We start from the raw sequence: 50,616 nt of genomic DNA, 5'->3' as shown, positions 1-50,616 counted from the left end.
CTGTGAAGCAGGGAGCGAGAGACCTTGTCTCACTGACGCTGCCGTATCCATCCGGAGGGTCCCTGTGGTGTGAGACGGCACAGAACGGCCAGATGCCCCCTGGGAGATGGGAGGTCAGCTCCGCTGGTCTGAGGACTCTCCCCTGGGGCAGCCGGGCCTGGAGCTCTGTCGGACTCATAGCAGGCTGCATCCTGCTTGCACAGACCTAGAGGTGCAGCTTTTCTCAGTCCCCGATTTCTCTCTTATTCTCTTGGATCTTTCCCTGGGGTCATGAGGTGGGGGATGTGAAGGATGCAAGGATGCTGAGAGAGACCCATGAGTTGCTTGGCCTCTTTTACCAAAGTGGAAAGAGAAGCCCCATGAGTTGAAGGCCCTGTTGAAAAATATCTTGACAAGTGGAATGCACTTTGAAAGAAGATTGTTTGTCTAGGGATGGTGTCATATTGAAAGCAAGGAGGTTTTATTCCTTCAACAGGAAGAATTTCCCAAAGGAGATCAAGGGAAGGGAAGGGTTTTCCAGAGACTGAGACCGCGTGAGCAGGGGTGAGAAATGGCCTCAGGGTCCTGCGGGGAGCTCTGAGAGCCACGGGCCACGGGGTGCCTGCGTGCATTAAATGTAGGCGAGTAGCTTGCCCTGGGAGAGGGGTGGTCACCCCAGAGCTCCAGCTAGAGGCCTCTGCCCCAGATTAGAGCCCAGTAGCTCCTACCAGGCCCAGGGCCCTGGAGACTGTAGGATGGGTCCTGGGAATGGAGCTCTAGACAGCAGGCAGATTTCCAGGCAGTGGCTGGGACAGGCTGGGGAAGGCAATGACTGCCCCTGACCATTCAGAATATTTTGCTCTGTGTTCCTGTGTGTTCGTGTGTGTGTGTGTGGGGGGGGGGGGTAGTGCAGAGAAGAGCGAGATGAATGGGGTTAGAGTGCTTACCAGATATAAAGTCTGCGTGGTAAAGTTCTTGTCACCCTGCCTGGACCTGGCTGACACTCGGTGTACGTAAGAGTGTATACAGAATTCTTGTTAGGGGTGTTTCATGAGACAGTAACTCATACACCCATGTACACTCTGATACAGCAAAAATATCACACACCCCACATATAACTTCCTTAGTAAACCACACACAGCACATGGAGGTATATACATGCATCCCTTCTCTACTACGTTCTCATACAACCCACCTGTATCACAATCGTCTCCTCCAACACCAAACGCTGGAGATGAGATATGTATATAGACACACACACTATATATATAGGACACACACACACACACTATATATATATGTATCTCCTCAACTCTTGCACAAACACAGCTAACTTCAGCCATCTCTAAATACCTCTATAAGAACCAGTCACGTGTCATACACACCACACTTATAACACATTCTTGAGTAATGCCAGACCCGCTTTGTACAAACCACAGTAAACCACAGTCTCAGTAACCCAGGTCAGGATTGCCAGAGAAAATATGGGCTATCCAGTTCAATTTGAATTCCAGATAAACAACAAGTAATTTTTCAGTATCAGTATGTCCCACATATTGTATGGGCCATACTTACACTAAAACTAAGTCAGGCCAAACACTGCATGGGAATACTTACACTAAAAAAGTATTCTGGGTTTATCTGAAACTGAAATTTAACTGGGTGCCTTGTATTCTTGTTCGCTAAGTCTGGCAACCCTTATATACTTACCACCAGCTGATGTATTATATATTTATTGTAGTTTTGTTTAGTGTGTGTCTTCCCCTACTAGAATGTGCAGCGTTACCAAAGACTACAACAATGGAAGAGTGCCGGATACACAGGAGTAGCTGCTTACTGAATCTTGGTGACTGAATGAATGAACACGCACCATAAATACAAGCCACACCATGTAATGAGGAAAAGTTACATGTCCCAGAATTCCTGACTTGTGAACAGAAACCATGCACACAAAGGCCACACACACAGATAGACACATCTGCACTGTGCTCCCCATGCCAACCCCACACTTACCACAGACTTAACTGATACACATCACTCACTCTTCCCACACACTCACAGTCACCACCGAGGCCTACATTACCAACTAGACAGTGAGAGAATAAGTATGGATTGGAATTAAATCCTGGAGTATCCACTGGGAACCACACTCTCAACTGTGTGTATTCACTGCACCTGACACGTGTCACACACTCAGTAAATATTTGTGGACAGAGGACTGATGAACCCACCCTGAGCCTTTCATTCCTCCCTCAGGAATCTCGAAGTCACAAGAGGATCCCCCTCGGCTTGGATCCACTGTGGTGGCCCAAGGCTGCAGCCCAGGGCCAGGGGAGGTCTCCTCTGCCCCTAAACACTTCTCCTGTGCTTCTTCTCCGCGCAAGCTCATGTACGCCGGTAAGGGCGCGGGGCTCCTCAGGTGAGGGGGTGCTTGGCTGTGAGGCAGGAGGCACACAGATCCCAGGGAGGCTGAGAGGAAACCCAAGGTCATCAGAGGTGATGAGGGCTCTGTGGAGGAGCCTGGGCGGGATGGCTGAGCTGTTACGAGGGCGTGTATCCCAGCTGAGTCAGGGGTGGGGGGCGGGTGTGAATCCTGGTACTACCATGGTGGGGAAGTCAAGGAGCAGTGGCCGGAAAGGTCTGGACTTGAGGTGGAGGGAAGAGGGACCAGATTAAGCATCTTCAGAGAAAAATGTAGGGTTTCTCTTTGCCTTTGCTTCCAGAGAAGGACAGAGTTCTGCATCATACACCTCCAGCCTGAGAGCAGCGCCATCCAGCTCAGGTCCACACAGCTCACACACACATGCGCCCTCCAGGCACAGCCCTTCTCCGTGCACACATGAACCCCAAGCACGTGCTCCACAGTACTCTCCTCCTGCACCACAGCCCCATTCCACAAGGAATGCACCACCGATATTCCCAAACTCACACTCCTCGTCATACACGCATCCATACGCTTCCCTCACATACCACAGTCCTCACCACTGTACTCCACACCCGTGTATACAGACACCGCTCCAGTATCCCCCAACACGCAGATGAAAAGCCCACAGATGACACCAGATACACCACTGCCTCCTACGGCCAACAGACACCAAGCTCACGACATAGCTACGTCATGCAAATGTCCCTCTCTCGTCTACCACACCTGCTCCCTCAGCTTCCGGCATGGCCCATGCATGTTATTATGTTTTAAAATTCCTTTTTCAGGAATCCGGAGATCACATCGAGACACTGCCCAGCCTACCGCACCCCTAGCCCAGGTTCAGGAAAAAGGGGAGACCGCTCCCCCATCACACTGTGTCTCCTCCTCACCCTCTTCACCCTGTAAGAACGATCTGCACCCAGACAAACAGGAAAGGGGCATGAAAATATACTACATGCAGGTACAAGTGAACAAGGGTGTCGCTGTCTCCTGGAAGACAAAGAAACCCTTGGAGTTGCCTGAAAAGCAGCTGAGGATAGAAGAAGTGACCCTTCCTGAGGATGCGTGCACAGTAGCCACTGAGCCCTCTGATGTGTCCACCGAAAACCTCCTGTCTGACAGTGAGCCCACTGGGGAGGACAAAGAGTATGAGGAAAGGGCAGCGCCAGGCAGCCCATCAGGGTCACCTGCCGTCGAGGAGAGACCCAGGGCCAAGACACCGGAGTGGATGGTGACCATGGAGACCGGCTTCAGGTGCATGGCCTGCTGCCGGGTCTTCCCCACCTTGGAGATCCTCCAGCAGCACGTGAAGTTTGGCGTCCTGGAGGGCTTCAGCTGCCGTGTCTTTCATCTCACCATGGCCCAGCTGATGGGCAATGTGGAATCCGAGATCACCCCGAGGAGGAGGACGAAGAGGACGAGGAGGACGAGGAGGACGAGGAGGACGAGGAGGACGAGGAGGACGAGGAAGAGAAGGTAGAAGGCCCCAGCCCGAAGAGACCCCGCAGGCAGGCTCTTTTCTCTCTTTTGAGTTCCACACAGCAACTGAGATTCATGGGACAGAAGATCCTGGAGACGGTGTGGCCTTGGAAGAGGTAAGGCTTGAGGCTGGCAGTCTTCTGAGCCTATGTCACGAGGGCCCAGAGGAGTCCAAGGGAAGGGGCCGCACACATGTGCTGGTTGACCTAATGGCTCTGCAGTTGCATCAAATGGGACACACCCAGCACTAACAAAGGCATTGAGCTCTGTTGACGTAAACAAGAAGGTGGAGCCTTTTCCTAGGAGTTTTCTCAGGGTCTGCACGACGGACCTCAACTCTTAGAGGACATACTGCCAGCAGCGCCTTCTCGGCAGAGAGAGCCAGGAGTGGTCTCCAGAGAGGACAGGGGCCCTGGCAGGACCAGACCTTTGAGGTCTGAGAGCCTTGGGCCTGAGCCGAGATCTCACCCGGACCACTGGACCTAGCCTTCTGTGACAAAGGGGAATATGAAAGAGAGTCACGTGGAAATGAGGTCCCCCGAGATATGGAAATGTTCCAGAACCTTCGTTGCGTGGTAGTTGATCTGGAGCCAAGCTCACTGTGGTGTGTGTGGCTCTGAGCATTAAGGCAACGCTGGAGGGTAACCCTGACCAGCAGAGCTTGGAGTGCTTCTTGTCTCTTCCTGTTCTACCTCAGTTGTTTTATCCCTTCCAGGGAGAAGAAAGCACCCTCGGGAGAGTTGGTAGTAAACCAGGGTATATCCTCCCTCAAGGGGACCCGGCCTGCCCTTCATTCAAGATGCTCTGGAAATGGGAACTGACTCATGTTATCCAATTGGCTGAGGGAGCACAACTCCCATGTTGATTCCGGTCAGACATGTTCATCAGACCTAGAGCTTTTCTCCTGATTCAAATCAAGTAGGGTATTAGTAGAGTTCCCATTTATTTCAGCCCTAGAGATAGCACATGAGCAAATAAAAAATCTTTGTGTATCAAAGCATTCTAATGAGCCCTTTCATTTTGCTGTTCATTGTGAAAAACACGCTCACTTTATCTCTGCCAATGAAGTGTTTCCACTTGACCAATGATGCCCCACGATCCCATTAGCCTCACTGAATTTAGGGAGCCCATTATGATGACATCATTTCCCTCTCATTCTTGGCCTGCAGAGAAGAGCAGCTACAGAGCATTCCAAGACTGCTAACGCTCCCCTCACCAATACGTTTCTTAAACCTCTGGCAAAGGAAGTGTCCTCTGAGCCCTCCCAGGGCACATAGGGGGTTTGGGTGAGCAGATCTTATATGATAAATCCACTCCAGTGGTCTGGCATTCCTATGCCTTTGTAAACCTTCTACAGTGGTGGTTCTCAGCTGGGGACACTTTTGGTCCCCCCTCCCAGGAAATATGTGGCAGTGTCTTGAGACTTTTATTTTATTTTTTTTTTGTGGTACGCGGGCCTCTCACTGTTGTGGCCTCTCCCGTTGTGGAGCACAAGCTCCAGACGCACAGGCTCAGTGGCCGTGGCTCACGGGCCTAGCCGCTCCACGGCATGTGGGATCTTCCCGGGCCCTGGCACGAACCCATGTCCCCTGCATCGGCAGGCGGACTCTCAACCACTGCGCCACCAGGGAAGCCCCTTGAGACTTTTTTCTTTAAGGAGCTGTGTTATGAATGAGCCCCACGTGGCTGGTGCACACGGATGTATCAAGGCACTTTTTTTTTTTTTTTTTTTTGGTACGCGGGCCTCTCACTGTTGTGGCCTCTCCCGTTGCGGAGCACAGGCTCCGGACGCGCAGGCTCAGCGGCCATGGCTCACGGGCCCAGCTGCCCCGCGGCATGTGGGGTCTTCCCGGACCGGGGCACAAACCCGTGTCCCCTGCATCGGCAGGCGGACTCTCAATCACTGCGCCACCAGGGAAGCCCTCAAGGCACTTTTTATTGTTACAACTAGGGTGGCAGGGAAGAGTATGTGCCACTGGCCCATCTTACATTGCACAGGACAGCTCCCAACAACAAAGAGCTATCCAGTTCAAAATGTCAGTCATGCCAACGTCAAGAAATTTTGCTACAACATACTTAGAAAGTCCTGGCATTTTGACTTTAGCCTACGCTAACTTTGGGTACAGGTTTCAGTCATTTGAGCAAACTGCTGAAGGCATTCCCAGGTAGCCAAGCTAACACGCTGAGTCTGGAATGGGTGTTGAATGCACTCGTATCAACAAATCCAGCCTAACCCAATATTACATTACTCCCACCTGCTTCAATACCTACAAACTCCACACACATTATTTCTCAGGTTTCTATTGATATAAGTTATAAAATTCCGTATTTTAGCAGATAGTGTCTCCTCATGGTCATCCTTTATACCCGGTGGGTACCCACCCCTTCCCTGCTCCCGTCCCCATTTCAAGGACTCTAGTCTGATTACTAGGTCTGGAAAAACGAGAGGTAGTGGAGGCAAGTCTTGAGGATCCACAGACCCCTGCAAGGAAACTACCTCAGAGTAGAGGCAGACTTCCTTCTAATAGCACAGCAGGCTCAACTAAGAGGTCACAGGTCAGAGGTCACAGGCCTCAGCTTTGTTGGAATCTGCCCATATATTTCCACCTCAAATTTCCAGGATTCTACTCCTTCCCACTGATGCCCTATGACATAAGAGAATCTACAAGGTTGTGAATCAATGTGTTGTCATTCAGCCACTGACTGAATTTGACTTTGGATCCCCTTAAAAAAATAAATAAATAAAAAGGAAGGAAAGAAAGATAGAAATGCTGATTATAACAAGTCCCCCAAAGTGTTGCTATGTAGCCAAGCTCAAAGCTAAGACAGAAAATCCCCAACGGTAAAAACAGATTTCGAGCTCAAGCTATCAACTGGGACTTGAAACTGAAGGCCCTACAAAGGCCAATGGAACTGGATACAAAGCTAAAGATTTAGTCTTTAGCATAGATGGGAGTCAAGGTTAGAGGAAGCCACGCACTGGGAGTGAGTTGTGAACTACTCAACACTAAGAGCAGCTCTTTCATTGAATGTGAAGAAAGAAACAGGTAGTCCCTAGTTGCTACCACTGTCTTTGAACCAAACTAAAGAACAAGGTCAACCAGAAGGGCAGATATGAGAATCAAAAAGGAAACCTCTCTGGAATCCTCACTGAACCAAGTCTAAGTTCTGCTCTACTTGTGGTCTTTCACTTACAGAGACAAACCTTTTGGGCTTACCACAGGGATCAACAGACTTTTTCTCTGAAGGGCCAGAAAGTAAATATTTTAGGTTTTGTGGGCCATCAGTGCTCGTCACAACCACTGAACACTGTCAGCACAATGGGAAACACTCAAAGATGGTAAATAAATGGATGGGCCAATAAAGAGCTTTTAGGTTCCAATAAAGCTTTAAAGGCAATGAGCCAGGTTGGGCTCACAGGAGGTAGTTTTCCAGCCCTTGACTTAACTCACTAAACTACAAATTACCTTGAGAGTTGGTGGTTTGATATCTACCAAACCAAACCAAACAAGAAAGCCCTAGGATTTCTGACATCTAATGCAATGCAATTTGAGGTAGCATGGACTTTACATACACATGTGAAGGTGTGGTCTAGGAAACCAATCTTGGAAACCTGCCTCTCACATTAAATACATCTTTTGCTGAGTAAAGCCCTTTAACCAAGTAAGTGTTAAACATCAGTGAAATGACCAAGAAGTAGGAAATGGTATGCAAACCTCCTCCTTAACAACTTGTTCCCATCATTCTAGGTTTCTTCCCTATGCACATTTTTCCTTAGGGAATCGTTGATAAATTTTACCTCTAAAACTTACCTATTTCCACTCTCTATCTTCAGGATTTGCCCAATCACTGTTACTTTGTAAACAATTTAAAAAAGTTTTTTGGGGGGTAAATTCCTTTTTTCCCACAGCTAATGGTTCTCTGTGTCATAGTGTCTGGAACGACCCAGCTACTTCTCCAGTCAGACCAAGCACTTGAAAGGACAAGCCGGTACCCCGAGCTATCCATCCATTCACCCAGTAAGGAAGCCTGATGAGGAGAACTAGGATGTGTACATTTCTACTGTTGGAATTAAAACAGAATATTCTGGGCTGCATGGATTTATCCTAAACTTCAAATGCATTAATTATAAATAGACCGTTACACTGACTAATATTCTGTCTCTTTGAATAACCATATACATTTTTTCTTTTTTATAACTGATTTCTAGAGGTCTATTCCTTAATTTTGGCCATATATATGTATACCTCATGATGATAGGATTTCTTACTGTGAGGGATTAATATGTTCTTAGTAATTTTTAATATTATATTTTACATTATTTTACTACCTATGTTACTATAAAAATAACAGTATTTTACTGGAAAATTGATGCTCAATGAAAAATTTAAAATATGGAAGTTAAATGTGGAAAAAATCCCTGAAAATCTTGCCACTGTTTACATAAGGGTGAATATCCCTTTACAGATGATAGGATGCATTAACACACACACATACATGTTTGATTAAGGTATGTGATGTACCTACCTAAAATACATTAAACTGTTACATGCTTCTGTCATTAAGTTTAAGCCATCATTTTAACAGACCTGTCATTACATAAGTATCTTAAAATATAAAGACATTCCTATTGAATATTTCACTTTTGCAAAATTTAGTAACATTGACATGCTACTCACCTTTTCTACTTGAATTTCCTAATTATAAGGTCCTATTCTGTGATTTCTATATCAAAGGGACGCACGTTCTATGTTTTGATATGTACTCAGCAACTTCACTTTGAAAATCAATTTTTCAATCCACCGCTAGGAAAAAGTGTGCAAGTCAGTCATTGAATAAATATGTTTGATGAAGTTACCAAATTTCAACAAATAATTTTTTTCTTTTTATCTCAGGCCAGAGAGGAGTAAGGAGATAGAGAACTTGACAAAAGTAATCTACTTCACACAGCCTCTTTTCTCTACTTAAGAAGTCCTGATGAAAGTAATGCTAAAACCCTTGGGAGACAATCACATCAAAACCTAGACGGAAATGTGGTGAATAAGAAACCAACGATCAGTTCATTTACTAAGAAATGTTTGTCCTCTGTCACTGTCATTAGTAACTCTTTCTGACACTTAAACCTCTGCCTTGACGTTCTTGAAAAAAGGGTCAACAGTATGCTTTCTGTATTGCAAGATGAACAATCCATTTTCAGTAAGTCTATACTGTCACAAAAGATAACCAAATTTGTACTGTATAAGGTTCACAGAATATTAGATAGACAAAGTCCAAGATAAGATCCAACTTGAAGCGAGGCTGGGGGGAGACAAATGGAGCTCATCATAACAGGACGATGCCACATTAATATTACAAATTGCAATACTGAGTGGTTTTCTAACACTTCAAATTTTTGTCTCCCTGAATTACTTTTAAGGCCAGATTTAGGTTAACTCCTCTGAATACAAATTTTTATGAAATTTTGGAGGGGATTGCAACATAATTTTCAAAAAGTTGTTCCTCATTCATTAACTGAACAAATATCGAGCACCTACAAAGTAGCTGACAATGTTCAGACTGTAGATTCAGAACAAACGTCGCTGCATTCGTGGAATTTACGTTGTAATGGGCATAAATTTTGGCATGTTCATCATACTTTTGTACAAGGCCTGCTAAAACTCACACTAAGGCTTCTCCCCTAATATTTAATAGAGGTCAAAGTTCAAACTTACTACACCATTTACCAGAGTTCTCTGCCGTGTGGCCTCCTGGCTACTGGGACATGTTGAGCTATGGCTGAAACACCGACTTTAATGAAACAAATGATTTTTTTTTCTTCTGAACTTGATGACTGGAAGAATTCACATGACACCTGAGTTGTTTCTGTCTCTGTTTTCATCATTCTATGGAACTTTTTTCGTGTGTGGGCTCTCTGATGGTCTTACCACTCCTATCACTTTTATAGGATTTATCAGCAGCATGGATTCTGTGATGAACTGTCAGATTGGAGCGCCAGCTGAAGCTCTTCCCACAGGTCTCACACGTGTAAGGCTTCTCCCCCGTGTGCACTCTTTGATGGGACTGTAGCTGTGAAGGCCGACTGAAGACCTTACTGCATCTGTCACATCTGTACGGCTTCTCTCCAGTGTGGACGCTTTGATGAAGCTGAAGACTTGAGGCCTGACTGAAGTGCTTCCCACACTCCCCACACTTACATGGTTTCTCTCCTGTGTGGACCCTCTGATGCATGTCGAGGTTCAGGCTCCGCTTGAAGCCCTTCCCACACTCCTCACATTTGTATGGCTTTTCTCCAGTGTGGACTTTTTGATGGGCTTGAAGGTGTGAACTCCGACCAAAGCTCTTCCCACACTCTTCACAGTTGAATGGTTTTTCTCTGCTGTGGACTCTCTCATGGGCCAGAAGATTTGAGGCCTGCCTGAAGACTTTCCCACACTCCTCACAATTATACGGTTTCTCTCCGGTGTGGATTCTGCAATGAATTTTAAGATCTGCTCTACGACTGAATCCCTTCCCACACTCTTCACATTTGTATGGTTTCTCACCGGTATGGATCAGCTGGTGGATCTGAAGTCGTGAACTCTGATTGAAGCCCTGCCCACACTCCTCACACTTGTAAGGTTTCTCTACACTGTGGGCCTTCTGATGGATTTGAAGATATGAACTCTGACTGAAGCCCTTCCCACATACCTCACATTTATAGGGCTTCTCCCCTGGGTGGACAACCAGATGAACTTGATAATGGGAGTTCCTCCTGAAGCTCTTCCCACACTCATTACATTTGTATGGTTTCTCTCCTGTATGGACTCTTTGATGTGCCTGAAGGTTTGAACTCAGAGTAAAGCCTTTACCACACACATTACATATGTATGATTTCTCTCCAGTGTGGACTCCCTGATGGGCCTCAAGACTTGAAGGCCGACTAAAGCCTTTCCCACATTCCTCACATTTGTAGGGTTTTTCTCCTGTGTGGACCCTCTGATGAATGTATAGATTTGAGGTACAAATGAAGCCCTTCCCACACTCCTCACATTTGTACGGTTTCTCTCCCGTATGGACTCTCTGATGGGACTGAAGGTGTGAATTCCGACTGAAGCTCTTATCACATGTGTCACATTTGAATGGTTTCTCCCCAGTGTGGACTCTCTGATGGTCCTGAAGGTGAGAGGCCTGACTGAAGGCCCTCCCACACTCCTCACAATTATAAGGTTTCTCTCCCGTGTGGACTTTACAATGAATAGTAAGTGCTGACCTACGACTGAAGCCTTTCCCACATTCCCCACATTTGAATGGTTTCTCTACAGTGTGGACTTTCTGAGGAGTCTGCAGCTGTGAGCTCTGACTGAACTCCTTGCCACACTCATCACACTCACTGTGTTTTCCTCCCACGTGAACTCTCTGATGAATATGAAGAACCGAGCTGTAACGGAAGCCTCTTCCACACTCACTGCACATGAGACTTCTCTTTTGAGTGTAATTGCTGGTGAAGATCAAAGGTGGAGAGATCGGTGAAGGTTTCTTTACATTCATCACACTGGTAAGGTTTTTGTCCTGTGTGAATCATAGTATTCTGATCCAGTGTTGAAACCCTCGTGCTATCTTTTCTATAATCACTGTAGCCGTAAGATTTTTGACCCTTGTGTACTCCATGAGCATCAAGGTGATGTGAAATCCAACTGATGGTGTCAACATCCTCTTTACACTGACACAGTTTATTTTTCATGGAAATTTGCTGGTGTCTATTCTGATAATTCTGGGACTCAGCCAATGAAGTTTTCCTCCAAGAATCCTGGGCTCTCAAAGTTGCAAACCTTGGATTTCCAGTACTACTGGGATCACCTGCTTTATCATTTAATATACGGTTCTCATCTTCAGAAATTTGAATAGAGTCCTGCCCCAATCTGGCAGGGGGAATCACCTTGTTTGTGGAACTGACAACTATTTATCATGGAGTCTTGGCATCTGGTTAAGTCATTTGCAATCTGTTGCCAGATTTGCCAGCAGGAAAGCTCTTCACGTGATCCTCTGTCTTGAACGGCCCTCCACTCACTTTGATTGTTTTCTTCTATATGGACAGAGAATTCAGAGATGTGGACACGTGAAAGCTTTGTTCAAAGATTCAAGATTTTACACTTAAGACACAGTATGAGACTTTAATGAACCTCAGGATGGTTCAGCTGATCTTTCGCACGACAAATGAAGTTCTCTGGTTTATATACTAACAGAAACCAAGAGATGGTCTGTTAAACTCCCAAATACTTAGCATTAATGAAACCCATTTAAAACCAAATGACTACTCTGACATACTATTTAAATCATCTTTCAAAAATTACATGTCATTCCTACCATAACACAGTATCAATAAAGACAAGCATTTTGCTGTGCTCACAGCTTTAACAGTGCCTAGCAGTTAGTCAGGGCTCAAGAAATGCATGCACAGGTGAACTCAGTTTGATTTCTAGGATTCTCTACAATTCTGAATCCCAGGTTAAGTTTGAACCAAGTCAGAGAAGCGAAACAGCTTTTACACGTCAGGTATCAGATACAGGAAAAGGACTGGAAAGTACAGTTTTGCTTAAGTTGAAAGGCTGCACCCGAGGCGGCAGCACACCAAGGGGGTTAGTGCTGAGGAGGATATGAAAGGTGCTAAAAACCGGGACTTCCCCGGTGGCACAGTGGTTAATGATCTGCCTGCCAGTGCAGGGGACACAGGTTCGAGCCCCGGTCCGGAAAGATCCCACATGCCGCAGAGCAACTGAGCCCGTGAGCCACAACTACTGAGCCCACGTGCCACAACTACTGAAGCCCGCGTTCCTAGAGACCGTGCTCTGAAACAAGAGAAGCCACTGCAATGAGAAGCCTGCGCACCACGACGAAGAGCTGCTCCCACTCACCACAACTAGAGAAAAGCCCATATGCAGCAACGAAGACCCAATGCAACCAAAAATTAATTAATTTTAAAAAAGGGTCTAAGAATCAGTGGGGTTAAAAAAAAGCATGAAGACCTATGCACTGGATCCTTCTGAGGCATTTGTGCTGCCTAATATGTTCCTCCACTCCCCCTGCCAAGCAGGAGTCAAAATGTAGAGGCTAGGGAAGAATGCTGTCTCTTTAAAAACAGCATGGAAAATTTTTGGACACAGATACATTGGTCTTTAACAAGAATGAGTTCCAAAGTGAAGAATGGGGTTTATGAGTGAGCTGGGAATAACTTCCATAGCCTGTGATAAGTGTTGAGAAGAAACAGACTAGAAACTATTAAAGAATGATCAAAGCACCCAAGGTGACATTATCTAAAATGCCTTCTACAAGATACATACAAATGCACACACACACACACAAAATGTTTGTAGAGCTAACAAAGATCGATTTCTTATTAGTGAGGTGGGCTTTGGAGGAGGCAAATGGGACGCAGCGGGGCAAATCTTTTAAGGGAAAGGCTAACTCACCAGCTGCCTGTTTTCTGAGACCTGTTCTCCCCTGGTATAAGGGATAAGGAAACAGAAATTTCTTTCCTTCTATGGGAGGGTTACCTAAGAAGTAGACATAAGAATCCTCATTCAAAACAGTATTTCCTCCCCAAATGAATTTGCTCTGCTACTAAGAGCTCAAGGAAAGTCACAGGGAAAGCATTTTACTCAGTTTGGTTATAATTACAGGTTCTATACATATTTTTTGTGCAAGTTGATGAGGGCCAACTTGTACAGAAAGGCAAACACACACATACACACATCATGGGCACCTGAGAAGTTAGAATTAGGCTAGGAATTCATTTGAAGACAAAAAAACATTTAGCAATATCCCTTATTCACTCGGATTTGTTCACCGCCTACTAGCTATTTTCATGGAAGGCTAATTTCTCTATCCATTAACTCATTCGTTTATTCAAGAAATATTTAAGAGTTCCTGTCATGTACCAAGACTATGCTAAGCACTGAGGCTAGTGAGCAATAAACATATAACAGACCAAATTCCTCCTGCACTCCTGGATTACCCTCCAGTGGAAGAAAGAGAGGCGAGAAACAGGTGAACAAAATGTACATGAGTGAAACGCTTAGAGACAAAACAAGGCAGGGCAGAGAGAGTAAGAAAGAGAGGACTGTATTTCCCATAGGGTGGTCAGAGGACAGCCACCTCCTCATCTTTAAGGTGACTGACTGAAAGAAGTAGAGGCCTAAAAGATTACAGGTGAAAGAGCATTCCAGGCAGAGAGAAGGACAAGGAAAAGGCTCTGTGGCAGAAGCATCCTTTGCAGGTCTGGAAAAGATAGGGTAAGAGGGAGGAGAGGTGGTGTATTCAGGGAGGTGGTGGAGAACGAACAGCAGCCCACAGAAGGCTCTAGAAGCCACTTTAAGTGGTTTTTATTCTAAGTAAAAGAAGCCACAAGAGAATTTTGAAACAAGAACATAACCTGACTTAAAGTTACAAAAGATCACTTTGCCACCTAAAGAACAAACTGTGGGAGGAGAAGGGTGGCAACAGGTGACCAGTACAAAGACTATGCAATAATCCTGGAAAGAGATTTCCAACTGGGACCAGGTGATGGACAGCACAGGGCTGGTGAGAAGCAAAACAGACAGACAGCTAACCACAGGAACTCACGACTGCTTGGTTCTCACCTAAATTTCTATCTGCGTTGCTGAATTCATCAACCAAAGCCTCTCTTCTCTTTCTATATGTTTTGTATCTCGTTTGAAGAATGAGAACATGCAAAGTCACAAGTTAACATGAACGGGCTAGAGCGAAAGTTTACTAGAAATTTGAGTTCCAACTGCATATTCAAGGTATTGAAAGCTGTGTTTTTCAAACTTTGTATCACGACCCACTGAAGAAACAGCATTTATTTCACAACCTAGATACACAGGTAGAAAAGTATACATTACTAAAACGAAGCTTGAATGACCTATATCTAACCAATGTCTCTTTTCATGAAATCTGTTCCCACTGGCTCTCACACCACTCATGCCATCGCCCAGAGTTTCTGCTGCAATGTGTTGTACTCTTCCTAAGAAACTCTGATATTTTCTATACTTTTTTATTTCATTAAAAAATCACACGTAGGGCTCAATAAATTGGCTTTATGATCCACTAATGGCAGGGAGGGAAATCTGAAAAAGAATACACAAGGTACAGCAAGATACTGTCGATTTACAGTTCTTTTACAGAATAATTGAAAAGGACCTGAAACACACTGTTTGGAAAGACCAGAGGCATCCTCTCGTGTCCCACAGGAATTGCAAAAGTCTGGTCCCCAAACTCAGGGAACCACCTCAAGAGGCCCAAAGCCTTGAAACACCAAGGTCACAAAGACACTCGCAGAGAAAGGCTGTCCTCACCCACTGAGACCAGGTTCCGGAAGTTTTCCACCATCACATCCTGGTACAGCTTCCTCTGGGCCGAGTCCAGCAGCCCCAGCTCCTCCTCTGTGAAGGCCACGGCCACGTCCTTGAAGGTCACCGCCTCCTACGACAAACACCACCACCTCAATCTTATACCCAGTGGCCAGTGGAAGAGGGGCAGCCCCGAGGAGACGAGGAGGATGGGAAGTTGCTCCGGCTCCTGTGAGGTGTGCAGACTTCCCAGCACCCCCTCCTTCCATCCTGCCAATGCCACACACTGACTTTCCTCAGCCTCACCGGACGTGCAGCTATGAAAGAGAAAGCTTTGTGTATTTACCTGGGGCTCTCAGACAACTCATAAGTAAACTCCCTAGAATTCTAACCCCTGGATCCTGAACTAAAAAGCTTTCACTGTTTAATTATTATTGCCAAGTGCCCCAGAAACAGTTACCAATTCAGTCCTGGCAGTATTTGATGGCACCTGCTTTCTCATTGAGGTGGGAACCAGCTGAGAAGGAGTGTTATCTGTGGAAACTAACCAAAAGGCCATGCCAGGTCTCTGAATGAAAACTCTCTCTTTCCCCGTTTCTGTCTTTCGCTTGAATGCAATACTCTGACTCCAGACCCTTGGTTTTCTGGGTGAGTCTGAGTTGGTTCCTCCTTTTTTCACAACCCCTATTCTTTATATTTAAAACAAAGATGAAACCAAGCACCTCTTTATACAATTGTTCTGAGCTGTCTATGCAGTGACAAGTGCTTTAAGTACCACTGGACTTTTTAAACTAAGGTCATGTATTACTCTGATTAGAAAAAAATAGAAGATGGAAAAAGAAACAAACCAGTAAATAAAATACACAAAGGGTCTGACTCAAGCATGGGGAAGACTGAATCTAACTCTGGTCGTGAGAAAACTTCTAACCATACATTATTTTTTCTGCGTGAAGCAGCAGTTTGATCCTGCTGTGCTCTGCCGTATTTGGATATTCTACCAAAAAACATCCAAGGCACCACATGGAAAACATACCTCTTAAATTCTGAATACCTAAACCTACTATGTTAAGGGCAAAAAGGGGCAATATTCTTCAGAACAGATATTTTGAGAACAAGGTTAAATCAGGAACACTGTCACTGTAGTGCTCCGAAAACAGGAGAAGTCTTTCAACTCAATGTCTGTGAATAAAGAATAGTTTAAAAAATAGGTGCAGGGCTTCCCTGGTGGCGCAGTGGTCGAGAGTCCGCCTGCCGATGCAGGGGACACGGGTTCGTGCCCCGGTCCGGGAAGATCCCACATGCCGCAGAGCAGCTGGGCCCGTGAGCCGTGGCCGCTGAGCCTGCGCGTCCGGAGCCTGTGCCCCGCAACGGGAGAGGCCACAACAGTGAGAGGCCCGCATACCGGGGAAAAAAAAAAAAAAAAGGTGCCTAAGTTTGCAGGAACATGATAAAGCAATTAAAAGTGAATGTTAGCTAGTATTAAATGAAAAAAACAATTTAAAACTGTATCTATGTTATAAATACAAATACGCATCCATGAATACATATGATGAAGAGATTACAGAAATATAAAAGCAGCTAATTTGTAAGCAGGTAAGCAGTAGACTGGAAGATGTCCTTCATTTCCCTTAATTTTTCTTTTACTTGTAAAATAAAAAAATGATGAAATAAAACAAAAATTAAAACCGAAACCAATTAAATTTAACAGGAATTTTAAAAAAAGCACACATGGCACACTCAGGTCCTCATATGCTTAGACTCTCCTTGAAAGAGAAAACCCATATGGAACTATACCCAATATTTCGTAATAACCTATAAGGGAAAAGAATCTGAAAATATATGTATATATATGTATAACTGAATCACTTTGCTGTACACCTGAAATTAATACATTGTAAATCAACTATACTCCAATCAAAAAAAAAAAAAAAGAAAAAGAAAAAAAAAGAGGAAAACCTGTGTCCAACCTGAGTACAAAAATGGCGTTTTTAACAGCAAGAAAGGCAAGCTCTACTCACCTGGAATGTGCTCATTTTCTCTCTCCTTCTGGGGCAGTGCAGAGTCCTAGCAAGACAGACAGGGAAAGAAGAAGTCAAACTGGAAACTGGTTTAAAGAAAAAGAAGTCACTAACCCACGTGGTGCTCATTGTGAATTACCAAGGCTCCCAGTCCTCGGGGTGGCTACAGCTGATTATGCTTGATGAGCAGAGCCCCACGCAGATACCAGATGCCCCCGTGAACCCCCTCAGTGGCTGTGTGAGGAATGACCTGCCCATTCATACACAGTGGCCCCCTCACAGTGTGCCTGCAGCTTCCACAGGGGTCATTCTTATTCTGGGTATGGTGTAAACAGAGACCATGTAAGTCAGAGTAGGTTTTGGAGTCAATAGGCATGGGCTCTGATCAGGCTACGCCATTCACTAGCAGTGTCACCCTGGGCAAATTATGCACATCCCTTCGCCTCAGTTCTGTCCTCTGCCAGTAGGGGAGAACACGGGCATCCACCTCGTGAGATCGTCATAAGGTAGGAAGCTCTGAGAACACCACTGTCAGGGTTTCTTATTTCTTAGCAACTGCGGTAAAGCAGATGATATTTTAGTTAGAAATTATCCTTAGAGATGTGATTTCTACCAACAGAAGACTGTCAGACATGTGGAGGTCATACGTTGTTGCCCTGTTATGTGAGAGTCTTTAGACTTCTGAAAATCTCTGCTTGTCTTCCTAAAGATTTTGTGACTGCAACAATAATATTTAAATTGACATGGACAACTTTTTACAAAAGGTATAAAAATACGTTAAGTTTCTTTTTAGACAGGAAGTACCCTTTTGACAATTATGCACAGAGGTAAAGAGAACTAATAAAAGCCAGGATTCTGCAACAACAATAAAAAATAGTTTGACAGTCCATACCTAATTCAAATGAAAAAAGACAGGAATCTGAATTGTAATTATATCATCATAAATATAGGAAAGTTTAAGAAATAAATGGGAGACTTCCCTGGTGGTGCAGTGGATAAGACTCCACATTCCCAATGCAGGGGGCCCGGGTTCGATCTAGTACAAAAGATGGCAATGATTCCACTCCCCAAAGCTTGGGAGAGAGACATCTTCACAACTTCTAACGACCTCCATTTTGACTCTACACTTGCTAGCTGTCTTCTGCTCAACTCAGGATTCTGAAAGGGGCCCTGACAGTTGACAATAATTAGTGGGGGAATAAAATCATTGGACTAAGTAGGGCTTTGGTGAATCCAGCTCAGTTTTATCTGTGACATCCAGCAGGGTCAATTTCCTCGGCCTCAGTTTCCAGAAAAGACCCTCTCTTGAGCTTCTCGAATTTTCACGTGCATGTGAATTACTGCGGGATCTTGTTGGAATGCAGCCTCCTGGGCCCCCTACGCAGAAATTATAAATCAGAAGGTCTCGAATGGGGCTCAAGGCTGGGCATTTCTATCCAAGTGATGCCAGTGCCGCTGGTTTGTGGACCACAATTTGAGTAGCACTGCAGTGTAACATCAGTCCCACAAAAAACAGCCTCCACTACACAGAAACATACACAAAGAGTAACCAGACAAAAAGGCACTAAAACATTAACAACTGCTATCTTTACATCCTAAAGTTATAGATAATTAAAATTTTTCTTTATGTATATATCTGCATTTTTCCATAATGATTATGCTGCTTCTATGATATACATATTATTTGAAATAAAATAAATGACCCAGTTGAGAAAACTATCTTAAAAACTCATAAAATAGCCTAAACCTTGCTCTCAAGGTCCCCACAATTAAGTCCCAACCTACTTTCATGATATGATTCTAGCCAGTACCCTATGCTCAAAGAGAATATACCAAAGGGATTAGCAAACTCAGCTGCTGGACTCAAACTGCCTGGGTCCCAACCCCAGCTCTGCCTCCTACCATCGGGGTGAGGATGGGCCCACAGGGTTGTGTTCCCTGCCCCCAGCTCCTCAGCCTTAAAGTAGAGAAAACAGCAGTACCAATTCACAGAGCCACTGCCTGATGGAAATGTGGTCATGTGCATAAAGCTTTTAGAATGGAAATTAGTGACCAAGGCTCAGTTATCATCGTTACCCATGTCCCATACGTTCTACAATTTATAGGAATATCTTAAGTAGAAGAATGCCAAGTCCTACTCACGTGGGGCTCTGTTGCCTCTTCCTCCGTGCAGTGCTTTTTGAGAAGCCAGGGCTGGGGAAGGAAAGGAGACTGTGAAATACCAGGGCTGTTGTTTCCATCCCCACTAATTCATACCGCACCCCCTTCCGCCCCCGTACCAGCTAGAAGTCCTCTCCTTCCAAAACAGGCCAGGAGTCCAGGACAATTCAGCTTCCTGGGCTCACAGAATCCCGCTGCGAAATGGGTGCCTCCCGAATTAGCGTAGTATTAATACCAACAACGTATCAGGCAGTTGTAGACCTTTTACTTGTGCTATCTCGTTTCTTCTCACAACACTATGTTAACAAGGCATTCCTTTCTCCCCCCTTTTACCGAACAGCAACGGAGGCACAGAGGAGTTAAGCAACTCACCCAGTGTGACGCCGTATGAAGCGGTAGGGCTAGCTCATAGGTGGGGGACGGGGTCAGGTTAGGGGTGAAGAAAACCGGGGAGACCCTCAAACCCCAGGAGGCACGACCTGAGCCCACCCCATCCCGGGTACGTTACCAAACGCAAAGAAGCTCCGCCCGCGGGACGTACATCACCACTCCAGGCCCTCAAACCTCCGCTTTTAGCCGCCCCTCCTCTTTCTCCCCAAATGAAAGGTCTGCAAACGTTGGCCCCAGGCGCATGTCGGGGAAGCTTGAATGGGTCGTGAAGAGCGGACCTGAAACACCGCCATCACGCAAAACATGGCTGCTACGTGTCCTCCTGGGGCGGAAGTGCCTGCGACTAACCCGGAACTCCTGGACCACATTTCCCAGAATTCCGCGGGTAAACCTTTACAGCGAGGCGTTACTGTAGCTGCAGTATATGGGACTACACGAGTTTACGAGCTCTGGACTACATGTCCCAGAATGCAAGGGTGGGTGCGGGGGTGTCTACCGGCACCAGCTCTGGACTACATGTTTTCACTCTGGTTTTCACTTTCCGGAATCCCTGAGAAGGTCTCGGGCAGTCTTGCCGTTCTACTGTGTAGGCTTCAGAAGAGTGTAGATTCTGTTCATTGAAAGGCGTACAAACTCAGTAGAATTTTGGACGTCTTCAAGAGGCTAAGCGACATAAAAGCATTACCAGCCACGAAGGCTTCCTGGTAAACCCCAAAGAGTTTCACCATTGGAATAAGGGGAGAAGGAAACTGGGCTTTCTTTGGCAGGGACTGAAGCCAAACGCCAAAACACCTCATTCCCTGAGATTGTGTAAAGGTGAACGTGTTTTGTTAGCATCTTACAACCCGTGCAGAAGCAAGGGAAAATCCTTTCTAGAGACAGACATCAACATCCTAGGTCTCAAGTTATTTCTGTAATTATAAAATCTGTGACATTGCTATTTGACCAAGTGAACTTTAAGGGGAAGGAAAAAGCATTACTTGACATACGGAGGGACACTTCACAGTCATAAAAGTTTCCAATTATCAGAAACTAATAACTTCAGCTGATACTTTATAAAGCAAAAATTGACAGAACCATGAAGAGAAACATTCAAATTCATAATTGGATCTGGAGATTTGAACACATACATAGAGGGAAATGTTGAGCCTTAAAAGCATATATTAAAGTAGAAAGGGGGGCTTCCCTGGTGGCGCAGTGGTTGAGAGTCCGCCTGCCGATGCAGGGGACACGGGTTCGTGCCCTGGTCCGGGAAGATCCCACATGCCGCAGAGCGGCTGGGCCCGTGAGCCATGGCCGCTGAGCCTGCGCGTCCGGAGCCTGTGCTCCGCAACGGGAGAGGCCACAACAGTGAGAGGCCCGCGTACAGCAAGGAAAACAAAAACAAAACAAAACAAAAAAAAACAAAGTAGAAAGGAAGTTGAAAATTGATTCAGAAAACATCCATTTCAGGAAGTTAATAAATGAATAATAAAACTGAAGAAGGCAGATGGAAAAATATAAGATCAGATTAATGAAATACAAAATAAAGTAGATCCCACACACACCCACAAAACAGAAATTAAAGAAAAAAACAAAACAAACAAAAAAAGATCATCCATAGTATAAACAAAGATTTTTTCAAAAATTTGTTCCAAATTCTTTCAGGAAAATATCCTCCAAGAACTATTCCTGACTTAAGCCAACATAGCACACAGGATTTCTTTCCACTACAAGTAAAGTGAAATCTTGGATATAGCATGATGAAATACGGTAACATGATTAAGTTTTATTTATTCACCTCCTGTTCCCTGTGGCACCCTCCACTCCCTTCTCTACCCCGTAAGCTACCATTCTAATTTGTTTGATGTGTTTTCTTTTGGGTGTGTTCTTGTGCACAATGTGCACTTGTGTATATTTTCGATTCATATAAATAATATTGTGTCATAAAATTCATTCTGGTGTTTATTTCCTTCATTCAGGAGTATATTTTTAAGATTCACCCATCCGGGCTTCCCTGGTGGCACAGTGGTTGAGAGTCTGCCTGCCGATGCAGGGGACGCGGGTTCATGCCCCAGTCTGGGAAAATCCCACATGCCGTGGAGCGGCTGGGCCCGTGAGCCATGGCTGCTGAGCCTGCACGTCCGGAGCCTGTGCTCCGCAGCGGGAGAGGCCACAACAGTGAGAGGCCCACGTACCGCAGAAAAACAAACAAACAAAAAAAAACATTCACCCATCTATCTAATTTGTTTCATAGAGTTCCATTTTCTGCACCCACATTTTACCTGTACTCTTCCAACTGCCATGCCAATGACAATAAAGTAAACATCTTCTTACATTTGTTTATAGACGTATCTGAGAATTTCTTTGGAATACATACCCGAGTGAAATTATTTCATAGCAAATGTGTATACTTTAATAATATAGCCAGATTGACTTCCTGAAGGGCTACACCAGTCCAGATTACCAAAGAGTTGCACGTCAGGTTTTTGTGCAACCACTTACCTTCATTTGGACGACTCATCACCGTTTTGCTAGTGTATTAAGTGTATAGTAGTATCTTGTTTTAGTTAAATTTCTCTGATTTCTAATAAGTTTGATCTTTTATTCAAATGCTTGGTAGCTTCATCTATAAATGTCTACTTAAAACTTTTGCCCCATTTTCTAATGTGGATGCTATCTTTTTCTTCCTCATTTCTATTACATATTCTGATTATTAATACCTTTTCAGTTTTACCAATTACAAGTATCCTTTCCTAATTGGGCACGTGTTTCTAAAATTTTTCTATTGTGTTCTTCATGGAATAGAAATCTTTAATTATAAGATAATAAACCAATAATTTCTTAATATCTGTGCTTCTGAAACTCCTCAGGTGAAAAAATATATTTCTACCTTTTAAAAATTAACTTTCTAGACTTATCTTTCACATGTAGGTCCTTTAAATATTTTGGAGTCTATTTATGTACATTTTATTACATGGGATCCACTTTTATTTTTCTCCAAGAGAAATTCTTAAAAATAGTGATATTCATGGCTTGAAGATTCAATATTACAAAGATATCAGTAATCCTCAAAATGATCTATAGGCTCAGTCAAACCCCAATAAAAACACCAGCATTTTTTCCCCTTGGAAATTGATGAGATGTTTACAAATATTATGTGGGAAAGCAAAGAGCTACAAGAAGAGCTGGGGGCTTCCCTGGTGGCGCAGTGGTTGAGAATCTGCCTGCTAATGCAGGGGACACGGGTTTGAGCCCTGGTCTGGGAAGATCCCACATGCCACGGAGCAACTAGGCCCGTGAGCCACGTAGTGAGCCTGCGCGTCTGGAGCCTGTGCTCCCCAACAAGAGGCCGTGATAGTGAGGCCCACGCACCACGATGAAGAGTGGCCCCCGCTTGCCACAACTAAAGAAAGCCCTCGCACAGAAACGAAGACCCAACACAGCAAAAATAAATACATAAACTCCTACCCCCAACATCTAAAAAAACATAAAAATAAAAAATAAAAGAAGAGCTGGGACAATCTGAAAGAAGAATGAAAAGAAAGATATTAGTCACATTAAATCTTACTATAAATCTACAATATAAGATAGTCTGGTGTTCGCTCAAGGATAGACAAGATAATAGACATCAAAATCCATGTTGAAACAGACATTATAACAACGTGTAAAAAGAAAACACTGCAGGGAGTTCCCTGGTGGTCTAGTGGTAAGGATTTGGCGCTTTCACTGTGGTGACCCTGGTTCAATCCCTGGTCAGGGAACTGAGATCCTGCAAGCCACGCAGCACGGCCAAAAGAAAAAAGAAAGAAAAGAAAACACTGCAGCAGAGAGGGGAAAGAACTCTTGTTAATACAGTTGATCCTTGAACTAGGGTTCAAGGGGGTTAGGGGTGCCAACCCTCTGCTAAGCTGAAAATCCAAGTATAACTTATAGCCAGTCCTCTGTACGTACATGGTTTCTCCATAATCGGCAATTCTGCATCTGAGGATTGAACCAACCTTGGATCGTGAAGTAGTGCAGTATTTACTATTAAAAAAAATCCTCGTATAAGTGCACTTGTGTAGTTTAAACCCATGTTGTCCAAGGGTCAACTATTGGTTCTCAGTCAGCTGGATATCCATATGGGAAAAATATTAATCATTACTGCATAGGATATAAAAATATAAATTGCAGAAGATCTGCAGACTTAAATTTGAAAAGTAAACAATGATGCTTTAGGAAAGAAACGTAAGATAACAGCCTTTTTGCCTTGGAGTAGGAAGAATTTCTTAAGACCAAAAAAGTCACCAACTGTGAAAGAAAAAATTGAAAAATTGGACTATTTTAAAGTTAAGAAACACTGTAAACCCAAACGCAGCACTCTTGGGCCAAAAGTGAGAGATATTTTAAAAACATCTATGGAATAAAAGACTCAGATGCATCCCTCATGCCCATGCATTCTTCAAGGGTCAACTGTATCTACCAAAGTTGAACATATACCCTAGAACCCTTTGGCTCCACCCATAGAAATATCCCTCAAACAAGTGCACAAGGCACATTCTAGATTGCTCACATCACCACTAACTGTGATAGCCAAGAATGGGGAAGTACCCAATACCCACCAATAATGGGATTAATAAATAGATTTTGATATGTTTACACACTGCAATAATATCCACCAATGAAAATGAATCAAAGGTATCCACTCCCAACAATATGGATAAATGTCATGGATATACTGTGGAGCAAATGAAGCCAACACAAAATAGCACCTGTTACACGACTCCATTTATATCAAGTACAAAATAGGCTAAGTGAATCTACACCATTACAAATTAGTGGCTACCATATGGAAAGGAAGGTTACTAGAAAGAGCCAAAAAGGGATGCTTCTAGGGCTTGGGGTTTGTCCTGGTCCTCCAAGAACTAGACGGCAAAGTGCTGAGAAAGACTTTAATGAACAAATCTTTCATTAGGGAAAACATCGGAGAGGAAATGGCAGGGAGCTCTGGAAGGCTGGCGGAGCTATCAGCTCATAGTGCAAGTCTGACCCTGAGTGAAGATTTGGAAGAAAGATTTGGTAGATCATCCGAGACTGCCTTGTCATCCACGTAAACTCCTTCAAGGCTGTCAGAGTCCTTGAAAAAAGGTCACTGGACAGAGGAATCCTGGTCTCCAAGAAATGGCCTGCCTTAGGATCCCTGCTGTGCTGACTAGGAGCAATCAGGGGCAAGGCCGGCCTCCAGGCAAACCTGGTGATGGGTTTAAGAGCAGCAGCTGGGACCTTTGGCCAGTTATGCTCCCTGTGGTCATAACTGTGAAACAGGAGACTCTCAACGTGGATGCTTCCTTGCGATAAGATCTGGTTCTTTATTTCTGTCAGTAATAGTACTGAAGCAACGTTGCGTCCTTCTCAGTATAGCATACCCCAGAGATCTAAAACGTTCGTTTGTTCTGTTATTGATCATGTTCATCTCTTGGCTAAGGTAGTGTTCACCAAATTTATACCTACTGTATTTCTTGTTGTGATTAATACTTTGTGGAGAGATACTTTGGGTTTTGTAGCATCCTGCTCCTTGTAAACTTTCAACCAGTAGTTTTATAATTCATGGATTACTCTTGCCAGAACCTATCATTACTATGATGGTTGTAAATAAGGATTTTTACATTACATCATTCCTTCTATATATTTATGGTTTGGCATTCTATTATGAGAGCCCTTCCTTCCCTCCCTTCCTCTTTTTTTATTCATATTCTGTATGATAATTGTTTATTTTATGGCCAAATTGCTCAGATTTACCCAGTGTGAGTCTCTTCAAGCTGGATCTTTTTACACATCCCGCCACTCTTTCCTACTTTCTGGCACAGTAAATTTTCTCCAGGATCATTCTACACTTTCCTTGCTCCAGCCCTGAAATAGAAACGTGGATATACATGCTTATATACATCACATACACATGTGTGTGTTTGTATATACTCACACTTCCATATCTACTTCTGTAAATACCTAGCATGTGCACTCACTCCCTCTCTCTCTCTACAGATGGGTGGACGGATGGATGGATGGATAGACAGATCTGTATAAATAACTTATGGTCAGACTTCCATACCGTGGTTCCTCTGTATCTGCAACCATGGGTTCAACCAACCACAGATCATGTAGTACTGTAGTAATTACTATTAAAAAAAACCCTGCATATAAGTGGACCTGCCCAGTTCAAAACCATATTGTTCAAGGGTCAACTGTAACTTGCTAAATAAAGCCCTTTAACCAACTATATTAAAAATACCACCATTGGTCTGCGTATGGAACGCCATCCAAACCTGCTTTGTCCTTACTGGTTCCACATCCAGAGGGTCCTCTGCTATTATGCTCAGTTCTCTCCCCTTGTGCATCTTTTCAACAAGAGCAACTTTTTTTTTTTACACCTCCACAATGTAGGTATATCCACTTTTGTTTCTAGCTCCAGGATTTTCCCTCTCCCTATTATGGATCTGTAGTTAAAGCACAGCATAAATAATAAAGCTTCAATTGTTGAAACTCATGAATTTTTCTGTGTATGCAAAATAATCTGAGAACTGTTTTGTTTTTGAAATTGGCTTCCGGAGTTCCTACCATAATTTTGATCTTATATGCCTTATGACAATATAGAACAATCATATAAGGTCTTAACTTGCTATTGCAGAGACTGCGCTCAACCTAGGTCCACAGAATGCTCTGATGTCATCATTGAGGTCACAGAATTCCACTGTGCGCCTGGCAACCTTGCAAACATAACAGCCCTGGTGAGCACTAGGCAGTACTGCTGGTTCACTAAGTGGTACAAGTTTTTCAGCCATTTAGGAGACTTGACTATTTTTATTTGTATTGAATCATTTCAACGGATTGCCCAAGAGCCAACAAGGGCCAACCTGTAGGGAAGAGGAGGAGTTGGACATCTCTTGAGGCATCTTCTAAGGGAGACTTCTAGTTGGTACCATGAAACGGCGACAAAAGAGGAAACATCTGGAAAATGAAGCTCCTAAGATCTTCACATTTGGGGCAGTTTTCATTTCAGCTGTGCTTCAAATTGCTGGCTGGAGACGGCCTGTTGGAAGGTGGCTGAAAGCAAGTAGCAATCCTTCGGGCAGCCTGGCCCTTCTCGACTGTCAGACATCTTCAGGGATATTCTAGGAAATGTTGTTTGTTCTAGAGAAGGGAGGGAAACAATCCAATTGTCCAATAATGCTTGAATGGAAAATAAATGATGCTATATGCATGTGATGAAATAATATCAAGCAGTCAAAAATCAAAGACCTAGATCTATATGGATTCACGTGGATAAATCTTGAAAACATAATATTGATTGAAAGAAAATAAGATCAAGAACGTTAGATTGTGATAACAGGTATGTAAGTATTTAAATATTTAAATCAATTCAACATATTGCTTCTATATATATATAGATGCAAGAAAATAAACTTTATCCAAAGAACACATTATTTACATTTCCTATGCTCATTTATCTAGGAGACCCAAAAGAACCCACAGATAAACTAGCAGGAACTAATAAGACGGTTCAACAAGGCACACACATACAAGATCAATAAATTTTAAAAGTCAATCAGGCTCCTCTACACTGGCGATAACAAATTAGAAAGTGTAAAAGAAAATAAGAAAAAAAGAAGATCTAAAAATTGTCACAAGAGCCATATAAATTATTTAGAGCTAAGCATACGTAGAAGGCAATATAACTAACAAAGTGAGTACGAACAGTTAAACTCCACCCAACCCAAGGTTAGGAAAAGACTGTTGTTACTTTATGAGAACAGACCCTCTTCTTAAGTGGCAGATCAGTAAGTGAGAGTGAATCAAAGAAACACAGCATTTGAAAAGTCAGCTAGTCCAAGCCTCTTGATGGCACATACAGAAGCTGAAGCCCAGATAGGTTGAGTTACTTGGTAAAGGGCCCAACGTCCTGACTCAAGGACTAGCATTTTTCACTCATTCGTAAGACACAATCAAATGCAGTACCTTGGAAAGAGATGGGAAAAAAATGAAGAAATCAATTATATAGTTCCTCATCTTTAAGTACAGAAATAGCTGTGACAAAATTACACGTATTGAGGGAAAATTGAAGTGCAGAGTTTAAAATGTCAATAATCCACAGGGAAACTGGAGACCACTGAAAATATTCATATTAAATCTCTCTAGAAAAGACATGAAAAGATCTCCACTCAAAATGTGAATTTTATAATAGACATGGTATGATACAATTTATAATAGATATGGTATGAACCTTTCCCTTTCACGGGAAAGGTTCAGCTGGGAAAAAGGAAATGTTCTTGAAAATGGGGCCTGTGCTATTGCAGACACTGTGCTCCACCTAGGTCCACGGAATGCTCTGATGTCATCACTGAGGTCACAGAATTCCACTGTGCGCCTGGCAACCTTGCAAACATAACAGCCCTGGTGAGCACTAGGCAGTACTGCTGGTTCACTAAGTGGTACAAGTTTTTCAGCCATTTAGGAGACTTGACTATTTTTATTTGTATTGAATCATTTCAACGGATTGCCCAAGAGCCAACAAGGGCCAACCTGTAGGGAAGAGGAGGAGTTGGACATCTCTTGAGGCATCTTCTAAGGGAGACTTCTAGTTGGTACCATGAAACGGCGACAAAAGAGGAAACATCTGGAAAATGAAGAGTCCCAGGAAACTGCCGAGAACGGAGGAGGTATGTGGGGGGCAACATGCTGGGGCACATGGGTTTCTGCCAAACTAAACCTTCTCTAGGATGGGGGGGACTGAGAACGTGTCACCTGTGAAGCAGGGAGCGAGAGACCTTGTCTCACTGACGCTGCCGTATCCATCCGGAGGGTCCCTGTGGTGTGAGACGGCACAGAACGGCCAGATGCCCCCTGGGAGATGGGAGGTCAGCTCCGCTGGTCTGAGGACTCTCCCCTGGGGCAGCCGGGCCTGGAGCTCTGTCGGACTCATAGCAGGCTGCATCCTGCTTGCACAGACCTAGAGGTGCAGCTTTTCTCAGTCCCCGATTTCTCTCTTATTCTCTTGGATCTTTCCCTGGGGTCATGAGGTGGGGGATGTGAAGGATGCAAGGATGCTGAGAGAGACCCATGAGTTGCTTGGCCTCTTTTACCAAAGTGGAAAGAGAAGCCCCATGAGTTGAAGGCCCTGTTGAAAAATATCTTGACAAGTGGAATGCACTTTGAAAGAAGATTGTTTGTCTAGGGATGGTGTCATATTGAAAGCAAGGAGGTTTTATTCCTTCAACAGGAAGAATTTCCCAAAGGAGATCAAGGGAAGGGAAGGGTTTTCCAGAGACTGAGACCGCGTGAGCAGGGGTGAGAAATGGCCTCAGGGTCCTGCGGGGAGCTCTGAGAGCCACGGGCCACGGGGTGCCTGCGTGCATTAAATGTAGGCGAGTAGCTTGCCCTGGGAGAGGGGTGGTCACCCCAGAGCTCCAGCTAGAGGCCTCTGCCCCAGATTAGAGCCCAGTAGCTCCTACCAGGCCCAGGGCCCTGGAGACTGTAGGATGGGCCCTGGGAATGGAGCTCTAGACAGCAGGCAGATTTCCAGGCAGTGGCTGGGACAGGCTGGGGAAGGCAATGAGTGCCCCTGACCATTCAGAATATTTTGCTCTGTGTTCCTGTGTGTGACTCTGTGTGTGTGTGTGTGTGTGTGTGTGTGTGTGTGTGTGTGTGTGTGTGTGTGTGTGTGTGTGTGTGTGTGTGTGTGTGTGTGTGTGTGTGTGTGTGTGTGGTAGTGCAGAGAAGAGCGAGATGAATGGGGTTAGAGTGCTTACCAGATATAAAGTCTGCGTGGTAAAGTTCTTGTCACCCTGCCTGGACCTGGCTGACACTCGGTGTACGTAAGAGTGTATACAGAATTCTTGTTAGGGGTGTTTCATGAGACAGTAACTCATACACCCATGTACACTCTGATACAGCAAAAATATCACACACCCCACATATAACTTCCTTAGTAAACCACACACAGCACATGGAGGTATATACATGCATCCCTTCTGTACTACGTTCTCATACAACCCACCTGTATCACAATCGTCTCCTCTAACACCAAACGCTGGAGATGAGATATGTATATAGACACACACACTATATATATAGGACACACACACACACACACACACTATATATATATGTATCTCCTCAACTCTTGCACAAACACAGCTAACTTCAGCCATCTCTAAATACCTCTATAAGAACCAGTCACGTGTCATACACACCACACTTATAACACATTCTTGAGTAATGCCAGACCCGCTTTGTACAAACCACAGTAAACCACAGTCTCAGTAACCCAGGTCAGGATGGCCAGAGAAAATATGGGCTATCCAGTTCAATTTGAATTCCAGATAAACAACAAGTAATTTTTCAGTATCAGTATGTCCCACATATTGTATGGGCCATACTTACACTAAAACTAAGTCAGGCCAAACACTGCATGGGAATACTTACACTAAAAAAGTATTCTGGGTTTATCTGAAACTGAAATTTAACTGGGTGCCTTGTATTCTTGTTCGCTAAGTCTGGCAACCCTTATATACTTACCACCAGCTGATGTATTATATATTTATTGTAGTTTTGTTTAGTGTGTGTCTTCCCCTACTAGAATGTGCAGCGTTACCAAAGACTACAACAATGGAAGAGTGCCGGATACACAGGAGTAGCTGCTTACTGAATCTTGGTGACTGAATGAATGAACACGCACCATAAATACAAGCCACACCATGTAATGAGGAAAAGTTACATGTCCCAGAATTCCTGACTTGTGAACAGAAACCATGCACACAAAGGCCACAGACACAGATAGACACATCTGCACTGTGCTCCCCATGCCAACCCCACACTTACCACAGACTTAACTGATACACATCACTCACTCTTCCCACACACTCACAGTCACCACCGAGGCCTACATTACCAACTAGTCAGTGAGAGAATAAGTATGGATTGGAATTAAATCCTGGAGTATCCACTGGGAACCACACTCTCAACTGTGTGTATTCACTGCACCTGACACGTGTCACACACTCAGTAAATATTTGTGGACAGAGGACTGATGAACCCACCCTGAGCCTTTCATTCCTCCCTCAGGAATCTCGAAGTCACAAGAGGATCCCCCTCGGCTTGGATCCACTGTGGTGGCCCAAGGCTGCAGCCCAGGGCCAGGGGAGGTCTCCTCTGCCTCTAAATACTTCTTCTGTACTTCTACTCGGCGCAAGCTCAGCTACGCTGGTAAGGGCGCAGGGCTCCTCAGGTGAGGGGGTGCTTGGCTGTGAGGCAGGAGGCACACAGATCCCAGGGAGGCTGAGAGGAAACCCAGGGTCATCAGAGGTGATGAGGGCTCTGTGGAGGAGCCTGGGCAGGATGGCTGAGCTGTTCCGAGGGCGTGGATGCCAGCTGAGTCTGGGTGTGTGTGTGTGACTACTGCTACTACCATGGTGGGGAAGTCAAGGAGCAGGGGCCGGAAAGGTCTGGGCTTGAGGTGGAGGGAAGAGGGACCAGATTAAGCATCTTCAGAGGAAAATGTAGGCTTTGTCTTTGCCTTTGCTTCCAGAGAAGGACAGAGTTCTGCATCATACACCTCCAGCCTGAGAGCAGGACCATCCAGCTCAGGTGCACACAGCTCACACATACACGCGCCCTCCAGGCACAGCCCTTCTCAGTGCACATCAACCCCAAGCACGTGCTCCACAGTACTCTCCTCCTGCACCACAGCCCCATTCCACAAGGAATGCACCACCGATATTCCCAAACTCACACTCCTCGTCGTACACGCATCCAGCCGCATCCCTCACATACCACAGCCCTCACCACCATACTCCACACCCCTGTATACAGACACCGCTCCAGTATCCCCCCCACGCACATGAAAAGCCCACAGATGACACCAGATACACCACTCCGTCCTACGGCCAACAGACACCAAGCTCGCGACATAGCTATGTCGTGCCAATGTCCCTCTCTCGTCTACCACACCTGCTCCCTCAGCTTCCGGCATGGCCCATGCATGTTATTATGATTTTAATTTCCTTTTTCAGGAATCCGGAGATTTCATCGAGACACTGCCCAGCCTAGAGCAGCCCTAGCCCAGGATCAGGGAGAAGGAGAGACCGCTCCCCCATCACACTGTGTCTCCTCCTCACCCTCTTCACCCTCTAAGAACTATCTGCACCCAGACAAAGAGGAAAGGGGCATGAAAATATACTACATGCAGGTACAAGTGAACAAGGGTGTCGCTGTCTCCTGGAAGACAAAGAAACCCTTGGAGTTGCCTGAAAAGCAGCTGAGGATAGAAGAAGTGACCCTTCCTGAGGATGTGTGCGCAGTAGCCACTGAGCCCTCTTCTGATGTGTCCACCGAAAGCCTCCTGTCTGACAGTGAGCCCACTGGGGAGGAGAAAGAGTATGAGGAAAGGGCCGAGCCAGGCAGCCCATCAGGGCCACCTGCCGTCGAGGAGAGACCCAGCGCCAAGACAGCGGACTGGATGGTGACCATGGAGACCGGCTTCAGGTGCATGGCCTGCTGCCGGGTCTTCCCCGCCTTGGAGATCCTCCAGCAGCACGTGAAGTTCGGCATCCTGGAGGGCTTCAGCTGCCGTGTCTCTCATCTCACCATGGTCCAGCTGATGGGCAATGTGGAATCCAAGAGCACCCCTGAGGAGGAGGACGAGGAGGAGGAGGAGGAGAACGAGGAGGAGGAGGACGACGAGGAGGAGGAGGAGGAGGAGGAAGAGAAGCAAGAAGAAAAGGAGAATGAGGGAGCGCAGCCCACGGGGGAAGGCCCCAGCCCAAAGAGACCCCGCAGGCAGGGTCTTTTCTCTCCTTTGAGTTCCAAACAGCAACTGAGATTCATGGGACCGAAGATCCTGGAAGACGGTGTGGCCGTCCCTCGGAAGAGGTAAGGCTTGAGGCTGGCAGTCTTCTGAGCCTATGTCACGAGGGCCCAGAGGAGTCTAAGGGAAGGGGCCGCACACATGTGCTGGTTGACCTAATGGCTCTGCAGTTGCATCAAATGGGACACACCCAGCACTACCAAAGGCATTGAGCTCTGTTGACGTAAACAAGAAGGTGGAGCCTTTTCCTAGGAGTTTTCTCAGGGTCTGCACGACGGACCTCAACTCTTAGAGGACGTACTGCCAGCAGCGCCTTCTCGGCAGAGAGAGCCAGGAGTGGTCTCCAGAGAGGACAGGGGCCCTGGCAGGACCAGACCGTTGAGGTCTGAGAGCCTTGGGCCTGAGCCGAGATCTCACCCGGACCACTGGACCTAGCCTTCTGTGACAAAGGGGAATATGAAAGAGAGTCACGTGGAAATGAGGTCCCCCGAGATATGGAAATGTTCCAGAACCTTCGTTGCGTGGTAGTTGATCTGGAGCCAAGCTCACTGTGGTGTGTGTGGCTCTGAGCATTAAGGCAACGCTGGAGGGTAACCCTGACCAGCAGAGCTTGGAGTGCTGCTTGTCTCTTCCTGTTCTACCTCATTTGTTTTATCCCTTCCAGGGAGAAGAAAGGACCCTCGGGAGAGTAGCAGACAGAAGGCCGTGGTCTGAAGGAGGATGAAGGGACCGGCACTCAGTCTAACATCATATGACGATAGAAGCGTCCTATGCAATAAAGGGCATTTTCCAAACCTTTCCTGGAGCTTTTATTTAATTACATTTTTCTATCTATGCATCTATCTGTCATCTACATCTGTATCTTTCAAGGTTTGTGAACAAGCTTTCACATAAGCACTAGAGACGTCCACCAGCATTTTCCAGAAGAGGCCTGCAAATTGCTGGGGACTCCTCACAAATAGGGAATGGCCACAACCCCTGCCACACAGACTATGCGCGTGGCCCTCCTGACGTACTCCCACTCTCTCTCTGCATTTCCCAACGTCTGAGATGAGGGTGCTGGCTGGAGGCAATGATCACGTGCAGGCTGAATCTTCTCCAGATTCTGATTCTCTTCCTGGGCCTATCGTCCTCAAGCACAGTCTCCATGTCCCTGGCCACACTGATCTCTCTCCTTCAGTCCTTCCCTCCCTCGCTCTCCTGCCTCCCAGTGCAGAGAATACTGTTTTGCATTTGAGACGACATTTAGTTTTTGTTCACAGAATTCTCACCTGTTCTACTGTGGCCTCCGTTGTGAACATTCCAAAGCTGAGAATTTTCTTTTTTTCTCCCTCATTTCTGCTGAGTCTTTACCTTCCTAATGCAGTGAACTCAGAGTGCCTAGCTGACTGGATGGGGACAAAAATCCAGGGAGCAAAGAGAAATAATAAAAGAATATATCAGTTAATTTTTCATAGTGTTATCCAACTACATATTTTTAAAATTTTGGAATACTATTAGGAATCTTCTCTTTATAAAAAACTGAATTATTGGGCTTCCCTGGTGGAGCAGTGGTTAAGAATATGCCTGCGAATGCAGGGGACATGGGTTCGAGCCCTGGTCTGGGAAGATCCCACGTGCCACGGAGTAACTCAGCCCGCGCGCCACAACTACTGAGCCTGCGCTCTAGAGCCCGTGTGCCACATCTACCGAGCCCACGTGCCACAACTACGGAAGCCTGCGTGCCTAGAGCCCATGCTCCGCAACAAGAGAAGCCACTGCAATGAGAAGCCCGTGCACCACAGCCAAGAGTAGCCCCCGCTCACTGCAACTAGAGAACGCCCGCTAGCAGCAACAAAGACCCAATGCAGCCCAAAATAACTTAATTAATTTTAAAAAATTGAATTAGTTTCAAGGGTACAATGTATAAAAGTACAATAAAAGCCCCCCTTCAGAACCCCCCAACCCCACTCTCAAGATGGAATAGATATGCTGTGATACAATTTATAGTCGTAGCACTACTACTCCTCCCACCACATCCCAAATCCTCTGAGCCAGGTGCAGCAGCTCCCTTTCACAATGCTAGCACCCGCCACAAGACAGATGATAATCCCTTTGGACATTTCAAGGAGCGGCACCAAGGCAACAGTACCTGGGAAATGCCACTGACAGCTCAGAATATCCATGGCATTTCTAGAGCCTCGGCACTGCTCTCGCTCTGGGAATGAAGGTCCAAAAAGCACATCGGAGAATGTCCATAGTTGTAAACAAGCTCCACCTTTGAAACACAATCTACATAGAACCACATATACAAGCCTGCACGATGGAGGAAGCCAAGGTCTCCTCCATGATTTCCCTTCTGACCACCTTAGTGTCTCCTCAACCATAAAAGGTGAACTTGAAACTCAGGACCTTGCCTTGTCCCCAGAAACATCCAAGCTTGGATCAGTCTTTCTAAGACCAGATCCTTGCTCTCTGAACTATTAGAGACTTGTCACATACACAGAAGTAGAACAGGATTGTTTCTATCTACCTGGGGACCAGGAGTCTTTCACATTGCTCCTGTTAAAACTCTCACAACAGCAAAACTTTACCTACAAAGGGTTCAAGCTATGACACTCCCAATTTCCACAAACCTCCTCAGCTCTTGTGAGTCACATGCAGCCAATTCCAGGAATTGGAAACATGGTTGTGAGGATGAAACTGACTTTGGGGCTCCCCTTGGATATGGTCTTCCAGACTTACCAAAAGGCCATTAAGAGGAAGGTTTACCCCACCTCAGGGAAACCCGAGGCAGTACTTGCAGTCAAGGGCTGGCCATGGCTTCTGAGCTACATCCAAAAAGAATTTCATACTGTACCTGGATCTGCTGAAGCCATTTCTGACTGTCCGAGAGCCAGCATGTACCGCTCCTCAACTGCCTCCATTGTGGATCATCAGTAGGGCTGTCAGATTTAGTAAATATAAGTACAGGATGCCCAGTTCAACTTGAACTTCACATGAATAATAAGTCATTATTTTTAGTATAAGTAGATCCTATGAACTATTTGGGGCATACTTATCTTAAAAATGTACTTGTTGTTTCTCTGACATTCAGAGTTAACTAAACAGCCTATATTTTATCTGTCAACCCTACCCTTCAGAAATGATGGAGGCTCATAGAGATCCAGGAGACGGCTCAGCGCCTCCTCAGCTTTTATTTCTACGTCCTGGACAGCGAGCACGAACCTTCCAGTCCCAGTCATTGGCTAGAATGGAGGATATTCTCTGTTTTAGAGCTTTTTCTACTTGTCATTGTTATTATCTTCCTTATTTTAAAGAGATGTTTATTTTTTCCCAAACTTCATAGCTCATCCAAAAGTATTTCAAAGTTCATTAGACAAGGGAAAAACAACATGGGTCTGAAAAGTGAAGGAAACCGCCTGGTGTTTAGTAAAGAAGTAGTAGGGAGACTGAAAAAGCCAAACTTAATAAGCAAATCTCTCCAAGGGTATTTTCAGAGCTTGATACCCTCCCACACCCTGAAAATATTATTACATCAAAAACGTAGAACTGCTAACCAAATGTAAGGCTCCCATATGATTCTATCAAACTGAGGATGCTTCTTTACGAAGCAGTGAGCACACTTGCTGCCCCAGGGACCTTGGCAGTTGCAACGTAGGGCTCTTCCCTCTGGGATGGAAACAGCAAGTTTTCCTGTGGTCTACACGCTGGCCCCAAAAATACTACACTCCCAATACTTGTCAACTTTAAGTATTTTTCTACATATCTCCATTTTTCTGTTACTATTTGGACTACATCCTAGACTTGACACTACATAAATTGCATTCAAGAAGCTATTTTTAAAAGTTGGTAGGAAACCTTAAATCTATAGCTTGCAGTCCCTGGCTTACTTTCATCCAGGTGCATAAGTGTTTTCAAAAGTAGTCAGGTTAGTTACCCCATATCACAGCCCCACGCTTGTGTCACAGATATAAAAATGGAACATGATATTTAAGGTTTTAGTTGCCAAATCATCAAGCCTCCCAGACAGAGGCAATAGGGCAAAATGATTACAGAGGCATGGATTTTGATTTGCTCCAGTATCTTGGGCAAGTCACTTGGCCTCTGTATTTATTTGTACTTATCTGCACTTATCTGTCACTTGGGGGTCATAATTGTACCTGGTCCATGGGTACGTTGTACAAATGATCTGTAAAGTAGTTACAAGAAACCGACACAGAGTAAGCACTCCACAGACATTGGCTATTAGCTATTGGAAATATTTCTCCATGAAACAGATGACTTTATCAGTGGATGACTCGGTGGGAGACAGTGAATCACAGAATCACAGCATGTTGAAAGTGACCTAGTTCACACTCTTATGTGAAAAAAAGAAAAGTGTGCCTGTGTAGAAAATGTCTGAAAGTTTACCTAACAAATAGTTTATCATGTTAACTTGGAGAATTAGAATAAAACAGGAAAGCAGGAAAGAAAAACTTGAGTGTAATTCAATTTCTCTATCATTTGTGTTTCTACACTGAGACTCTGAATACACTGGAAGCGCAATGTTTTTTAATGTGGCGGGATAAAGGTTTTCACGTTTTCCTGATCCATCCGTATTATTATCTCAGAATTGCTGGCAGTTCTTGCCATCTTTGGATCTACACCCATCTGAGTCAGGGGGCCATTCTGGACGGAGGAGATAATAGAGCAGAAGTGAAGTGAGAGGAAAGGAGAGACAAGATTTTCTCTTTTCTCTTCCAAGAGGAAAGGTCTTTGGAATGGGAACAACTCACAACCAAACTTTGGGGAAAGGATGTGATGGAAAATGAGACAAACATCCTACCCCTGTGATGAGAAGGATTCCCTGGGCTGGATGGAGGGAGGTCACAGGTGGCTGGACAAGGAAACCAACTAGGGAGAAACACACACAAGTGTAGAGCAAACACCCTGAGGCCACTCAGCCTGACTCCATGCAAACATGTGTCCAGCAGCCAGCCCTTCACCTGTGGCTCCCCAGCAAGACAGGTACCTCGGGGGTGCCAACTCATTCTGAGTCCATTATGCCTGGCCATTCATAAACCGCTGTCTAACGTGTGAGGAATAAACTCTCAATGTTTATGAGGAAATTGGGGAAGGAGATTGAAAGGTTACTTAAACGGAAAAAAAAGAAGTTCAGCAAGGCAGGATGGTAGAGAGACAAGAAAAAGACCTTAAAAGATAGAAAGGATTTGCCAAAGAAGAGAAAGAAAAAGAAATGATTCCGAATGGCTTAACCTGCAGCTAGGAAGTTAAGGAAGATTATTGATGGGTGAAGACTATGGAATAAAGTGAATAAAAGTTTTCAGAAGTTGCTGAGACTATGGTAAGAAGCATGATTATCCAATTATGAATTGGCTGCAATGGCATTCTAGGGGGACACTAGGAAGGGGAAGCAAATGTTCCTGAGATGACAGTGGCAGGTGGAAAGTTGTTTCAGGGGAAGAGCAGTCTTGCAGAGGGTGTATCAGAGGAGGGCAAGTGTGAGCAAGCAAGGAAATACTAAGTGTATACGGTTCCTTCACTGAGTGCACCCAGCCCCGTGGTCAGCCTTGAGAACAAGCAGGACTTCAGGTACTGGAGCTACATTTCAGTCATCAAGACTTGAGAAGACACCCTTAACTCAGGTCTTCTCTTCAAACTCCATCTTTCCTTCTTGACCTTCATTTGGCCTCTTCCCTTACCCTCAAGCTGTGGACTGAGGCCACAGAGCAAGATGGGTCACTAGTGTCCTCCATCCCCTGGCGACTGTGGTTCACATCAGTGGAGTACCAAAGGCAATAGCCAAGTAACAGACACAAGAGTGTATGAAGAAGAAGAGATTCTGATAAGGCTTTCTGTGACAGTGTGGGCCAAGTCGGCTCTATATGGCTGGTATCACCTGAATTATGAGCAGCCTTAGGGGAGAGGTTCTCAGAAAGCAGAGCCTGGCTCTCTAGAGGCTCTGCGTGCTCACAGCCCACTCCAAGACCTCAGTTACACCTTCGGCCCCCAATATCTCTCCCTCTGCCTGCTCAGAGTTTTTGAAGGCTTCTTTCCTCCACATTTCTCTTGAGAGGTGGAGGAGGAAGATGAGCTTCAGGCCAGCTCAGACTCCCCTGGGATCCCAGCAGGATGCCTATCATTAACCTCCCACCTTCTAGGAAGCTCCTAAGATCTTCACATTTGGGGCAGTTTTCATTTCAGCTGTGCTTCAAATTGCTGGCTGGAGACGGCCTGTTGGAAGGTGGCTAAAAGCAAGTAGCAATCCTTCGGGCAGCCTGGCCCTTCTCGACTGTCAGACATCTTCAGGGATATTCTAGGAAATGTTGTTTGTTCTAGAGAAGGGAGGGAAACAATCCAATTGTCCAATAATGCTTGAATGGAAAATAAATGATGCTATATGCATGTGATGAAATAATATCAAGCAGTCAAAAATCAAAGACCTAGATCTATATGGATTCACGTGGATAAATCTTGAAAACATAATATTGATTGAAAGAAAATAAGATCAAGAATGTTAGATTGTGATAACAGGTATGTAAGTATTTAAATATTTAAATCAATTCAACATATTGCTTCTATATATATATAGATGCAAGAAAATAAACTTTATCCAAAGAACACATTATTTACATTTCCTATGCTCATTTATCTAGGAGACCCAAAAGAACCCACAGATAAACTAGCAGGAACTAATAAGACGGTTCAACAAGGCACACACATACAAGATCAATAAATTTTAAAAGTCAATCAGGCTCCTCTACACTGGCGATAACAAATTAGAAACTGTAAAAGAAAATAAGAAAAAAAGAAGATCTAAAAATTGTCACAAGAGCCATATAAATTATTTAGAGCTAAGCATACGTAGAAGGCAATATAACTAACAAACTGAGTACGAACAGTTAAACTCCACCCAACCCAAGGTTAGGAAAAGACTGTTGTTACTTTATGAGAACAGACCCTCTTCTTAAGTGGCAGATCAGTAAGTGAGAGTGAATCAAAGAAACACAGCATTTGAAAAGTCAGCTAGTCCAAGCCTCTTGATGGCACATACAGAAGCTGAAGCCCAGATAGGTTGAGTTACTTGGTAAAGGGCCCAACGTCCTGACTCAAGGACTAGCATTTTTCACTCATTCGTAAGACACAATCAAATGCAGTACCTTGGAAAGAGATGGGAAAAAAATGAAGAAATCAATTATATAGTTCCTCATCTTTAAGTACAGAAATAGCTGTGACAAAATTACACGTATTGAGGGAAAATTGAAGTGCAGAGTTTAAAATGTCAATAATCCACAGGGAAACTGGAGACCACTGAAAATATTCATATTAAATCTCTCTAGAAAAGACATGAAAAGATCTCCACTCAAAATGTGAATTTTATAATAGACATGGTATGATACAATTTATAATAGATATGGTATGAACCTTTCCCTTTCACGGGAAAGGTTCAGCTGGGAAAAAGGAAATGTTCTTGAAAATGGGGCCTGTGCTATTGCAGACACTGTGCTCCACCTAGGTCCACGGAATGCTCTGATGTCATCACTGAGGTCACAGAATTCCACTGTGCGCCTGGCAACCTTGCAAACATAACAGCCCTGGTGAGCACTAGGCAGTACTGCTGGTTCACTAAGTGGTACAAGTTTTTCAGCCATTTAGGAGACTTGACTATTTTTATTTGTATTGAATCATTTCAACGGATTGCCCAAGAGCCAACAAGGGCCAACCTGTAGGGAAGAGGAGGAGTTGGACATCTCTTGAGGCATCTTCTAAGGGAGACTTCTAGTTGGTACCATGAAACGGCGACAAAAGAGGAAACATCTGGAAAATGAAGAGTCCCAGGAAACTGCCGAGAACGGAGGAGGTATGTGGGGGGCAACATGCTGGGGCACATGGGTTTCTGCCAAACTAAACCTTCTCTAGGATGGGGGGGACTGAGAACGTGTCACCTGTGAAGCAGGGAGCGAGAGACCTTGTCTCACTGACGCTGCCGTATCCATCCGGAGGGTCCCTGTGGTGTGAGACGGCACAGAACGGCCAGATGCCCCCTGGGAGATGGGAGGTCAGCTCCGCTGGTCTGAGGACTCTCCCCTGGGGCAGCCGGGCCTGGAGCTCTGTCGGACTCATAGCAGGCTGCATCCTGCTTGCACAGACCTAGAGGTGCAGCTTTTCTCAGTCCCCGATTTCTCTCTTATTCTCTTGGATCTTTCCCTGGGGTCATGAGGTGGGGGATGTGAAGGATGCAAGGATGCTGAGAGAGACCCATGAGTTGCTTGGCCTCTTTTACCAAAGTGGAAAGAGAAGCCCCATGAGTTGAAGGCCCTGTTGAAAAATATCTTGACAAGTGGAATGCACTTTGAAAGAAGATTGTTTGTCTAGGGATGGTGTCATATTGAAAGCAAGGAGGTTTTATTCCTTCAACAGGAAGAATTTCCCAAAGGAGATCAAGGGAAGGGAAGGGTTTTCCAGAGACTGAGACCGCGTGAGCAGGGGTGAGAAATGGCCTCAGGGTCCTGCGGGGAGCTCTGAGAGCCACGGGCCACGGGGTGCCTGCGTGCATTAAATGTAGGCGAGTAGCTTGCCCTGGGAGAGGGGTGGTCACCCCAGAGCTCCAGCTAGAGGCCTCTGCCCCAGATTAGAGCCCAGTAGCTCCTACCAGGCCCAGGGCCCTGGAGACTGTAGGATGGGCCCTGGGAATGGAGCTCTAGACAGCAGGCAGATTTCCAGGCAGTGGCTGGGACAGGCTGGGGAAGGCAATGACTGCCCCTGACCATTCAGAATATTTTGCTCTGTGTTCCTGTGTGTTCGTGTGTGTGTGGGGGGGGGGGGGGTAGTGCAGAGAAGAGCGAGATGAATGGGGTTAGAGTGCTTACCAGATATAAAGTCTGCGTGGTAAAGTTCTTGTCACCCTGCCTGGACCTGGCTGACACTCGGTGTACGTAAGAGTGTATACAGAATTCTTGTTAGGGGTGTTTCATGAGACAGTAACTCATACACCCATGTACACTCTGATACAGCAAAAATATCACACACCCCACATATAACTTCCTTAGTAAACCACACACAGCACATGGAGGTATATACATGCATCCCTTCTCTACTACGTTCTCATACAACCCACCTGTATCACAATCGTCTCCTCCAACACCAAACGCTGGAGATGAGATATGTATATAGACACACACACTATATATATAGGACACACACACACACACACTATATATATATGTATCTCCTCAACTCTTGCACAAACACAGCTAACTTCAGCCATCTCTAAATACCTCTATAAGAACCAGTCACGTGTCATACACACCACACTTATAACACATTCTTGAGTAATGCCAGACCCGCTTTGTACAAACCACAGTAAACCACAGTCTCAGTAACCCAGGTCAGGATTGCCAGAGAAAATATGGGCTATCCAGTTCAATTTGAATTCCAGATAAACAACAAGTAATTTTTCAGTATCAGTATGTCCCACATATTGTATGGGCCATACTTACACTAAAACTAAGTCAGGCCAAACACTGCATGGGAATACTTACACTAAAAAAGTATTCTGGGTTTATCTGAAACTGAAATTTAACTGGGTGCCTTGTATTCTTGTTCGCTAAGTCTGGCAACCCTTATATACTTACCACCAGCTGATGTATTATATATTTATTGTAGTTTTGTTTAGTGTGTGTCTTCCCCTACTAGAATGTGCAGCGTTACCAAAGACTACAACAATGGAAGAGTGCCGGATACACAGGAGTAGCTGCTTACTGAATCTTGGTGACTGAATGAATGAACACGCACCATAAATACAAGCCACACCATGTAATGAGGAAAAGTTACATGTCCCAGAATTCCTGACTTGTGAACAGAAACCATGCACACAAAGGCCACACACACAGATAGACACATCTGCACTGTGCTCCCCATGCCAACCCCACACTTACCACAGACTTAACTGATACACATCACTCACTCTTCCCACACACTCACAGTCACCACCGAGGCCTACATTACCAACTAGACAGTGAGAGAATAAGTATGGATTGGAATTAAATCCTGGAGTATCCACTGGGAACCACACTCTCAACTGTGTGTATTCACTGCACCTGACACGTGTCACACACTCAGTAAATATTTGTGGACAGAGGACTGATGAACCCACCCTGAGCCTTTCATTCCTCCCTCAGGAATCTCGAAGTCACAAGAGGATCCCCCTCGGCTTGGATCCACTGTGGTGGCCCAAGGCTGCAGCCCAGGGCCAGGGGAGGTCTCCTCTGCCCCTAAACACTTCTCCTGTGCTTCTTCTCCGCGCAAGCTCATGTACGCCGGTAAGGGCGCGGGGCTCCTCAGGTGAGGGGGTGCTTGGCTGTGAGGCAGGAGGCACACAGATCCCAGGGAGGCTGAGAGGAAACCCAAGGTCATCAGAGGTGATGAGGGCTCTGTGGAGGAGCCTGGGCGGGATGGCTGAGCTGTTACGAGGGCGTGTATCCCAGCTGAGTCAGGGGTGGGGGGCGGGTGTGAATCCTGCTACTACCATGGTGGGGAAGTCAAGGAGCAGTGGCCGGAAAGGTCTGGACTTGAGGTGGAGGGAAGAGGGACCAGATTAAGCATCTTCAGAGAAAAATGTAGGGTTTCTCTTTGCCTTTGCTTCCAGAGAAGGACAGAGTTCTGCATCATACACCTCCAGCCTGAGAGCAGCGCCATCCAGCTCAGGTCCACACAGCTCACACACACATGCGCCCTCCAGGCACAGCCCTTCTCCGTGCACACATGAACCCCAAGCACGTGCTCCACAGTACTCTCCTCCTGCACCACAGCCCCATTCCACAAGGAATGCACCACCGATATTCCCAAACTCACACTCCTCGTCATACACGCATCCATACGCTTCCCTCACATACCACAGTCCTCACCACTGTACTCCACACCCGTGTATACAGACACCGCTCCAGTATCCCCCAACACGCAGATGAAAAGCCCACAGATGACACCAGATACACCACTGCCTCCTACGGCCAACAGACACCAAGCTCACGACATAGCTACGTCATGCAAATGTCCCTCTCTCGTCTACCACACCTGCTCCCTCAGCTTCCGGCATGGCCCATGCATGTTATTATGTTTTAAAATTCCTTTTTCAGGAATCCGGAGATCACATCGAGACACTGCCCAGCCTACCGCACCCCTAGCCCAGGTTCAGGAAAAAGGGGAGACCGCTCCCCCATCACACTGTGTCTCCTCCTCACCCTCTTCACCCTGTAAGAACGATCTGCACCCAGACAAAGAGGAAAGGGGCATGAAAATATACTACATGCAGGTACAAGTGAACAAGGGTGTCGCTGTCTCCTGGAAGACAAAGAAACCCTTGGAGTTGCCTGAAAAGCAGCTGAGGATAGAAGAAGTGACCCTTCCTGAGGATGCGTGCACAGTAGCCACTGAGCCCTCTTCTGATGTGTCCACCGAAAACCTCCTGTCTGACAGTGAGCCCACTGGGGAGGACAAAGAGTATGAGGAAAGGGCAGCGCCAGGCAGCCCATCAGGGTCACCTGCCGTCGAGGAGAGACCCAGGGCCAAGACACCGGAGTGGATGGTGACCATGGAGACCGGCTTCAGGTGCATGGCCTGCTGCCGGGTCTTCCCCACCTTGGAGATCCTCCAGCAGCACGTGAAGTTTGGCGTCCTGGAGGGCTTCAGCTGCCGTGTGTTTCATCTCACCATGGCCCAGCTGATGGGCAATGTGGAATCCGAGATCACCCCGAGGAGGAGGACGAAGAGGACGAGGAGGACGAGGAGGACGAGGAGGACGAGGAGGACGAGGAAGAGAAGGTAGAAGGCCCCAGCCCGAAGAGACCCCGCAGGCAGACTCTTTTCTCTCTTTTGAGTTCCACACAGCAACTGAGATTCATGGGACAGAAGATCCTGGAGACGGTGTGGCCTTGGAAGAGGTAAGGCTTGAGGCTGGCAGTCTTCTGAGCCTATGTCACGAGGGCCCAGAGGAGTCCAAGGGAAGGGGCCGCACACATGTGCTGGTTGACCTAATGGCTCTGCAGTTGCATCAAATGGGACACACCCAGCACTAACAAAGGCATTGAGCTCTGTTGACGTAAACAAGAAGGTGGAGCCTTTTCCTAGGAGTTTTCTCAGGGTCTGCACGACGGACCTCAACTCTTAGAGGACGTACTGCCAGCAGCGCCTTCTCGGCAGAGAGAGCCAGGAGTGGTCTCCAGAGAGGACAGGGGCCCTGGCAGGACCAGACCGTTGAGGTCTGAGAGCCTTGGGCCTGAGCCGAGATCTCACCCGGACCACTGGACCTAGCCTTCTGTGACAAAGGGGAATATGAAAGAGAGTCACGTGGAAATGAGGTCCCCCGAGATATGGAAATGTTCCAGAACCTTCGTTGCGTGGTAGTTGATCTGGAGCCAAGCTCACTGTGGTGTGTGTGGCTCTGAGCATTAAGGCAACGCTGGAGGGTAACCCTGACCAGCAGAGCTTGGAGTGCTTCTTGTCTCTTCCTGTTCTACCTCAGTTGTTTTATCCCTTCCAGGGAGAAGAAAGCACCCTCGGGAGAGTTGGTAGTAAACCAGGGTATATCCTCCCTCAAGGGGACCCGGCCTGCCCTTCATTCAAGATGCTCTGGAAATGGGAACTGACTCATGTTATCCAATTGGCTGAGGGAGCACAACTCCCATGTTGATTCCGGTCAGACATGTTCATCAGACCTAGAGCTTTTCTCCTGATTCAAATCAAGTAGGGTATTAGTAGAGTTCCCATTTATTTCAGCCCTAGAGATAGCACATGAGCAAATAAAAAATCTTTGTGTATCAAAGCATTCTAATGAGCCCTTTCATTTTGCTGTTCATTGTGAAAAACACGCTCACTTTATCTCTGCCAATGAAGTGTTTCCACTTGACCAATGATGCCCCACGATCCCATTAGCCTCACTGAATTTAGGGAGCCCATTATGATGACATCATTTCCCTCTCATTCTTGGCCTGCAGAGAAGAGCAGCTACAGAGCATTCCAAGACTGCTAACGCTCCCCTCACCAATACGTTTCTTAAACCTCTGGCAAAGGAAGTGTCCTCTGAGCCCTCCCAGGGCACATAGGGGGTTTGGGTGAGCAGATCTTATATGATAAATCCACTCCAGTGGTCTGGCATTCCTATGCCTTTGTAAACCTTCTACAGTGGTGGTTCTCAGCTGGGGACACTTTTGGTCCCCCCTCCCAGGAAATATGTGGCAGTGTCTTGAGACTTTTATTTTATTTTTTTTTTGTGGTACGCGGGCCTCTCACTGTTGTGGCCTCTCCCGTTGTGGAGCACAAGCTCCAGACGCACAGGCTCAGTGGCCGTGGCTCACGGGCCTAGCCGCTCCACGGCATGTGGGATCTTCCCGGGCCCTGGCACGAACCCATGTCCCCTGCATCGGCAGGCGGACTCTCAACCACTGCGCCACCAGGGAAGCCCCTTGAGACTTTTTTCTTTAAGGAGCTGTGTTATGAATGAGCCCCACGTGGCTGGTGCACACGGATGTATCAAGGCACTTTTTTTTTTTTTTTTTTTTGGTACGCGGGCCTCTCACTGTTGTGGCCTCTCCCGTTGCGGAGCACAGGCTCCGGACGCGCAGGCTCAGCGGCCATGGCTCACGGGCCCAGCTGCCCCGCGGCATGTGGGGTCTTCCCGGACCGGGGCACAAACCCGTGTCCCCTGCATCGGCAGGCGGACTCTCAATCACTGCGCCACCAGGGAAGCCCTCAAGGCACTTTTTATTGTTACAACTAGGGTGGCAGGGAAGAGTATGTGCCACTGGCCCATCTTACATTGCACAGGACAGCTCCCAACAACAAAGAGCTATCCAGTTCAAAATGTCAGTCATGCCAACGTCAAGAAATTTTGCTACAACATACTTAGAAAGTCCTGGCATTTTGACTTTAGCCTACGCTAACTTTGGGTACAGGTTTCAGTCATTTGAGCAAACTGCTGAAGGCATTCCCAGGTAGCCAAGCTAACACGCTGAGTCTGGAATGGGTGTTGAATGCACTCGTATCAACAAATCCAGCCTAACCCAATATTACATTACTCCCACCTGCTTCAATACCTACAAACTCCACACACATTATTTCTCAGGTTTCTATTGATATAAGTTATAAAATTCCGTATTTTAGCAGATAGTGTCTCCTCATGGTCATCCTTTATACCCGGTGGGTACCCACCCCTTCCCTGCTCCCGTCCCCATTTCAAGGACTCTAGTCTGATTACTAGGTCTGGAAAAACGAGAGGTAGTGGAGGCAAGTCTTGAGGATCCACAGACCCCTGCAAGGAAACTACCTCAGAGTAGAGGCAGACTTCCTTCTAATAGCACAGCAGGCTCAACTAAGAGGTCACAGGTCAGAGGTCACAGGCCTCAGCTTTGTTGGAATCTGCCCATATATTTCCACCTCAAATTTCCAGGATTCTACTCCTTCCCACTGATGCCCTATGACATAAGAGAATCTACAAGGTTGTGAATCAATGTGTTGTCATTCAGCCACTGACTGAATTTGACTTTGGATCCCCTTAAAAAAATAAATAAATAAAAAGGAAGGAAAGAAAGATAGAAATGCTGATTATAACAAGTCCCCCAAAGTGTTGCTATGTAGCCAAGCTCAAAGCTAAGACAGAAAATCCCCAACGGTAAAAACAGATTTCGAGCTCAAGCTATCAACTGGGACTTGAAACTGAAGGCCCTACAAAGGCCAATGGAACTGGATACAAAGCTAAAGATTTAGTCTTTAGCATAGATGGGAGTCAAGGTTAGAGGAAGCCACGCACTGGGAGTGAGTTGTGAACTACTCAACACTAAGAATGGAAGAGCAGCTCTTTCATTGAATGTGAAGAAAGAAACAGGTAGTCCCTAGTTGCTACCACTGTCTTTGAACCAAACTAAAGAACAAGGTCAACCAGAAGGGCAGATATGAGAATCAAAAAGGAAACCTCTCTGGAATCCTCACTGAACCAAGTCTAAGTTCTGCTCTACTTGTGGTCTTTCACTTACAGAGACAAACCTTTTGGGCTTACCACAGGGATCAACAGACTTTTTCTCTGAAGGGCCAGAAAGTAAATATTTTAGGTTTTGTGGGCCATCAGTGCTCGTCACAACCACTGAACACTGTCAGCACAATGGGAAACACTCAAAGATGGTAAATAAATGGATGGGCCAATAAAGAGCTTTTAGGTTCCAATAAAGCTTTAAAGGCAATGAGCCAGGTTGGGCTCACAGGAGGTAGTTTTCCAGCCCTTGACTTAACTCACTAAACTACAAATTACCTTGAGAGTTGGTGGTTTGATATCTACCAAACCAAACCAAACAAGAAAGCCCTAGGATTTCTGACATCTAATGCAATGCAATTTGAGGTAGCATGGACTTTACATACACATGTGAAGGTGTGGTCTAGGAAACCAATCTTGGAAACCTGCCTCTCACATTAAATACATCTTTTGCTGAGTAAAGCCCTTTAACCAAGTAAGTGTTAAACATCAGTGAAATGACCAAGAAGTAGGAAATGGTATGCAAACCTCCTCCTTAACAACTTGTTCCCATCATTCTAGGTTTCTTCCCTATGCACATTTTTCCTTAGGGAATCGTTGATAAATTTTACCTCTAAAACTTACCTATTTCCACTCTCTATCTTCAGGATTTGCCCAATCACTGTTACTTTGTAAACAATTTAAAAAGTTTTTTGGGGGGTAAATTCCTCTTTTCCCACAGCTAATGGTTCTCTGTGTCATAGTGTCTGGAACGACCCAGCTACTTCTCCAGTCAGACCAAGCACTTGAAAGGACAAGCCGGTACCCCGAGCTATCCATCCATTCACCCAGTAAGGAAGCCTGATGAGGAGAACTAGGATGTGTACATTTCTACTGTTGGAATTAAAACAGAATATTCTGGGCTGCATGGATTTATCCTAAACTTCAAATGCATTAATTATAAATAGACCGTTACACTGACTAATATTCTGTCTCTTTGAATAACCATATACATTTTTTCTTTTTTATAACTGATTTCTAGAGGTCTATTCCTTAATTTTGGCCATATATATGTATACCTCATGATGATAGGATTTCTTACTGTGAGGGATTAATATGTTCTTAGTAATTTTTAATATTATATTTTACATTATTTTACTACCTATGTTACTATAAAAATAACAGTATTTTACTGGAAAATTGATGCTCAATGAAAAATTTAAAATATGGAAGTTAAATGTGGAAAAAATCCCTGAAAATCTTGCCACTGTTTACATAAGGGTGAATATCCCTTTACAGATGATAGGATGCATTAACACACACACATGCATGTTTGATAAAGGTATGTGATGTACCTACCTAAAATACATTAAACTGTTACATGCTTCTGTCATTAAGTTTAAGCCATCATTTTAACAGACCTGTCATTACATAAGTATCTTAAAATATAAAGACATTCCTATTGAATATTTCACTTTTACAAAATTTAGTAACATTGACATGCTACTCACCTTTTCTACTTGAATTTCCTAATTATAAGGTCCTATTCTGTGATTTCTATATCAAAGGGACGCACGTTCTATGTTTTGATATGTACTCAGCAACTTCACTTTGAAAATCAATTTTTCAATCCACCGCTAGGAAAAAGTGTGCAAGTCAGTCATTGAATAAATATGTTTGATGAAATTACCAAATTTCAACAAATAATTTTTTTCTTTTTATCTCAGGCCAGAGAGGAGTAAGGAGATAGAGAACTTGACAAAAGTAATCTACTTCACACAGCCTCTTTTCTCTACTTAAGAAGTCCTGATGAAAGTAATGCTAAAACCCTTGGGAGACAATCACATCAAAACCTAGACGGAAATGTGGTGAGTAAGAAACCAACGATCAGTTCATTTACTAAGAAATGTTTGTCCTCTGTCACTGTCATTAGGAACTCTTTCTGACACTTAAACCTCTGCCTTGACGTTCTTGAAAAAAGGGTCAACAGTATGCTTTCTGTATTGCAAGATGAACAATCCATTTTCAGTAAGTCTATACTGTCACAAAAGATAACCAAATTTGTACTGTATAAGGTTCACAGAATATTAGATAGACAAAGTCCAAGATAAGATCCAACTTGAAGCGAGGCTGGGGGGAGACAAATGGAGCTCATCATAACAGGACGATGCCACATTAATATTACAAATTGCAATACTGAGTGGTTTTCTAACACTTCAAATTTTTGTCTCCCTGAATTACTTTTAAGGCCAGATTTAGGTTAACTCCTCTGAATACAAATTTTTATGAAATTTTGGAGGGGATTGCAACATAATTTTCAAAAAGTTTTTCCTCGTTCATTAACTGAACAAATATCGAGCACCTACAAAGTAGCTGACAATGTTCAGACTGTAGATTCAGAACAAATGTCGCTGCATTCGTGGAATTTACGTTGTAATGGGCATAAATTTTGGCATGTTCATCATACTTTTGTACAAGGCCTGCTAAAACTCACACTAAGGCTTCTCCCCTAATATTTAATAGAGGTCAAAGTTCAAACTTACTACACCATTTACCAGAGTTCTCTGCCGTGTGGCCTCCTGGCTACTGGGACATGTTGAGCTATGGCTGAAACACCGACTTTAATGAAACAAATGATTTTTTTTTCTTCTGAACTTGATGACTGGAAGAATTCACATGACACCTGAGTTGTTTCTGTCTCTGTTTTCATCATTTTATGGAACTTTTTTCGTGTGTGGGCTCTCTGATGGTCTTACCACTCCTATCACTTTTATAGGATTTATCAGCAGCATGGATTCTGTGATGAACTGTCAGATTGGAGCGCCAGCTGAAGCTCTTCCCACAGGTCTCACACGTGTAAGGCTTCTCCCCCGTGTGCACTCTTTGATGGGACTGTAGCTGTGAAGGCCGACTGAAGACCTTACTGCATCTGTCACATCTGTACGGCTTCTCTCCAGTGTGGACGCTCTGATGAAGCTGAAGACTTGAGGCCTGAATGAAGTGCTTCCCACACTCCCCACACTTACATGGTTTCTCTC

At 45.2% G+C, this 50,616-nt stretch overlaps 2 protein-coding genes and 2 pseudogenes across 6 annotated transcripts; 3 read left to right on the top strand and 1 right to left on the bottom strand.

Annotated features, from left to right (window-relative positions):
• Positions 1–2,236: 2,236 nt before the first annotated feature.
• On the top strand, positions 2,237–7,929 carry LOC308610490 (protein FAM170A-like; annotated as a pseudogene). Its single transcript has 2 exons — positions 2,237–3,880; positions 7,816–7,929. The product of its transcript is annotated as a protein FAM170A-like (transcript).
• Positions 7,930–14,944: 7,015 nt separating this feature from the next.
• Positions 14,945–25,692, bottom strand: LOC308610488 (zinc finger protein-like). 3 transcript variants are annotated; one of them, XR_014014562.1, is made up of 4 exons: positions 19,508–25,692; positions 19,371–19,421; positions 17,229–17,274; positions 14,945–15,343 (listed from the first exon to the last, which is right to left on the bottom strand). XR_014014562.1 is itself a non-coding variant. In XM_081259605.1 (4 exons), exons 1-4 carry the CDS (start codon positions 19,929–19,931, stop codon positions 15,182–15,184), a joined length of 294 nt encoding a protein of 97 aa, XP_081115731.1. In that variant the 5' UTR covers positions 19,932–25,688; the 3' UTR covers positions 14,945–15,181. The 3 variants fall into 3 exon arrangements, 1 of the variants encoding a protein (XP_081115731.1); XR_014014563.1 differs by having other exon boundaries at positions 17,229–18,605; positions 19,897–25,692; XM_081259605.1 differs by having other exon boundaries at positions 19,897–25,688.
• Positions 25,693–28,383: 2,691 nt separating this feature from the next.
• Positions 28,384–32,553, top strand: LOC308610489 (protein FAM170A-like; the record flags this gene model as incomplete). The annotated part of the gene is made up of 2 exons (XM_081259606.1): positions 28,384–28,453; positions 31,805–32,553. Coding segments are annotated over 2 exons (819 nt in total), but the record flags the coding sequence as incomplete, so codon positions are not given.
• A 10,565-nt stretch (positions 32,554–43,118) lies between these two features.
• LOC308610487 (protein FAM170A-like) lies at positions 43,119–48,400 on the top strand (annotated as a pseudogene). Its single transcript has 2 exons — positions 43,119–44,400; positions 48,343–48,400. The product of its transcript is annotated as a protein FAM170A-like (transcript).
• Positions 48,401–50,616: the final 2,216 nt, after the last annotated feature.

Source organism: Mesoplodon bidens (genome assembly GCF_964165515.1).
Source record: "Mesoplodon bidens genome assembly, contig: HAP1_SCAFFOLD_1360, whole genome shotgun sequence".
In the NCBI taxonomy this organism is placed as follows: domain Eukaryota; kingdom Metazoa; phylum Chordata; class Mammalia; order Artiodactyla; family Ziphiidae; genus Mesoplodon; species Mesoplodon bidens.
The sequence above is the reverse complement of the archived record's forward strand: the minus strand, read 5'-3'. Positions and strand labels throughout refer to the sequence as shown.

Coding starts and splice junctions, on each gene's coding strand:
- LOC308610488 (XM_081259605.1), bottom strand. CDS start 19,931: ATGTACGTCCCGCGGGCGGAGCTTCTTTGCGTTTG. Junction 17,275..19,370: donor AAGAGGCAACAGAGCCCCAC/GTGAGTAGGACT, acceptor CTGTCTTGCTAG/GACTCTGCACTGCCCCAGAA. Junction 15,344..17,228: donor AGAAAATGAGCACATTCCAG/GTGAGTAGAGCT, acceptor TGTTTGTCGTAG/GAGGCGGTGACCTTCAAGGA.